This window comes from Phocoena phocoena, chromosome 3, assembly GCF_963924675.1.
Source record: "Phocoena phocoena chromosome 3, mPhoPho1.1, whole genome shotgun sequence".
Lineage (NCBI taxonomy): Eukaryota > Metazoa > Chordata > Mammalia > Artiodactyla > Phocoenidae > Phocoena > Phocoena phocoena.
Genome location: NC_089221.1, coordinates 171259779 through 171326664, shown reverse-complemented (window position 1 = coordinate 171326664; position 66886 = coordinate 171259779). Strand labels below are relative to the sequence as shown.

Sequence of the window (66886 nt, the reverse complement as noted above, 5' to 3'; positions counted from 1 at the left end):
CACGGTCCCCTGCAGGGTGGGGGCCCTGCCAGCCCTCCCGGCCAATGTGGGAGGGGAAGGGAGGCCTCGCCAGGTGCCCCTCTGGCCCGCTTGCCTGGGGAACTTGAGCTGGCCGTTCTCACCTGAACCCCTCGGGGGGACTGGAAACCGCCGGCTGGGGCCAGAGGGAGTGGTGCCAGTTTCCAGCCTCCCCCAGGCCAAAGGCCCTGGGCCACAGGCTTGTTCCCAGACATGGGAGACGAGGCAGACACGGGGGGTGTGTCCCCGGGTGCATAAGCTCCCGCGCAAGGGTGGGGAACCAGGGGACCATGAGACCCGGGAGGAGCTGGCGGTCACTCAGGGCTGAGGCAGGGGCAGTGACCGCAGGCACAGCCCTGAGTCCCCAGGAATGTTTAGAAACAGCGCATTGCTAGCTCTCAAGGGAGGGAGGGAGCAAGCACCCCGCCCCAGGGGGAATCCAAGTGCAGGCCAAATCTGAGATGGCAAAGAGCACACCCCTGCCGGGGAGTGGAGGGCTCAGATGGCCGAGCACAGTGGAAAGCCCCCACCCCTCTGGGGTTCAGGTTTCCGTCTCCAGGCCCCGCCCCCATCGAAGTGGCAGTGGCCTTGGCTCTCAGCCTGGGAGGGAAGCTCTGTGGAGCTGGCCAGCAGGAGCTGGATAATTTATGAGGCTCAGTAAGGAGTTGCTGAGCTGAATTAATGAGATGGGGAGTGAGGGGGTAGCGGAGCACGCTCACGGCTGAGGCCAGGTCACAGGCATGGGCTCAGGGCTAGCACGAACGGAGCGCCTACGTGGGCTTAGCCCTGGGCACGGGCGAAGTCATTCTCGTCATCTGCCCCATTTTATAGGAAGGGAGACTGAGACTCAGAGCGGGGACTTGACTCCCCTCAGGGATTGTGGCAAAGTCAGTGTTCGAATCCAGTCTGACCAGCGTTTTAGAAAAATTCTATCCGTTTTGTTTGTTTGTTTGGTTGGCGTGTGAGCTGCACAGCTTGCAGGATCTTGGTTCCCTGACCAGGGACTGAACCCGTGCCCTCGGCACTGAAAGCTCGCAGTCTTAACCACTGGGCCGCCAGGGGATTCCCCGGAAAAATTCTATCTCTTTTTCATCAAGGAAAATTCCAATGATGGTGACCCTCCACACCCACCTCCCACCAGCCTCCACCTGACTCGCAGGCCTTTGACTCAGTTACACACATTTGTAGGTAATGAGGCCCGAGTTTAAATCTCAGATCCACCCCGGCTAGGCTGTGTGACTTTGGATTAGTTATTTAACCTCTCTGTGCCTCAGGTTCCCTGCCTTTGCAAAATGGAGATCATAAGAGGACCTTTCTGAGCTTTAACTGCCTGGGCCATCTGTGCCTCCCATGGTCCTGCCTCCCCACCTTTGCCCACTCTGATCCTGCCACCCAGTGCCCCCTCCCTGCCAGCACAAGGATGGCTCGTGGTGTGCGCCCAGGGTGGGGTGCCGGCCCCCTGGGTGACCTTACGCCCTCCCTGCTGTGTCCTTTTGGGGAATAGTTGCGGCATGCGGACTTCTTAGTTGCAGCATGCAGACTTCTTAGTTGTGGCATGTGGACTCTTAGTTGCGGCATGTAACTCTTTAGTTGCGTCATGCATGTGGGATCTAGTTCCCCGACCAGGGATTGAACCCAGGACCCCTGCATTGGGAGCGCGGAGTCTTACCCACTGGACTACCAGGGAAGCCCCTGGAAGCTGGCTTTTGAATGGTCTCATTTTAATTCTACTCGACGTCCCCATATCTGGCTGATTCGTCCACACCCGAGGCAGTCAGACCCATATGTCTCCAATTTTCTCCCCCAGCCCCACACAGGGTAGTTTACAGCCCATTACCCTCCTCCTATTGTTCATAGCCTGTCCCTAGGGATCCTGTTGCTCCAAATGACCTGAGTTTTGCTCCCAGATGGAACTGGATTTCTGGGTTTATTTCTTATTAAACAAAAACGGGGGAAAAAAAGAATCTACACAATTCCAACATGTGAGGAAGGCTCTCCCTAAAACACCAATGGGGCCGGGTTTCTCCCACAATTTCACAAGAAATTGTAACCCACAAGGCTGACCTTGGAGCCCACTCGAGAACCAGCGATCTCTGGCCACCAGCCAGCTGCCCTCCCCGCACTGGGTGTGTCCTGTTTTACAATAGCTGAAATCTGTTCTGGATTCTGCAGTCCACCAAGGGCTCAGATGGATGACCAGCAGGGAAATGGAAGTTTAGAGAGAAGAAATCATTTGCCTGGGGTCACACAGTGGGTACCAGGGCTGGAGTTCAAACTGGGGCTTCTCAGCCCTTCTCTGAGACCTGGCAAATACTAACTGGTGTCTTTCAGGGTTCCCAGAGGAGACAGAACTGATCCTCACCCTTGAGGGTCACTGAGCCTGGGCAGGACAGGGCTGGAGCTAGTCATAGTAGTAATAGTAATACTTACTGAGTAGGGAGTGAGATAGGTCAGGAAAGGCTTCCTATAGGAGGGGATATTTGAGCTGGGGCATTGAAGGTTGTGTAGGAGTTCACCAGGGCTGCTCAGACTAAAATGCAGAATGAATCACCAGCAAATCTTCTCTTCCGCCACCACCCTCCCCAGGTGTGCCTGAGCCAGTGCCAGTCCACCCCACCTGCAGCCTTGGCCTGATGGGGTGGTGACCCTCCCCACTCCGCTCTGGCGCCATGTGGCCCAATGGCAGTTCTCTGGGGCCCTGTTTGCGGCCAACAAACATCACACTGGAGGAACGGCGCCTGATCGCCTCCCCCTGGTTTGCGGCCTCCTTCTGCCTGGTGGGCCTGGCCTCCAACCTGCTGGCGTTGAGCGTGCTGGTGAGTGCGCGGCAGGGCAGCTCCCATGCGCGATCCTCCTTCCTGACCTTCCTCTGTGGCCTGGTCATCACTGACTTCATGGGGCTGCTGGTCACTGGCATCATCGTGGTGTCCCAGCACGCCGCCCTCTTTGACTGGCAGGCCGTGGACCCCGGTTGCAGCCTCTGCCACTTCATGGGCGTCATCATGGTCTTTTTTGGCCTGTGCCCGCTGCTGCTGGGGGCCGCCATGGCCTCGGAGCGCTACCTGGGCATCACCCGGCCCTTCTCACGGCCCGCAGCCTCCTCGCAGCGCCGGGCTTGGACCATGGTGGGGCTGGTGTGGGCCACCGCGCTGGCTCTGGGCCTGCTGCCCCTGCTGGGTGTAGGTCGCTACACCGTGCAGTACCCGGGCTCCTGGTGCTTCCTCACACTCGGTGCCGAGCCAGGGGATGTGGTCTTCGGTTTGCTCTTCACCCTCCTTGGCAGCCTCTCAGTGGGGCTGTCCTTCCTGCTCAACACGATCAGCGTGGCCACCCTGTGCCACGTCTACCACGGGCAGGAGGCCGCCCAGCAGCGCCCACGGGACTGCGAGGTCGAGATGATGGCTCAGCTCACGGGCATCATGGTGGTGGCCAGCATCTGCTGGATGCCGCTGCTGGTGAGTGGCGGGGGCAGGGGCTGCCAGGGTCTCCCACCCACCCTTGGTGACTGGACCTCGGTTCCTCCCGAATGAATTCATAACCCTCAGGTTCTCGTCCGCCCAAGAAAATGTGGGCATGACCCCAGTGTTCAAGGGTCCTTCCTTGAGGAACCCATGAGCAAGACACAGATAATCCCAAACTGGGGGCAGGACTGGGGCAGAGGCAGTGTCCTGGGACTGAGATGCCCAGGGAAGGGCTCCCAGGCTCTCCCTGGGATATCAGGGAAGGCTTTCTGGAAGAGGGGCATTGGAGCTGGGGTTTTAAAGGATGAAGAGGAGTTTACCTGCCAGAGAAAAGCAGGGAGGACATTCCAGGTACAATTACTGAATCATTTCTACTTTGTGCCTAGTTCTGGGCTGGACCCTAGCCTTGCACAGATCTTCCCTGAGTCAGGGGAGCTTGCTGAAGTCCTTCCACTGATTGATGTAATTGGCCGCTTGGAGTGGTTATTTTTCCATTTCTGACTGGATGGCGACAAGTCTGGAGACTGGAATCAGATACTTGGTTTCCAGCCCACATCCAACAAGGACTTATCATGTGACTCTGGCTACAGGTCAATCTCCAGCCTCAATCTCCTCCAGCCTCAATCTCCCCCTATTATGGTGCCAGCCTCTCAGAGTGACTGTCAGGATGATGACATGAACTCATTTGTTCATTGGTTCCTTCAACAAACATTTACTGAGCTATGAGTGTGTTGCTGGCTCTGGTCTAGGCACTGCACAGGGAACAAAACTGACAAAACCGCCTGACTTCCTGGAACTCTTAGGTCGTGGGGAAGACAGAAAATAAACATAGTATATAAATAAGTGAAGTGGTAGATATTAGGAAGTGATAAGGGCTAAAACAAAAGCTAAACCTGTGGGATAGGAAGATTGCAAATTTGGTTTGTTTTGTTTTGCTAAGAATGTTTTTACGTGTGTCAACGGTGGGAGAAAAAAAAGAAAGGAACATAATTTTTTTTGTGATACGTGAAGCTGCAGGCACTGATGGGTCCCAGGGGAGTGGCAGTTACAGGTCGATGCTTCCGGCTGAGAAATGTGCTTCTGTTCTGTACCTGGGGTGTCCCTCCCAGGCCTGGTCTCATAGAGCTGAGGCCATTTCTTTTTGTATTTTATTTTATTTATTTTATACAGCAGGTTCTTATTAGTTATCTGTTTTATACATATTAGTGTATATATGTCAATCCCAATCTCCCAATTCATCCCACCACCACCGCCCCACCCCGCCACTACCCTCTTGGTGTCCATACGTTTATTCTCTACATCTGTGTCGAGCTGAGGCCATTTCTATATTCACTTGTAATTATTATCATTTATCGAGCAGCATCTAGACGGTGCCTGTGAGCACCTGAGTCAGGTCCCCCCTCTGCCCACAGCCCTCCAGGGCTCCCACCTCCCTCAGGGTAAAAGCCCAAGTCCTCCCTGCCACCCACAAGGCCCTGCACGACCTGCCCTGTCCCCTCCCTGCCCTCCCCTCCTCCCTCTCTCCCCCTCGCTCACTCTGCTCCAGACACATGGACCTCCTGGCTGTTCCTCCAACATGCCAGGCTCGGTCCTGCCCCAGGACCTTTGCACTGGGCTGTACCCTCTGCCTGGAATGCTTTCCCCCACCCCAGATCTCCACATGGATCACTCCCTCACTCCTCCATGTCTTCCCTCAAATGTCACCTTCACCAAGAGGTCCCTGACAAGGATCTGTCTCAGCTTCTTCTTTCTCCCTGCCCTCCAGCCTTGACTCTCTTGAAATACCCAGGATGAGCCCTGCCCTGTTCTGAACCATTGGAACTGAGGCTTTGTAGGATAAATAGAAGTTGAACTGTTAGGTAAAAACCAGGAAGGCATCCTAGGTAGAATCATTGAATCATTAAACGATTCCTGGTCCCCTTGGACAGCAAAGTTTTTCCTAAAAGGCCATATAGTAAGCCCTTTAAACACAGTCTCTGTGACAACGACGCAGCTCTGCTGCTGTGGCATGAAAGCTACATGGAAACAAACGGGCGTGGCTGTGCACCAATAGGACTTCATTTACGGACTCTGAAATTTGAATTTCGTGTCATTGTCACGTCGCAAAATATGCTTTCTAGGCCACTACCCTGGTGGCCCAGTGGTTAAGACTCCGTGCTTCCACTGCAGGGGGTGTGGGTTCGATTCCTAGTCGAGCATGCTGCGTGACATGGCCAAAAAATAAAAAATAAAAATAAAAAATTTTTTAAATTAAAAAACCCCCAAAATATGCTTTCTAATTTTTTTCTCTCACCATTGACACATGTAAAAACATTCTTAGCAAAACAACAAAACAAACCAAAAAGGCAAAAACAAAGCAAAACAAAAACAGGTGGCAGGCCAGATTTGGCCCATGAGGTAACTCCCGCTCTAAAACCTCCCGTAGCTCCCTATTGTCCCAGAAGAAAGGCCCACAGACACTTCCTTCAAACTCACCTGGGAAACTCCTATTCGCCATCTGGTTACCTCTCCCAAGCCCGGTCAGGCTCCTACTCTGGGCTCCAACAGTGCCTCCATCACTGCTAGGTCACCCCCACTCCCACCGCCAAGTTGCAACCACCTGGTCACGTGTCCTAATGGGGCTGTGAGCCTGTGAACCTGTGCAAGTGGGACCTGGGTCTGTCTTGGCCACTGCAGTGTCCCCAGAATTGCCCAGCACACTCTAGGTGCTCAGGAAACAATTTTAAAATAATAATTTGGGGGGAATTTCCTAGCGGTCCAGTGGTTAGGACTCTGCATTTACACTGCTGAGGGCACAGGTTCAATCCCTGGTCAGGGAACTAAGATTCCGCAAGCTGTATGGTGCAGCCAAAAAAAAAAAGAAAAAATTTATTTTAATATAATACATGCAATACAATATGAATATAATTATATTAAATATAGTCCCAATTTGATTATAATTATGAAATATAATAATTATAATTAATTAGATTAGATTAGAATTAATAATTATATCAATCATTATATAATTTTTAAATACTGTATAACATATAGCTATAATTACTTATTATTTAATATTTAACAATTATATCAATCATTATATAATATATAGTTATATATTATACAACTGTTAAATACTATATAACATATAACTATAGTTATATATTATTCATTCATACTTAATAATATATCAATCATATAATATATATTATATAATTGTTAAATACTATATAACATATAGCTATAATTACATGTTATTAATTAATAATAATTATGTCAGTCATTATGTAATGTATAGTCACATCCTTATAATTATGTTATATATTATATAATTACATATATAACTTTAAATACTATAGAATATATATAACATAACTATATATAATAGTTATAATTAACAATATATTAATTATTAGGTAACTATATTCTATGATAATCTGTAAACACCTTATTACATTATATATTGTATAATATTAAATATAACATCCAATATTTAATAAAATATATTAAAGTGATTTAATATAAGAATTTAACAAACATTATTTAACATAAAATTTTATAAACTATAAACTTTAATATAATATAAACTGACAAAATAAACAACATAAAATTTAATTATTTAATATACAATTTTATACCATAATTTGATATTATATTATAAAATTTGTATAAAATATAAATGTTTGATAGAATAATAAAACTGGCAGTCACAGTGATTCCACCTGCTCGCACCCGCAAGTCCTCTTGTCCACCACGTTTAATTGTGCCCAGGAGAGGAGCAGGAAAAGTGTGCTATTTTTTGGCCACATCAGCTGAAGCTCAGAGAGGTCAGGCAGCTCTCCCGGGGTCACACAGCACCTCGGGGACAAAATCAGCACGGGATCTCGGTGGATGGCAGGTGGCCCGGGCAGGTACTGGTGGAGGGCAGGGCTGGTGGCCGGCCTGGCCCCCGGCTGACCGCTCTGGCCACACGCACACACACCCCTCCCCCCGCAGGTCTTTATCGCCCAGACGGTGCTGCGGAGCCCGCCTGCCATGAGCCCGACTGGGCAGCTGTCCCGAGCCACCGAGAAGCAGCTGCTTATCTACCTGCGCGTGGCCACCTGGAACCAGATCCTCGACCCCTGGGTGTACATCCTGTTTCGCCGGGCGGTGATCCGGCGCCTCCACCCTCGCCTCAGTACCCGGCCCAGGTCGCTCTCCCTGCAACCCCAGCTCACCCGCAGGTCCACGATGCAGTAGGGCCAGGGCTGGACGTCGGGGGCAGCTCTGGAAGGACAGAGCACCCTGCCAGCATGTCCCCCATCTAAACTTTGTCCTCCCTGTCAGTCGCATCTGCCTGTTCGGAAGTCCAGGAGCCAGGAGTGCAGGATGGACAGTTTGAGTGGCAGGATTGTGTGCTGTCTTCCGTCATCCCTGGGGACCCTCCAACTCTTCCCTGACTCCCCTTTCCAAAGCCCCTCCCCTCTCTCCGCCCCCTCCCCACTCAGAGACCCCTCCCAATCCCAGGAAGGGTGTGGGCAATGCTGGGATGGTATCTGGAGGAAAGCAGACGTGTAAGCCTCCCCTTGCAGAAATCCTCCAGAAATGGGGGACTCTGACACCCTCTGACCCCTGAATATGACCTACTTACTGGGGTACAGTTGATTCCCTTTGACAGCCCAATTTGAGAAGGCTCTGTCTAGAAAAGGTTGAATGAGAACGGCCAAGAGACTCCCTCTCTTGCCAAAATATAATCTCTTTTGGCTCTGAAATTGTCAATTATTGAAGTTTCTTGTATCAATATTCCTATCCAACCGTGTGGCAGCCGAGCAGGACTGGGGGGCTGCGGAAGCCCCAAGAGGTTGGGCTGGCTTCCAGCTCCTCTCCCCACTTCCTTTATTGAGTCTTCCCTAAGCACTTTACAGCTTGGATCTCCTGGAAGCCTCCCTACAGCCCCTAGGAGAGGGTTCTGGGATTAAACCCATTTTGCAGGTGAGGAAAAGAGAGGGCAAGACACACAGGGACCATGGCGTACACGCCTGCTTCCTCCACGGCAGATGGGATGCACTCCCTCATAAGCTTGTGGTTTAGCCATCTATTCGCTCAGCCCTTCAGACTCCCCATGCCTTGAACAAGCAGCTCCTGGCCCATAGTAGGTGCTCAGTAAAGGCAGACAGAATGGCCGAACGACTGAGTTTGTCTAGAGCGCCGTGTGTCTGCAGGTCCATGAGCACCTGCACACTTGGCACTTAACAATGCGCCTGGCACATCGTAGCCACATAAGAAGCATCTGGTGCTGTCATGTCAGCCCCCCAGACCCTCACACCTGCCCTTTCCTCTGCTCTCCCCCAAACACCCCCCAAAAATGACACACAGGGCTGCAGGGGTGGGAGGTGCCTTTATTCCCCATGAGCCCTCGAGGTACATGAGGGGGAAACCGCCTCCTGCCCCAACTCCCCCCCCCCACCCCCGCCTCACCCCGCCTCCCCTCCACAGACCTGGGATCTGCTTACAGCTCCCAGAGCCAGGCCCGGGTGAAACCAAAGCCCCTGTGTCCACCCTCCCTCACCGCCCCCACACCCCGCCTGTGGGCGAATGAGGTCACCTGCTGCTTCTGGGGGACCCAGGCTGGGAGGGGCAGGAGAGGGGATGGGGGCCACAAGTATGTCACCCCCAAGCTATAGCCCCCCATGGTAGGGGAGGGGCTCTGATGCTGGCGGAGCTGGCCCTGGCTCCCTGAGCTCGGGGGAGGGGGCAGGCCCCTGAGCTGAAGGTTCAGGGGGCTGGGAATGCAGGAGGGCCGCCCTGGTGGCAGAACTAGGGATGACAGATTTGGTGGGTGGGGTGGACTTCTGGGGTCTCAGCTGGGGCTTGGGGGGAAGGGCTGGTTTCTGCGGGACGGAGGGGGACCACGGCCGTGGGAACAGGGCAGAAGTGGATGGGCTTCGGCCTGGGCCAGTATCGGCCTGGGCTCCTTGAAGCCGATCATGGGACTGAGGGTGAGAGACCCTCCTAGGACCTGTAGGTGGGGCTCTGAGTGGTGGGCCTGGGTGTTGAGGTCGGGCTGGGGGAGTGGGATCAGCCTGGGTTCTGGGGTCAAGGCCAGGGGTTGGTGGGCGGAGCCCATTTCTAGAGCTGAGCTGTATTCTTGAGCTGGTCTGGCTTCTGGAGCTGGATTGGGTTTCAGAAACAGATTCGGTTCTGGAACTAAGGTGGATTCCAGAGCTGGGCTGGGTTCTTGAACTGGTCTGGGTTTCAGAGCTGTGGTGAGTCTCAGATCTGAACTGAGTTCTAGAGCTGAACTGGGTTCTGGAGCTGAGCTGGGCTCCAGAGCTGGGCTGGGTCTCAGAGTTGAGCTGGGTTCCAGAACTGGTCTGCGTTCCGGAGCTGGTTTCGGTTCCAGAAATGAGGTGGACTCCAGAGAGGGGCTGCATTATTGCACTGGGCTGGGTCTCAGAGATGAGCTGGGTTCCAGAACTGGTCTGCGTTCCGGAGCTGGGTTGGGTTCCAGAACTGGGCTGTATTCTTGAACTGGTCTGGGTCCCAGAGCTGGGCTGGGCTGTAGAGATGAGCTGAGTTCCGGAGCTGGTCTGTCTCCCAAAGTCCGGCTCAATACCAGAGTTGCCTGGGGGTGTGGTCTGGAGTTGGTTTCTAGAGCTTGGCAGGGTTTCTGAGATGAGCTGGGTCCCAGAGGTGTTTTGAGTTCCCAGGCAGGGCTGGATCCTGGAGCTGGGCCTGCTCTCAGAGCTCGACAGAGCTGTGGAGCTTAAGTCTGTTGCTGCATTGGTCTGGGTCCCAGGCCCAGACTTTAGCTGGACTCTGGAACTCAAGTAGGTCTCGGCAATTGACTGTGTTTTAGAGCTGGATGGGATTTCAGAGCCAGCCTGTGCTCTAGAACTGAGCTGAGTTCTGGAGCTGGGTGGGGTGCCTGAGCTGGACTGAACTCTGGAAATTGGCCAAGCCTTGAAGTCTGTCTGGGTCCCGGAGCTGGATGACGTTCTAGAGCCGCTCTGTGTTCTGCAGTGAGGGCGGGTCTTGGCATCAAGTGGAGCTCTGGAGGCGGGCCTTGCCCCAGAGATGGATGGGGGTCCAGAGCTTGTCTGAATTCTGGAGACAGGCCTGCTTGTTGCACTAGTCTGGGGTATAGAGCTGGGCTCAGTCTCTGAGCTGGATTCATCATTGGAGCTGGGCTGGGCCCTAGTATGGGGGTGGGGTCTGGGCCTGGACTGCTCTGCAGCGTGCATCTGGGCTCCTGAGCTGGTCTGGGCGTGAGAATAGGGTTGCGTTTCGGAACTGTCTTTGAATCCTGAGCTGACATGGCTTCTGGAACTGGGCTGCTTCTTGAGTCTCACCTGGGTTCCAGAACTAACTGGCGTTTCTGAGCTAGACCAGGTGTCCAGGTACAACTGGGTCATGGAGCTGTCTTGCGTTCCAGAGTTGGGTCGAGTTTTAAGGCAGGGCTGGGTCATAAAGCTGGCCTGACTTTCAGAACTAGGATTGATTTCAGAGCCGGGGTGGCTCTTAAAACTTGTCTGGGTTCCCAAACTTGACTTTATATCAGAGCTCAGCTTAGCCTCAGAGCTGTCCTGGGTTCTAGAGGAGAGCTGGGTTCTGGAGCTGGGTTGCATCTCAGAACTGGCTTGGGTTCTAGTGATGAACTGGGCCTCAGAGCTGTCCTGGGTTCCAGAGCAGGGCTTGGTCTCAGAGCTGGGCTTGGTCTCAAAACTGGTATGGGTTCTAGAGGTGAAGATGGTCTCAAAGCTGGCCTTGGCTCTAGAGGGGAGCTTGGTCTCCAAGCTGAGCTGGGTTCTAGAGCAGGGCTGGGTCTCAGATCTGGGCTTGGTCTCTGAGCTGTCCTGGGTTCTAGAGGAGAACTGGGTTCTGGAGCTGGGTTGCATCTCAGAACTGGCTTGGGTTCTAGTGGTGAATTGGGCCTCAGAGCTGTCCTGGGTTCCAGAGCAGGGCTTGGTCTCAGAGCTGGGCTTGGTCTCAAAACTGGTATGCGTTCTAGAGGTGAACGTGGTCTCAGAGCTGGCCTTGGCTCTAGAGGAGAGCTTGGTCTCCGAGCTGAGCTGGGTTCTAGAGCAGGGCTGGGTCTCAGATCTGGGCTTGGTCTCTGAGCTGTCCTGGGTTCTAGAGGAGAGCTGGGTTCTGGAGCTGGGTTGCATCTCAGAACTGGCTTGGGTTCTAGTGATGAACTGGGCCTCAGAGCTATCCTGGGTTCCAGAGCAGGGCTTGGTCTCAGAGCTGGGCTTGGTCTCAAAACTGGTATGGGTTCTAGAGGTGAACGTGGTCTCAGAGCTGGCCTTGGCTCTAGAGGGGAGCTTGGTCTCCGAGCTGAGCTGGGTTCTAGGGGAGGGCTGGGTCTCAGATCTGGGCTTGGTCTCTGAGCCTGGCTGGGTTCTAGAGCAGGGCTGGGTCTCAGGGCTGCTCTTGGTCTCAAAACTAGTATGGGTTCTAGAGGTGAATTTGGTCTCAGATCTGGGCTTGGTCTCCGAGCTGAGCTGGGTTCTAGAGCATGGCCGAGTCTCAGGGCTGGGCTCAGTCTCAAAACTGGTGTGGGTTCTAGAGGTGATACCAGTCTCAGATCTGGGCTTGGACTCTGAGCTGGGCTGGGCTCTAGAGCAGGGCTGGGTCTCAGATCTGGGCTTCTGGACTCCAGAGCAGGGCTGGGCTTGGGGAACTGGCCGGGAGGGCTGGGACAGGGGGCTGGGCTCCGGGCTGGGGCTGCGCTCGGCCCCGGGGCAGACTAGCCACAGGCCTCCCTGGCCTCGCCGATGGCGGCCCACACCTCCACCACAAACTCGTCCGGGAAGGCGAACTCGCCCAAAACGGAGTCTAAATGGCGTGCAAACTCCTGGACACTCACTGTCTTCTTGGACGTCTCCACCATGGTGGACGCTGCAGGCCGAGCCGAGGGGAAGTGGGTGAGGGCGCTCCCTGGGGGGACGCCAGCTTCCCCTGGGACCCTTGCCTCCTCCCCATGGGCTGTCCTCCCCCCAGGGTCCACCCGGCTTACCCTGGCCCCTTACCCAGCTCTGGGTCCCGAATGCCCATGTAGCTCTCCAGCAGGTCATCCACCTTCCGAGATGCCTCCTCCTCAAATTCACTAGGCTGGGGTCGTAGGGAGCAAAGCAGAGGGTCAGAAGCCTGGGATCACTCCGGCCCAGCCCCCTCCCCAGTCCCCCACTCCTTAGGTGACAGCAGACTGGGACCACACATTAGTCAATGCTTCTGCTCCCACCATTACTGCCCTGACTGACAAGGGCCCACTTTGCAGGTAGCGAAACTGAGGCTGGGCAAAGGAAAGGGTCTTACCCAAGGTCATGCTGAGTCAGCGATAGAACTCTAGGTGCAAGAGACCCTGATGTCCACCCTTCTCCCCTCCACTCACCACTTCCTCCACAGTGGCGGCCCCCCCAGACCGAAGCCGCAGGGTCTCCCTCCCACTGCTGACTTTTGCCTCCGTGGGGCATTTGCTGCTCCGGCTCCTCTGGCCGATCATATCTGGAGGGGACAGAGTGGAGGAGGTGCATGTGTTCTGGGCAGATCCATATCTTCCTAAACACTCAGAAGCCACCAGCTGAGCCTTTCTAGAACATTCCTACCGTTCAAAGTCCTCCTTATGTCCATGGGTGAATCCTCAGGGACCATACTTGAGAATCCTTTCTTCCCTCAAATTTCCCTCCTCCTCTCAACATGACTTTCTCTAGAAGAGACTGCTTAAGATTCTCTTTGTGCCCAGAGGATCAATCTAGAAAGCTCCTTGCTCTAGAATTGGCTCTTCCTAACCTGCTCACGGCTCTCAGAGTTCACTGTCCTGCTCCAGGGCAGATCTAGGACCCCATCCTGTCGCACTCTCCAGGGACCTCCCTCCAGATGGGCCAGGGCACCTTTAGAACCTCTTGTTCTGGGACAGGGTGACTCAAAGGGCCAGTCCATGATGAGATAAGAGGGCTGTGCCAGAATGGAAATTAGCATCCTGCTTCCTTCCTTGAGAAAGTCTACTTACGGAAAACGATTGTCTGCTGAACTAAACAAGGTGATCTACATTCTAGATCAAGGTTCTCAACCCAGCTGGCACGGGGGGCGGGGGTGGGGGGAGGAGTGTGATTTTGCCACCGCCTCCCCCCCCCCCCCCACCGTGACATTGACAATACCTAGAGACGCTTTTGATTGTTACAACTCAGGGGAGACACTGGCACCTGTTAGGTCGAACCTGACAGTGCCCAAGACCGCCCCACAACAATCATCCAGCCCCAGATGTGAATAGTGCTGAGGTGAAGAATCCTTCTTCGACGGGGACCTCCTTATCTCATCCATGGACCAGTCACAGACTTCTCTTTGAAAAGCTGCATTCTAGAGCTCCCTTTGAGAGTCACTTTCAAGAACTCACCAGAGCCTCATAGCAGTACTTTAAAAGCTCCCAGACCAGCTACAAAATAGATCCAGATACCTCCTCATCCTTTCCCAATCTTCCCAAGCCTCCCCCGACCCCCATGCCCAGACCAACTCTATGACAATCTAGAAATGACCCTCCTGTTCCTCATACAGTGCCAGAAGCTCCCTGTCCTGTCACCAGAGGCACCTAGAACCTTCCATCCTGTCCCATGCCCCCGCCCTTTGCCACCCGGTGCATGCAGAGGACCAATTTCTGGAAGAGCTTCCCCGCCGCCCCCCACCAGCCTGCCCCCTGGGCCCCAGGTGGCCCTCACCGAAAGCTCTCTTGGGCTGAACCAGGCGCAGGGTGAAAGGCTGCGACTTGGGCAGCTCCCGGAGCATCTTGGCGACCTCGTAGTGGCGGCAGCCCACGATTGAGTGGTCGTTGATGGCCTCAATGCTGTCGCCCACGCACACTGCCTCGACCCGGTTGATGATGCTGCCTTCCTTGATCCTCTGCAGGGACCCAGAGTCACTCCCAGGGCCACCCCAGCGGCCCCTCCCAGGTCCTGTTCACACCAGAGAGGGGCAGAGAGGGGCACCCGGGAAGCCACCCGCCCCCACGGGCACCTTGATGAAGGCATAGCCAGCCCCGTTGTCAGTGATGGTCAGTCCCAGGGCGTCCTCGGTCTTAGTGACCTCCACCTCTTTGGTCTCGCCGCGCACGTGGGCAAAGATAAAGTCCTCCAACCCTATCTGGCCGCCTAGGAGTTTCTGCATGTCCACTTTGTGGCTGTTTAGGGTGCAGAATAAGATCTGTCCCGAGGGGAGGGGGAACCCAAAATTAATGACAGACCTCATTCATCCCCCACCGTCTGCGCAGAACAACCGGGAGTTGGGCTCAGGGGCCTGATAGGGAAACCGCGCGCAAAGAGGCACGAAACTGACCCCAGTCATCCCCTACCAGGATCGCAGTCACGTGTAATGGCAGAGTATGGGATCCTCTCAGAATGGGGTGGGAGGCGAGGAGACTGGGACCCCCAGAATGGGGAGCAGGGTGAGAAGGAGACTTAGGGCAGGAGGACGCCCCCTCTCCCACCCCCCCCAGACTTCCCCTTTTAACCCTTCGTTGCCCTGTCACCCCCGATCTTTTAAAACTGTTCTAAATCTGCTGGCGCCCCCTCGGGGCTGCGAGGCGCACTTACAACCCAGCCCCTGACCCCCCGCGGCCTCGGACTTCTCACCTGAAAGGGGGCTGCCTGGAACCAGAGCCCCGCAGCCGCGCCCAGGAAACATAGGCGCTTCCCTGAGAGCTGGGGTCCACTCCTAGCTGGGTCAGCCCAGTGTTTTCCTGGACGAACTAGGCATCCGTTAACCCTAAGACGTGCGCATGTTTTGCGCAGGGGGTCCACCGGGTACGGACACCCCAGGATCTGAGAGGTGCGTCTCTGAGATCCGGAGATCGGGTCCCCTCCATCCGAAGATGGGCGTTCTGGGGCCCCAGTCCCGGCGTCCAGGGTCCACCCCTACCCCCGGTCAGCCGGTGGGCCTCGGGTGCTGGGGGTCCGGGGGCCTCACCTCGGTGGGCGCGATCCCGAAGGCCTCGGCGATCTTGGCGTAAAGCTCGCGGACGTTGGTGAAGCCCTCGATCTTGCCCGTGGGGCTGCCGTGAGCCAGCTGCGTGCGGAAGATGAGGCGCGGGCGGGCTCGGGGCGCGGCCGGGGTGGGGGACGCAGCCGGGGGCTCGGCGGGCGAGGGCGGGGGCGCGGGCAGGCGTGGGGCCTCGGCCCCCCGGGCCTCGCGGACCGCTGTGGTCTCCATGGCAGGAGGAGCTCGGCCACCGGGGCCACGGCCACAGCCGCCGGATCCGCCGCTTCCTGCAGCCTCCCCTCCCCCGGCCCAAGGAGCGACAGCCGAGCCGCCGGGGTAAGGGGATCCGGGAACCCGAGCCTCCCGGGAAGGCGACACCGCGGAGTGCGGGGGTGTGGGGGGGGAGGGCAGGGGGGCGGGGGGGGCTGGCCCCAGGTGTGCCGGCCTTGCCAGGGCCAGCTGTGAACTCTCCGGGGAGCGGGAAAAATAAGGATCACAAATAAGGATGGGGCAGCCGTGGGTGCCCGGGTGCTTGCTCTCTGCTGGGCACACTCATTTAATCCTTGCAACAACCATAAGAGGTGGGGAGGACGCTTACCCTGGTATAAACTGAGCCACAACGTGTCCATCCTCTGCCCACAGCCCTCCAGGGCTCCCACCTCCCTCGGGGTAAAAACTCAAGTCCTCCCCTCCGTGCACAAGGCCCTGCACAACCTGCCCCGTCCCCTGCCTGCCCTCCCCACCTCCCTCTCTCCCCCTTGCTCACTCTGCTCCAGACACACGGACCTCTTGCTGTTCATTCAACACACCAAGCACTATCCTGCCCCAGGGACTTTGCACAGGCTGTGCCCCTACACTTGGAACATCTTCTCCCAGATCTCCAAGTGGTTCACTCCCTCACCTCCTTCGGCTCCTGGCTCAGCTGTCACCTCCTATCACCACCTCCCAATCTCTCTTTCTGGCTTTTTTCCTCCCTAGCACTGAGCATGACCTGACATAGCAGATAGTTTATTTATTCATCTTGTGTTTCCTCTGTCTCCTCAACTGGGATGTCAGTTTCAGGAGGGCAGGAGTTCTGGTCTCTTTCATCCCCTGCCGTATCCTGGCACACAGTGGGCACACTGGGTTACAGATAAAGAAGGAAGTTCTGGGCACCAGGAGGCGTCTCTCAGAATCCCCTGGGAGCACAGCATCTAGGCATCACCAACAGGAACGATGGTTGGCTCAATAAACAGCAGTGGAATGCCATATAGCAGCTCCAAAGAGAGGCCTTTTGCCTTGGATGAATCTCAGAAACCAAGCATTGATGAAAACAGGCAAGTTGCAGAAGGCTTTGGACGATGTAAGAAAATTTATGTAAAGTTTAAAAACTTTAAATGCAAAATGGGATACACGCTATAGCACAGATGAACCTTGGAAACATCATGCTCATTGAAAGAAGCCAGATTACAAAGGCCACATAGCGTGTGATGCCGTTTAGATGAAGTGTCCAGAACAGGCAAATCCATGGAGACAGAAAGTGGATTCGTGGTTGCCTGGGGCTGGGGGAGGGGAGGATGGGGAGTGATGGCTAATGGGAGGGGGGGGTTTGTTTTGGGGGTGATGAAAATGTCCTGGAATTAAGTTGGGCTGGTGGTTGCACAACTTCGTGATTAAACTAGAAACCACAGAGGCGTCTACTTTCGAACCTATAGAAAACGAACCAAAAAAAAAAAATCCGTCAAGATGGTACTCTTGTGGGAAGACATCCTTTTGTGCTAAAAGTAGGTAAAGACCTGCCCAGGAATGGTAAACTCCAAATTTGGGATGAGGGTACGGAGCCAGGGAGGGCGTGAGAGGAGGGAGCACACGCTTGGACGTGGGTGTGTTGACAGTATCGTTTTTTTCGAGTCTCCTGGGACAACCGTAACAAAGTACCACCAACTGGCTGGCTCATGAACAACAGAAATTTACTCTCTTCACAGTTCTGGAGGCTAGAAAGCTGCAAGACCAAGCTCCTCTGACACCCTGGGTGGCATCCTTCCTGCCCCTCCTGGCTTCTGTTGGTGTCTGGTCATCCTTGGCATTCCCTTGGAGGCGTGCTTTGCTTGTGTCTGCCTCCGTTGTCACGTGGCTGTCTCCTCTCTGCGGCTGTGTCCAAATCTTTATCTTCTTATAAGGACATTAGTCATATTGGATTAGAGGCCGTCCCACTCCATGACCTCATCTTAACTAATCATATCTGCAGTGACCCTATTGCCAAATACGGTCACATTTTGAGGTTCTGGGGGTTAGGGCTTCAAGATTTTCTTTGGAGGGGACAAAATTCAACCGGTAACATCAGTGCTTGTCAAATTACTCCCCAGAATTTTTAAGCTGCCCCAAACATTCCATTAAAGGCTGAAGTCTCTGAGAGAGTTCCCCAGTAAGTTAAGCATAGAATTGCCATCTGACCCAGCAAGTCTGCTTCTCAGGATTGACCCAGAAGTGAGGGCAGGTGTTCAAACAAAAACCTGTACATGCATGTTCTCAGCAGTACGATTCACAGCAACCAAAAGGTGGGAACAACCCGAATGGCCATCAACAGATGCTGGATAAACAAAACGTGGGCCATCCACACAATGGAATATTATTCAGCCAGAAGAAGGAATGAAGCACTGACATACACTACAATGGGGATGAACTTTGAGAACACAATGCTCAGTGAGAGAAGCCGGACACAGAAGGACACGCAGCATGTGATTCCGTTTATATGAAATGTCCAGAACAGGTAGATCCAGAGACAGAAAGTGGATTCGTGGGACTTCCCTAGTGGTCTAGTGGTTAAGGCTCCGGGCTTCCAATGCAGGGGGCATGGGTTCCACCCCTGGTCGGGGAACTAAGATCCCACATGCCACGTGGTGTGGCCCCCCCCAAAAGAAAAAGAAAAAAGAAAATGGATTTCTGGTTGCCAGGGGCCGGGGAGAGTAGGCTTAGGACCCCAACAGAGGGTCCTGGCCTGTTTCCCTCCAAAAGACACACAGGCACAAGCTTGAAATTCAAATTCCATTTTTATTTAAAAAGTCCAATTGAGCAGTGGCAAAGGGGCCCCCTCCACGGGGGCCCCTCAGCTGGATGAGGGTAGGGTGGTCAGTACCAGCCCCCCCATTCTGGGGTAGAGGGCCCCACCCGGAGTGTGTCCCTGCGGCATGCCTGGCTGTGTGGGCACTTAGGGTGGCACCTGCCAGGCAGGAGTCCCAGTGTGTCAGGTGTGGGTTTTCTCTGCCCTGTGTCCAGGGACTGGTCCTGGAGAGCCGGTGTAGGGTGTGTAACTCTCCCCACACTGGGCGGATGAGCGGCTGCGGGTCTCCTCCTGTCCCGGGTCACGCTGTCCACGCGTGCTGTTCCCACATCCGTGTAGTGTGACGTGCCCTGTGGGTCGAGCAGGCCTCGCTGGGCCCTGGGGCCATGGGGTTCTGTGCACTGTGCGTGGTGGGCGATTTTTCTGGGTTGGGGTGCTGGGGAGACTGATAGCTAGAGGGATGCTGTAGAAATTTAATTTTAGGGGGGCTGGAGCCCCCAAGGTGCAGGACTGGGCCTGGCCCCAAAGGATGGACCCACACCCCTCCTCCATGGGGTGGGGGTGGGGGAGGGGCCGTGACCAGGGCTTGGTCTTCTCTGGATCATGGGGCAGCAGACACCCTCATAGATGCTCACTGTGACAGAAGGGAGGAGATCTGTGAGGGGGGACCCCCATCATCTCTCAACCCCACCCCCTTCCTGGGTACCCTAGAGGCCATCCTTCTCTGCTCCTTCAGATGCCAGGGTGGGGGGCCTGGAGTTGATCCCACCTATCCTGGGCAGCTGGGAGCCACCCAGAAAAACCCACCCCGAAGCTTTGGGGAAGCTCGGGTTCCCTGGGCCAAGGGAGTGCTGGATGATTCACCAGAGTCGTAACAGAGTACCAGGCCGAATCAGCGCCCCCAGGGGCTAGGCCATTAGCCACCTGCATCAAACCAGCCCCACCTAATAGATCCCACATGGGCTGTGCCCTCCGAAAAAGAGCCGGCAGCCAGATCCCACTGGGCAGCGCCCACAGACCCCAGAAACCCCGCTGGAGACCTAAAGCTAGTCTATTTCGCTGGGTCCCGCCAGCGAAGGTCTAGCCTGAGGCAGCCCCTACGCAAGGCAGCCCCAGCTGGGCTGAACGGGCCTGGGGGCAGACCGGCTGGGGCACACACCTGGCGACCTGGGCCAGGATCTCCTTGATGCGGACGATGAGCTTCTCGTGCTGCGCGGGGTCGCGCTCTATGGCACCGTGCAGCCGCGCCATGTAGAAGTCCAGGGTGCTGAGCGTGGGCGTCTCGCCTGTGCCTGCGGGGGGGGGGGGGGGGGGGGGACCCGTCAGCCGAGCCCAGCGGAGGAGTCACCGCGGTGGGGTCTCCACCGAAGCAGAGGTCAGAGAGTGGGGGTCTGTAAGCGCGGGGTCCTGGGGAGAGGGTCAGGGGCGCACTTCAGTGGGGCCGGGCGGGCGCGGTCAGGGTGGCTGGACCCGGGGAAATCAAGGTCAGCTGTGGCAGGGGTCAGACGAAGCAAGTTGGAGAGGGCGGCGTCGTGATGGCGGGGGATGCGTGGGCTAGTGGGGGAGGGGAAGTTGGCCCAGCTCAGCTGAGGAAAGAACGCGGAAGACTGGCACGAGGGGAGGGGTCAGAGGCGGGGCGCGAGGGCCAGCGTGGGCTGCGCTGGCGCAGCAAGGTCGGGCAGCGGGGCAGGAGGGGCTCGGGTAGCCGGGAGCGGGGTCCGCAGGGGCGTGGCGAAGGGGAGGGAGGTGAGGGTTTGTGAAGAGACTGGTGAGGGGGTGAGCCAGAGGGGGCGGGACTCGCGTTAGCCCGGTCGGAGCCCGAAGTAGTCGAGGGCGGAGTTAGCGGGGCGGGACTCGCGGGGGTGGGAGGAGCGGGGCTAGGGTGGTTGGGGGCGGGGCCTCCGCACCCGGCACCGGCAGCGAGGCGAAGCTGGCGGTGAGCGCCTGGCGCACCGCGTGGAGCTGCTGCTGCAGCGCCAGTGTCCGCCGCTCCTCCAGCGCCAGCTCCTGCTCCAGGCGCTCGCGCGCGCTGCTCATGCTCTGCGTGTGCCTCTGCAGCACCGCGTTCTGCTCCTCGAAGGCCACGTTCATCTTCCGCAGGCGCCGCAGCTCCGCCTCCCGCGCTGTAGGCGGGGAGCCGGGTCAGATTCTGGCGCTTCCCTGCCTTCCCTCAGCCGCGCTTTGCCCCTCGCTGTGCCTCACGCCAGGCCTTCCGTCACTGCTCTGCCTCCAGCCGCACACCGCAGCTCTCTGGTCTACGGGGGCAGGGGAGGAAGGCACCCACTGCCTACCCCCTTGGCGCCCTCTGGGCCCAACACTTGCTCCAAGAACCTGTGGTCAGCGCTCACCTTTGTTTTGGTCCAAGAACTCTTCCGTGAAGATGGGGACGTCGAAAGTGGAGAAGCCGTCACAGTCTCCACCCTGGGACGACAGGACAAGGTGGCAATATTTTTGGGAGGGGGTGGGAGGGCAGCCACACCCCCTCGGGGACATCCCCTAAGCTTGGGAGGGTCTCCTCGGGCCACCTGGGTCAGAGTCCATTTTACAGCCTTCCCATTGTGTGGCTGTCCAGCCTCTGCTTGCACACATCTGGACCAGGCGCTCACTTCATCCCAGGAGCGACGGTCCTCACTCACCCAGAGGTCTAAGTACCTCCAGACCTTTCTTGCCCAGGTGTCCTCCATGGAGGAGGGGAGCTTACCTTGTGTCCATTCAAAAGGGTATTCATGAGCCCGGAGCTGGAGTCCTCTGGTGGGGGAGGGAGGAGGGCAGGGTGAGCCTCCCAGGTCTCCTCGGACCCCACGCTTTGCTCTGCACGTGCTGTTCCCCCTGCCTGGAACACCATCATTCCCCTCCCCTAGTCAGCCCTACTCATCCTGGGTCAAGATCCCCACCTGGCCCCTCCCCCCACCCCCGCATCTGTGTGTGCCCAATCTCGGCGCTGACCAGCCCTATTCACTCACAACTGCCTGGTTATGTGTGTCTCACTCCCACGGGACCGTGAGAGCCTTTTGGAGGGGGTAGGTTGGTCTGCCTGTGTCACCTATCTCAGAGCAGGCACTCAGCTGCCTGGGGGCTGGGGCCCTTCGCACCTTTCTTGATCTTCTTTTCCTGGATCTTCTCTGTGCACATCTTGTAGGCTTCCGACTGCTGGTACGCCCTCAGCTCCTTCATGTACTGCTGCTTCTCCCGCTCAGCCTCGTCTAGGTACCGCTGGGGGGGGCAGCATGAGAAGGCTTGGCCCAGCCCAGGGGCAGGGTAGCCCTCGCAGGCCAAGACCCCGTCTCCATCAGTCAGCTCACTGTACTGCACCTACTGCCCTCCAGACAAAACCCCACCCTTCAGGCTGCTGCTCAGGCTACCTCCCAACTCCCTGACCGCACCGACCTCATCCCAATTCCAGCCTTTATAAACCGCTCCCTGGTGTCTGAATGTCTGCAGGCTCCCACCTCCAGGCTGGACTGCCCTCCCGAACGCATTGTGCTTGTTGAAATCCCAGGGTAGAGGGTGCAAGCTGGTGCTAACGTTTCCTTGATGTTTTTGCAATTTTTAAATTAATTACCACAACTTAAAAACCATAAGGTTTCTAACAGAAATCCAGCCCCCACCCCTACTTCTTTAGTCTAACGTTGTTTATTAAATTTTATGTCTATTCCAGCCTACTGCTACTCTCCCCTCCCTTCAACAAGCTGGAGAGAGCTAATGGGTGGTCAATTCTCCAGGTCCTGGAGTCCAGGAGGAACGAAGGACCCTCCACACCTGTTCCTTTGGGGTAAGTGGCTGCAGGTGGGTATCTGAGTGGGTGAGGGAAGGTCAGTTGTCCCGAGCCGTCCCCACCTGCTTCTCCGCCGGCTGCAGCTTGCTCCACTCGGCGCCCAGCATCTTGGTGATCTCAGGAAAGGGCAGGTCCGGGTGGCGCGTCCGGATCTGCTCGCGCCGCTCGTTCAGGAAGCGCACGTAGCCGGTGACAGGTGCCTTGGGCCCATTCGGCAGGATTTTCTTCCGCTTCTTGCCTTTGGGCCAGCCTCGCTTCTTCACCGGCTGCAGAACCCAGCCTCGCCGTTGGGAGGGGCCTGGAGGGCTGGGGCCGGGCCCAGAGGGGAAGGGGCGGGGCCCTAAAAGACTTGGGCGGGGCCTAACCACGAGGTAGGACCCAGAAGGCCTGGAAGTATGGCCTGGTCAGGGTTCAGGGTTGGGAGAGTGTGGTTAAGAGACCCCTGGCCAGGGGTAAAGGGATCAGAGAAGTACTGGGGACAGAGGATCAGCCCAGGGATGCGGCTGGCTTGTGTTGTGGGCGTGGCCTCGTTGTGGCCGTGGCTTCCGTACTGGCTTCGATCCCTGGGAAGTGGGCGGGGCCTGGACTTAGAGTGGCAGTGGAGCTCTTGGGGCGTGGTATCTGGCACGGGGCGGGGCCTCAGCATCTGGAGGGAAATCTGGACCGTGGGCGGAGCCACAACGAATTCAAATTGAGTTCGGGGCGGAGCTTCAAGACTAAGGGTCGCCGCCACCACAGTGCAGGGACTCTCACCTCCTCCTCGTGGGACCCCTTCTCTCCGGCCCTCGGGCCCTCGCCGCGCTCTTGCTTGACAGCCACCACGAAGCCCCCATGCTGTCCTGGAGCCTTGCCGCTCGCCGGCCTGGAGCCATGGGAAGCCAGGGTCACCCCCACTCCCCAACACCGACGGCGGAGTTGGCAGAGAGGGCCCTGAGTCCTCCCTCAGAGGAGGGCTCTGAGAGGGTCAGGATCCGGGGGTTGAGGCAGAAGCACTAGGGGGGGCCACAGGGGGCGTGGGAGAGACTAGAGCCACTGGACGCCAGGGCCACCCACGCCCCCACGACGCTAACGCTGGCAGCTAGGGGCCTGAGTTCAGGAAGCAGGGGTCAGAGGAGGTCAGGATCCAGGGTTCGGGCAAGAGCAGTAGGGGAGGTTAGTAGGGGACCCCTGAAAGGAACTGGAGCCCGGAGGTTTGGGGGAGAAGCCCGTGGGGGCCCAAGGGGGAGGGCCTGCTCCAAGTCGGGGAAGTCAAGACCCGGGGGGGCGGGGGTCGAGGAGCTCCAACGGGACGAGGTGGGGGCTAGGCTGCAGCTCCGAGTGGGCTGGGGGGAGGGGATGTCGCACTCACGCGGCGGCCGCGCCGGGCTGCTTGGGACCGTGGGACATGGCCACTCCCGGCCGCACCTGGAACGTAGACGCGTGGCCGATGAGGGCCGCCCAAGCCGGTGACGGCGGGGCCGGGCTGGGGAGCCCCGGAAAGCCGGGTCCGGGGCGCCTGGGGGGGCCGGAACCGGGGGCGGGGAGGCCCTCGAGGGCGGGTGCCCCAAGGATCCTTTGTTGGGCAATCGCCCCCCCAGGAGGCCCGGGTCCGCACCCCCCCGGCCCGGGAAGGGCCCCGCACCGGTCCCTGGACCCCCGTGCCCCCGCCGCCTCGCAGGGCCCCGAGTTCCGCGGCTGTTTTCACCTCTAAAGAAACTTTCCCGGACCTCTCGGCTGCTACGACGCTCCAACCAACCTCCCCGAGCCCGCCCCTGCCGCCCACCCCTGCCGTCCGCCCCGCCCTGTCCCGCCCCTGGCATGCTAATGACGGTTCGGCGAGCGGTCGGATTGGGTATGCCCTTCCCCTGGGGCGTGACCATGCAGATGAGGGTCGGCGCGCCCGTTGGTGATTGGCTGGGGCGGCCGCTGAGCCGCGTGGGAGGTAAGTAGGGAACGCTGCGGGCGGGTGCGTCAAGTTCGGCTGCGCTCGGCGGCTCTCGGGACCAATCAGGTCGGCTGCGCTCGGCCGCTCTCGGGACCAATCAGGATGCTTTGAAGCATCGCAAGGAGTAGCTTCTTAAAGGGCCGGTAGGCGCGGCGCGGACTCCTCCTCCCCCTCTGAAGGCGAGACTCCCCGCCCCTGCAGGATCCGGGGACCTGTGACTCCGAGTTGAGCCCCGCCCTAGTTACCCTGGGTCGGCGGCAGGTTGCTAGGGGAGGGATTAAGGTCTTTCGGAGCAGCCCCTTACCCTACGGCAAGGTGGGGACCTGTTCTTAGCAAACCTGGAGGGGAAATTTCCCGTTTATTGACAAGACTTGTAGCCCCCCGACGCCCCCGCCGTGCCCCGCCCTGCTCTGAGCCGGGGGCCTTTGGATGCAGGGGCTACTCTCCTTCCTGTGAAGGGGCCTCTGCTTTCTCTCCTGTGCAATGGATATTTTGCACGGTGTTCAGGACCAGGAGGCTGGGATGCTGCGAGGATGAGACCGGGAGCTGGGCTGGAAGCATTTAGGAAAAGGTGGTGTGGACAGGAAAATTGCAAGGACCTCGTGAAGATGGAGACTCTGCCCTGGGATCTTGGGGATCCCCAGGCAGCAGCCTGGTCTTCTTACAGCCTGGACTGGGGTTGCCTCTGACCCCAGGATGCTAGTTGTGGTTACTGGGTGCTCATGATGGCCCATTAGAACCTAAACAATATGCCGACATCACCTTCCGGCTCTCACCTCCCTGCACTTTCCTCCTCACTCAGCACCGGCTACCTCGATGTTCCTCAGATACCTACATTTCATTCATTCCCACCTCTGGGCCTTTGCACTCGCGCTTTCTTCCACCTGGAGTGCCCTTCCCCCAGATTAAATGGCCCCCTTTTCAGTGAGACTTTCCCAGGCTTGTACCCCACCTCGTCTTATCTTTTCTCCATATGTTCGTTTGCTCCCTGTGAGCTGCCTGTTTGCGCAATGCTATATTCCCAGCACCCAGAACAGTGCCCACAGGTACTCTCCATACATATATGTTGAATAAACAAATAAATGAATCATGTAAATTTCTAACAGGCAGGTGCAGGAGCTTTGGCAAACAGTCTGGCAGTTCCTCAAAAGGTTAAAAAAACAAACCATGGAGTTACCATGCGATCCATCCATTGCACTCCTAGGGATATACCCAAGAGAATTGAAAACATACGTCCACAAAGACACTTGTACATGAATGTTCACAGTAGCAAGATTCACACTAGTGCAAAAGTGGAAACAGGGACTTCCCTGGTGGCGCAGTGGTTAAGACCCTGTGCTCCCAATGCCGGGGGCCAGGGTTCGATCCCTGGTCAGGGAACTAGATCCCACATGCATGCCACAACTAAGGAGCCGGCGAGCCGCAACTAAGGAGCATGGCTGCCGCAACCAAGACCCAACACAGCCAAATAAATAAAAATTTAAAAAAATTTTTTAAAAAGCGGAAACAACCCAAACGTCTATCAGTTGATGAACAGATAAATGCTGTGGTCCGTCCATCCGATAGAATATCACTGGCCATAAAAAGGAATAAATTGCTGATTTATGCTACAACAAGGATAAGCCTTGAAAACATTAGGCTCAATGAAAGATGCCATCACAAAAGCCCACACAGTGTATGATTCCATTTATGTGAATTGTCCAGAACCAGCAAAGCCAGAGAGACAGGAAGTGGATTAGTGGTTGCCTGGGGCTAGAGAATTACTGGGGAGGGGCAATGGAGAGTAATTGCTAATGGGCACGGGGTTTCTTTTGGCGGTGCTCAAAATGTTCCAAAATTATACTGCGGTGATGGTTGCATAACTCTTTAAATATACTAAAACCCACGCAACTGTACACTTTAAATGGGTGCATTATCTGGTGTGTGAATTAAATCCCAGTGAACCTGTATTTCGAAGAGCCAGCCCAGGGCTGAGGAAGATGAGTAGTTCCCCGGGATCTTGACAGACCCAGATTCCACACCCTGCTCTGTTGCTTCATCCGATGTGGCACTTCCCACTCTCGCTTGCCTCTCTGCTGTGTTAGAAACTATCAATATCTAGGTGAGAATTCCAAGCTAGAAGACAGGGGAAGACCTACCCTCCTAGCCCCGCCTCTTTGGCTTGATTGACAAGGCTGGTGTTGGCATAGAAACTGTCCTTCCACTCCCAAGGTACCACACAAGGAATTTAGGGGTCTTCCTGTGTATTGAAGAGAAATGAAAGGTTTTGAGGTTGATTTTTAAAATTTTTATTGGAGTAGAGTTGATTTACAATGTTGTATTAGTTTCAGGTGTACAGCAAAGTGAATCTGTTATACATATACATATAGGCATTCTTTTTTAGATTCTTTCCCCATATAGGCCATTACAGAGGATTGAGTAGAGTTCCCTGTGCTATACAGTAGGTCATTAGTTATCTGTTTTATAAATAGTAGTGTGTATGTCAATCCCAACATTCCAATTTATTGAGGTTGATTTTTTAAAATTTATTTTATTTATTTTTTGCTGCATTGGGTCCTTGTTGCTGCGCGGGCTTTCTGTAGTTGTGGCGAGCAGGGGCTACTCTTCGTTGCAGTGTGCGGGCTTCTCATTGCGGTGGATTCTCTTCAGTAGTTGTGGCACGTGGGCTCAGTAGCTGTGGCTCGCGGGCTCAGTAGTTGTGGCGCATGGGCTTAGTTGCTCCACGGCATGTGGGATCTTCCCGAACTAGGTCTCGAACCCGTGTGCCCTGCATTGGCAGGTGGATTCTTAACCACTGTGCCACCAGGGAAGTCCCTATTGAGGTTGATTTTGAAAGAAGTTTGGAGCTCTTTGGCATCGAGACAAATTCCTTGCTGTGTGGGTATTTTCTAGAAAAAACAAAAGTGTCTTGAGTCCAAACTGCATTGCATTCAGTCCAATGCATGCAATCCAGACACACACCACCCCCCAACAAGCAACATGTAAGAAGTAGCATTTCTGCTGTTTGACTTTACATCCTTCATACGTTTATCTAAAAGCAGATCCTTTTGCCCCCAAATTATAAATAGGTTTTTCTTAGCAAGAAAGTTCTCTCAAGTCCTAGCTCTCAGTAAAACCAGGAACTCTAGCTGTCTAATGTCATATAATTTCATGCTAGTTTCTTTGCGTTCATTTCTATGCTCCATTTGGAAATTTTTAAAGTATGAAATCAGGAAGAGTATCCCGATTTGTGGTTCTAGAAATATGAGATCTGTTAAGGATGGCTTCAATGTCTTTGTTTACAAAATTAATTTTATTATGCAAATAATGTGCAAATTCATTTCATTTGTACAAAATTAAAGTAGTGTATGAAGGCCACCGTACCTCCACCATGCTCTCCATTGTCAGCTTGTCACATTTCTTAGCAAAACTTCTCCTAGACACGCACGCACGCACGCTATGAGTCTCCTAGGGCTACAGTTCTGGGGGCCAGAAGTCCAAGATCAAGGGCTTGGTCAGGACTGGTTCCTTCTGAGGCCGTGAGTCTGTCCCATGCTCTGTGTGCTCTCCCAGCTTCCGGGGGTCCCTGGCAATCTGCGGCGCGCCTTGACTTGTAGAAGCATCACGGCATCTCTGCCTTCATGCGCACGTGACGTTCCCTGTGCGTATGTGTCTGTGTCCAAATTTCCCCTTTTTCTAAGGTCACCGGTCATATAGTACTAGGGCCCACTGTGCTCCAGCTGTGACTCGTCATTACATCATTACATATGCAGGGACTCTATCTCCAAATAAGGTCACATTCTGAGGTCCTGGGGGTTAGGACTTTCACCTAGGAATGTTGGGGGGACACAGTGCAAAACACAACACGTGCAGGACTTCCCTGGCCGTCCAGTGGTTAAGACTCCATGCTACCAATGCAGGGGGCCCGGGTTCGATCCCTGGTCAGGGAACTAGGTCCCACATGCCCCAACCAAAGATCCCGTGTGTGGCAACGAAGATCCCGTGTGCCACAACTAAGACCCTGCACAGCCAAATAAATAAATTAATTTAACAAAAACACACAACACGTGCGTGCGCGCGCACACACACACACACACACACACACACACGAGTGTGAATGTATTCCTATAGGGAATGTGAGCTCACATCTTGCTTTTTGGGATCACATGGCCATGATGCTGTGGACATCCCCTGCAAACTGAGAGTTCATAGCCTTTCTCGCAGTGGTTTTTATGTGAGGTCCAGAGCAGTGCCTCGTTCCCTCTGGTGCTGGGTAACATTCCACAGCAGGACCGCATCACCGCCTGTTTAATGAGCCCTGGCTGACGCAGGTTCTGGTTTTTCTCGATATGACTGTATTGCAGCCCCTGCTTCAAACGTTCTCAACCTGCTGTCTGATGTCCCTGGTTGGCTTTTCCAGGGTAGGTAGGAAGACATGAAATTACTGGGGTGTGGTGCCTCCCGTTTATTTTTTTATTTTTATTTTTTTTTTGGCCATGCCGTGCTCATGTGGGACCTTAGTTCCCCGACCAGGACCGGGGGTCGACCCTGTACCTCCTGAATTGGGAGCACGGAGTCTTAACCACTGGACCGCCAGGGAAGTCCCCCATTTACATTTTTGTTTGTTTTTTTTTTTTTTTTTTTTTTTTTTTTTTGCAGTACGCGGGCCTCTCACTGTTGTGGCCTCTCCCGCTGCAGAGCACAGCCTCCGGACGCACAGGCTCAGTGGCCATGGCTCATGAGCCCAGCCGCTCCGCGGCATGTGGGATCTTCCCGGGCCAGGGCACGAACCCGTGTCCCCTGCATCGGCAGGCCGACTCTCAACCACTGCGCCACCAGGGAAGCCCTGTTTGTTTTTTTTAAGATTTTTTTGATGTGGACCATTTTTAAAGTCTTTATTGAATTTGTTACAATATTGCTTCTGTTTTATGTTTTGGTTTTTTGGCCGCAAGGCATGTGGGATCTCAGCTCCCCGACCAGGGATTGAACCTGCTCCCCCTGAGTTGGAAGTCAGAGTCTTAACCACTGGACCGCCAGGGAAGTCCCCCCTTTATGTTTTTAGTGCTTATTTGCCAGCATAGGGTGGTTCAACTTCTCTCCACCCCCAGGAAGGATCAGGGTGTTGTTGGCACTCCCAGGATATATCAGCCCTGCTCAGGCTTTTTTACAGAGTGAATTTAATACAGGGGATTGCTTTCATTGGCATCCAAGGGCCGAGAAGGCAAAAGGGAAACACAGAGGTATCAGCTGCCGGAACGAAGGGGTGTGGAGACAGGGGTCTCAGACCTCTGAGGAGGGGGCACCCCCACTGCTGCTGGACCCTCAGGAGCTCAGGGAGGTGGCGCTGAGCCCCAGCTGTGTGACTTGGGCAATTTATCAAAACTCTCTGCACCTCAGTTTGCTCCCTCTGTGAAGTAGGATAATAACCATGTCTGCCTTTTTGAGATCGTTGGAAGGATGTAAGGAGTTTAATAATTCACGGCATAGTGCTCAGAAAGATCAGCGAAGGCCCTGCCTAGGGGTAGGGATGACGCAGGAAGGAGAGAGAAATGCCCAGCCCTCAGGGTAGGACAGAAGGACAGACAAGCATTGGCTAGTCTTGTCCACGGAGACCGAAGCCCGTGTTACAGAGAATTTTCTACTGCAGTGGTTCCCACCTGGGGGCAATTCGCCCCCTCCCCTGCCCCCCCTCCCCCGATGTCTAGAGACAATTTTGGTTTTCACGACTGGGGCGGGGGGTGGGTGGGGACCAGAGATGCTGCAATGCCCAGGCCAGCCCTCACCACAGAGAACAATCCAGGGCCAACTGTCAATACTGGCCAGCTTGAGAAACCCTGTTCTAGGGCCCAAGAAGTTCTTTACCTGTCTGATCTCCCTAAGACCTCCCAAGAACTCTGTTCAGAGTTGCTACTCTCACCTCCATTTCACAGAAAGGGAAACTGAGTGGCTTGCATGAAACTGCCTTGGTTTGGTCTTGGCTGTGGGCTCTGCACAGCCACCCAGGGATCTAAGGAAATTTCTTCTGAGCCTCCATCCGAACCCTCCCTCTCTGAGTGCCCCCCCACCCCCCATTTTGACCTGGGTCAGAAGAAGATCAAAGCAAGCACCTCTCCTGAGGCTGGACAGCGGCCACCGGACATCTGATCTCCAGCTGGGAGGAGGGGAGACGCGGTTCTGGCGCATCTGAGGGGGCTGGGGATGCTCTGGGGGCATCAAAGGATGTCCAGATCAGATCTCTCCTGACCACAAGCCTGTCTGTCCTTCTCTGAGGGCTGGGCATTTATCTCTCCTTCCTGTCATTCCTTCCCCTAGGCAATGGCCTTCTCTGATCTTCCCAGCAAGTCTGCCTCTTATTCCGGTCACGTATGCCCTCCACTGGTGTCCCACCCATGCAGCTGAGGCCTGCTTTGGAATAAACCGCCCTCACCCTCACCCCCACAGACTTTTTATCTGACCCTCCCCACTTCTAAAAACTCTACTGTGGCTCCAGTGACCTGGGGGTAACGTCCCAACTCCTCTGCCACTTAATCACCCTTTTTGGTCTGATTCTTCCAGCCCCAGCACTGACCACGGGGGGCTCGGAGGGTGTGGCTCCGCCCCCCCCACCTTAAGACTAGGGGCTTCAGGAGCTTTGGGGGTCCACAATTGCTCAGCCTGAGACCAGATCCACTGAATGAATGAGTTCATGAATAAATGAATGATGATGCCCCGGAGGCAGCTCCCTGGCTCCCCCAGCGTCAGAATCAGCTTTGTTCCTGCCTTCCCCTCAGAGTCAAGGCCAGGAAATACTAGCTGACTCTAACAGCGCAAGGACCCAGAGATCAGAGATGTGCTGGTGCCTCTGCCAAACATCCCCTCGTTCCCCTGCTGCATCTGCCCCAAGGGGCTGCGGGGATGACGTCTTGTGTTCCTGACCCACACAGGAGGCGGATAAGAGGGAAAACTGAGCCACCTTTCCCTCCAGGTGGGCTGTCTCCTGCCAGTGAATAAATAACTCAAAGGTATTGGAAGTCACAGGGAGCTCAGTTGGAAACTTGAATCCGCCTCTTGTTAGCTGCTTGCCCTCTGGCAAGGGACGTCTGTCTGAGCCTCAGTTTTCTCATCTGTAAAATGGGTGTGGCGACTTCCCTGGTGGCGCAGGGGTTAAGAATCCACCTGCCAATGCAGGCGACACAGGTTCATGCCCTGGTCCGGGAAGATCCCACATGCCGCGGAGCAACTAAGCCCGTGCGCCACAGCTACTGAGCCTGTGCTCTAGAGCCTGCGAGCCGCAACTACTGAGCCCACGTGCCGCAACTACTGAAGCCTGCGCGCCTAGAGCCCGTGCTCCACAACAAGAGAAGCCACCACAATGAGAAGCCCGCGCACCGCAACGAAGAGTAGCCCCCGCTCGCCGCAACTAGAGAAAGCCCGCACGCAGCAACAAAGACCCAGCGCAGCCAAAAATAAATACGTTTATATATATTTAAAAAAAGAACAGAAGCAATATTGTAACAAGTTCAATAAAGACTTTTTAAAAAATGGGTGTGAAGTGTTGAGGGGTGAAAGGAGAGGAGGAATGCAAATAAAAAGCTTAGCCTAGTATTTTTTTTTAATATTTATTTGGCTGCACTGAGTCTTAGTTGCGGTATGCAGGATCTATTTTTAGTTGCAGCATGCGAACTCTTAGTTGCAGCATGTGGGATCTAGTTCCCTGACCAGGGATCGAACCTGGGCTTCCTGCACTGGGAACTCCGCAGAGTCTCAGCCACTGGACTACCAGGGGAGTCCCTAGGCTAGTAATTTTAAAAGTCGTCTTCCATTTCCTTCGGAGAAATCATTGAAGGGGAGCATACCCAGCAGGGAGGAAAGACTTGTGGTTCTTATCTCTCCTAATCCATTTATCAAAGATCTGGGTCTACCCCGTATCTCCTTTCTTCCCCTGCCAGGCTGTATCTCTTGGAGTCACTATTCCCCATCCACACCAGTTTTTCAGGCTCCTTTTCATGAAAGAATTGCGGGTGGTCTGCGTCCGTGTGGGCGTCTGGGCCAGGCACCCCTTGGGCTGCCTGGGCTTCAAGTTTATAAGTGGGTTCCCCTCTATTTCCCAATTTCTGTCTGCATTTCTGATTCTCTGCCTGTATGTCCACCATTCAGTCGTTTGACAGATGTTTCTTGAGTTCCTACTATGTGCCAGGCATCGCTGGGGACAACGCAGTGACTAAGAGGGACCTGGTTCCTGCCTTCACAGGGATCATGGTCCAGTGGGGGAGACAGTTACAATTGGGGCAGGGAAAGGAGGAGGTGTCAGGGTTGTGATGGGGGCAGCCCAGGACACTGTGGAACCCGGAGTAATAACCGAGGGGGTAGGAGAGGGTGCTGGAAAGCCTTTCTGGCTGAGAATATTGAGAGAACGCTTAAAGGACTTCCCTGCTGGTTCAGTGGTTAAGACTCCTCGCTTCCACTGCAGGGGGCGCGGGTTCCATCCCTGGTCAGGGAATTAAGGTCCTACCTGCCGCGCGGTGAGGCCAAAAAAAAAAAAAAGATAAAGCTTATATCCTTTTAAACATATACCCATTCTAGAGCTCGGGAGACTGAGGCCCCACGAAATGGATTCGTCCCAGCCGGAAGAGCTAGGAGGGGGTGGGGCTGGGGCTGGATCCCGTGACTCTGGCTCCAGAGTGCAGTGGAGTGCAGGCCTCCACTGCTGTTGGAGGCCCGGAGGCCGGGGGAGCTGCACCCTACGCTTGGAGGAACTTGAAACTGCTTGCGTGGTGACCCAATCGTGGGAGGGCTGTTGGAAGGAGGATGGGGAGGGGTTCAGAGCACAGGCCTCAGAGTCGCATGCACTTGACTCACTGTGCGCCCCAGAGCACCTGCGTCCCCTCTCTGGGCGGGTTTGTCGCCTGTGAAATCGGAGGTTTGCCCCGCCTCCTGCTCTGTTGGGATGAGAAAATCCACGTGGGGCGCTTCGCACAGTCAGCGCTCATTAAATACCAGCTGGTGTTAGAATTCTGATTATCCCCATTATTATCGTTAATAACTAAATAATTAGAACCAATGCGTCCTCTCTGCATCCGATTGGGTCTCTCCGCGTCGGGAAATCACCGGGCCCCAAGAGAGGCGAGGTCGGACTCAGACCTCTCTTCCACCCACCCACGCCCCGAACTCACCCCGTCTGCCCCGGCCTCCAGCAGGCAGGCCTCGTAAATTTGCAGGCAGGCTGAGATTTGCAGGCGGGCTTGGAGACGGGGATGTGATTAGGGGTGCCCTTGGAGTCGCCCCCCACCTCCGTGGGAGGGGTCCGCAAACCACTGTGAAATCGTCGGGCGCTAGGACCCCGTCGGTGCCGGGCGTCGAGGCCGGGCTAACCCCGCGACCACGCCTCTCTTCGTGATGATTGGCTTTCCGTCCCTGGCCCGCGGCCCCGATTGGCGGATGCGGACGCCGCTCCCGGGATTCCCCGCCCCGCCCGAGCTAGTCTCGGGTCCACAGGCTTTGTCGCCGCAAAAGCGCTCGGCGGGGCCGGCGGGGCGGGCGGGCCGGGAGAGGACTGCGAAGCAGGGAGAGCGGGGCGCGGGCAGCCCGGGCCGGGGGTCCCGTCTGCCGGCGCCGGACGGACGGGCCGAGCCCGGAGCGCCGCCATGGGCCCGGGGCCCCCGGCGGCCGGAGCGGGGGCGCCCCCGCGGCCGCTGTCGCTCGTTGCGCGGCTGAGCTACGCCGTGGGCCACTTCCTCAACGACCTCTGCGCGTCCATGTGGTTCACCTACCTGCTGCTCTACCTGCACTCGGTGCGCGCCTACAGCTCGCGCGGCGCCGGCCTGCTGCTGCTGCTCGGTCAGGTGGCCGACGGGCTGTGCACGCCCCTCGTGGGCTTCGAGGCTGACCGCGCCACAGGCCGCTGCGCCCGCTTCGGCCCGCGCAAGGCCTGGCACCTGGTCGGTAAGCCCCGGTCCGGACTCCCCCATCCGACTGCCTGGCTCAGGGCCCGAAGCTACCCCCTCTGTCCCACTGCTCCGTCCTCTCTAATTGCCCAACCCATGAGCCTTCCCATCTGTCTGCTTAACTGCCTAGTACCCCTTCTGTTTGTCGCATGGCTGCCGTCCGACCCGCGGAGCCTCCTCCGTCTGACTGTTCGTGTGACCGTCCAGTGTCACTTTTCTTTGTCTGATCCTCCGGGGCACCCTGAACCCTCTCTGGGTTGGGTCTACTGCCCGCGCCTCCTCTGTCAGTCTGTCTGGTCTGGCCTGACTTCATCTGTATCAGGGTAACCACCCAGGACAACTCTTGAGTCAGACTGCCTAGAGTCCCCTCTGTCTGTCTGTTCCCCCAGTGCACTTTGTGCATCCATCCCCTCACTCATCTCTGGCAACCTGGCACTTGGTGGCTTTGGGGAGCTGTCCTGGGAACTGGGTTGGGGACCGGGTGAGCCAGAAGGGTCGGGGTTCTGTGCTTGTCCGGCTGATGGGATGGGGGTCTGCAGAGCAGGTAATGGGGTCACCCTCTGTTTGTTATGAGGGAGTTACCTGGACTAGAGGGCTGTTGGTGAGGGGAGGAGGTAGGTCCCACGGGGGCTGGGGCACCCTGCCCGGTGCACACCCATGATAAGGCCCGGCTCCTGGCATCCCTTCTCCGCCCGCCGGGACCCTGGGCCCTGAGATTAGCCCTGGCCACTTTGCCTGCTGTTCTTTCACTGGCAGAAGTACCCGCCGCATCCTGGCGCTTGGGGCACGCCGGGCATTTAAGGAGGCAGAACCAGGAATCCTGCCCGCTTCTGGGAATTCTGGGCGGCAGCTTTCCAGAAACCAGGAGGGCCGGCTGGTATCTCCTTGCCCTTGGGGACAGTGACTGAGGAGGCAGTGATTTGCCTTGGCCCTCATGAGGGACATTTTTTGCAAGGAACAACAGATCTCCAAGTTGCCTGCAAGTGGCTGGCATTGCTGTGGCCGTGGCCTAGGGGCTGGATTTCAGTTTCTTAGACACTGAGGATGCACAGACTGTTCTTGGGTCACATTAGGCTAGCAGCCCGGGTGCGGGGCCGTGGCAGGAGCAGGGAGAGGCATGTGACTCAGACCCCAGACAGAGGTATCCCTCTGCGGGCTGAGGTTGGGATTGCTTACAGAGCTGAGCCCAGAGTATCAAATGCAGTTTTGTTCATAATAGTTGAGTAGACCCGTTGACACACAAAAAAGGTAGTTCTTGGGTCAGAGAGATGTGAGGGCTATTTTCTCTGGGGCAGACAGGTGAGCCCCTTCTAAGGAGATGGAGTCAGCCACAGGTAGGTTTGCCTGGCAGTGGACGCTGCATGTGCAAAGGCCCTGAGGTGGGACCTCGTAACAGCCTGTCTTCCCGTTTTGTAGGTGGGGGGCTGAGGTTCAGCGACGGCCCCACCTGACCCCAGGGGGAGACACTGAGTCCCCTTGCAGAGGGGAGGTTAGGGTAGTGGAGGCACCTTTGTCAGTACACTGAAGGCTTTGTGTTTATGCCTTCAGCTTATGATGGGTGCCCCAACCAGATACCAGGGCCTCCATCTGTGCCCTCTCCCTGCATGTGCAGAGATCCAGGAAGAACTGTGGAGAGAGGAAGCCAGGGTGGCCCCTTGTGATGCCTGATAAGGTGACTTGAGTGAAGGTCACCTCGGCCTCAGTGCTCACTTCTCTTTTTTACCGAAGTCTGTGGGTGGTGGGGACAGACTCATTCTTTCCCTTAACAAGCCCTCGGGGCTCCCCGTCTAGCGCAGAGAGGACCCGGAAAGCCAGACATGGACACTCCTGTCGGGTACAGGGTGGGGCAGGTGGGTAGACTGGGCTTCATAGGAAGAAGCAGAGCTCTGGAGGAGGGGACATTAGCTTTGGGGTTTTGAAGGATGAATAGGAGTGTATGTGTGTAGGGGGGCATTCCAAGTAGTTGAAACAGCTTTTGCAAAGGTGTGACATCTCATGGCTTTGAAGTTGCTGAGACAGGAAGTGGCGCAAAGAAGTAGGAGCTCCCGATTTCACACATTAACTCTTAATTCTCATACCAATTTTGTGAGGTATTTTTATTAGCTCCCTTTCCTGGAAACGGAGGCCCAGAGAGGCAGTCACTTGCCCAAAGTCCCCCAGCCAGGCAGCCTGGCCCTGACAATGGTTAACGTGGCCTGGGCAGCAGCAGGGTACAGTCCGTCCAGCCAGGGCAGCACATTCTTCTGACCAGAGACTACAGTTCCTGTCTGGCCCCGGGGTGGCCTCCAGGCCACCAGGAATCTGCCTGGGGTGCCTCTTCCAGGCACCAGTTCCAGAGAAATACCAAACGTGGTTTTGGTTTCATTTCCCAGTCCCTGGACTGTTGGGGTGGGCCCAGGTTCTGGGGGATGAGGTCACCTCCAGGGCCTGGTGGGGAGGAAGGAAGTCTGGCTCCAAGTGCTCTGGGGTGGGAGGAGAAGGGTGGAGGGCTGGAGGGAAGGAGCATGGCTGAGTCCAGCAGGCTGGCCTCGCAGCTCACTCAGTGGGCCTCAGTTTCCTCATCAGGAAATGGGCTGGTTTAATAATAATGTTCACCTCTTTGGGCTGTTTTAAATAGAGGCCACTATTATTATTATTCACTCATTCAAAAGATCTTGATGCACCAGACTCTATATTGGGTGCCAGGGACACAGAAGTGACTTGGAGAGACCTGTTACCCACCCCCCAGACAGAGAGACAAAAGAATTCCTGTGTGTGCAAAGGGGTATGAAGGAGAGAAAGCAGGGTTCAGACAGAGGGTGTCAGAGTGGGGAGGGGACTGCTGGTGACTGGGCTGGTCAGGGGGGCTTCTTTGAGGAGGTGGCATTTTAGTTGAGTCCTGGAGGGTTGAAGAGGAGTGCGCCTTGCTAAGATGTCATGGGAAAAGCATTCCAGGCAGAGGGGACAGCCTGTACAAAGGCCCTGGGGCAGGAAGAACAGGGAGGAGGCCCGGGTGGCTGGAGCAGAGTGAGTGAGGGGGGGAGAGAGGGAGGAGGGGATGGGTCAGGGCGGGTGGTGCAGGCCCCTTTGGGACCTCGGGGAGAACTTGTGCTTGTTCTGAGGTATGAGTGTTTTCCAGGGAGAGGCACCTGGGCCTCCTGACTCCTGGCAGCCCCACAGGACGCCTGGTAGGAGCTGGGAGGAAAAGGCCCCTTCCGTGGGCGAGGTGGGAAGGGGAAGTGATGGGGTAAGTGGCGCATCTGTGGTGGGCAGTTCCCCAGGGGACCTCCACAGCGCCCTTTCAACCTGCTGCGTGGCCTTAGGCTCGGCTTGTTTCCCCAGCTGTCACCAAGGGGCCAAACTTGGCAAGCCCTGAGCCGGCATGGCAAGACCCCATTCTTGCCCCCTATCATCTGGCCCTGCCCCTGCATGGTTACAGCATGTGGCCGGCTCTGTGTCAGTTCCCCCATCACACACAAGGGGCGTAGGGCCTGGACTGGGAGGCCCAGCCCCTCTGTCCTGTTTGGTTGTGTGTCCTCAGGGGGGCCCCAGATCTCTCGGCCTTAGTTCCCCATCTGTCACAGGGGCTGTAAGCCTGGGGAGCCCCAGGCTGCTGACACCCACTCACTGTGTGACTTTGTTGTGTGTGTGTTTGTGGAGGGGGTCTCTAACCTTTTCCACGTCTCGGTTTTATCCCCCCCCCCCCCCCCCCGCTCACCTGGGGAGCCCTGGGCCAGCGTGGGAAGGCCCTGCAACATGCCCTCCCCGCTCTGCTTGTCCACAGGCACTATCTGCGTCCTGCTGTCCTTCCCCTTCATCTTCAGCCCCTGCCTGGGCTGCAACGCCACCACGCCCGAGTGGGTTGCCCTCCTCTACTACGGGCCCTTCATCGTGATCTTCCAGTTCGGCTGGGCTGCTACACAGATTGCCCACCTCAGCCTCATCCCGGAGCTCGTCACCAACGACCACGAGAAGGTGGAGCTCACGGCTCTCAGGTGCCGCCTTGGGGGCAGGGCGGGCAGGCGTGCGAAGAGCAGGCACGGCGGGGGGCCCAGGGCCACCCTCCCATGTCTGGGCTCTGCTTGGCTGTGCGGCTCTGGACTCTGCCCCAGCGTGGGCATCTGTAAATTAGTGTATTATTCAGCCATTGCTGCGTAACAAGTGAGCACCAAGTTAGCAACTTCAAAGAGCACACATTGACCACCTCCTGGTTTCTGTGGGTCAGGAGTCTGGCTTAGCTTAGCTGGGTTCTCAGCGTCAGTCTTGAGGCTGCAGTCAAGGTGTCGGCTAGGGCTGGGGCGTCATCTGAGGCTTGGGGTCCCTCTACCCTGCTCATGTCATTGTTGGCAGTGTTTGTCTTCTTATAGATTTAGAAGTCTTGGGGGTTGGGACTTCCCTGGTGGTCCAGTGGTTAAGACTCTGAGCTTCCACCGCAGGGGCATGGGTTCGATCCCTGGTCGGGGAACTAAGATCCTGCATGCTGCACGGCACGGCCAAAATAAGAAGTTGTAGGGGCTTGCTGCTTCTTTGAGGCCAGCACGAGTCTCTCATCTCAGGGGTGGTGTGAGCCCACTTCTTGAGGGTCGCCTGATTAGGTCAGGCCCACTCAGGATAATCTCCCTTACTTACATCCACAAAATCCCTTTACCTTTGCCACAGACAGTTACCTAACACGGGCTTGACATCCCATCACATTCACACGTCCTGTTCCCCAAGGGGAGGGGGTTAGAGGGGGCAGGGGGGCAGGCCATGGGAATGTCTGAGCCATCTTAGAATCCCGCCTCCCACACATGGGTGCAGCTGGCGCCCAGCGCGTCCGTTTCTTGCCTGAGGTGCTGAAGGTGATTCTGCGTGTGATGGTAGCAGGAGCACTTATGGAACGCTTGCTGTGGGCTGAGCACAGTTCTGGGCCCATCACGCAGAAGATCTTGAATTCTGACGACAAGCCCAAGAGGTTGTCATGTGCCCAGGGACAGGGTTGGAGCAGAGTGGGGCCTGTGCAGTGGGAACAGGGATCAGATGACAGTTCTCGGCAGGAGGGACGTCACGCGTGAAGGTGGCCACGTGGGCATAAGCGCTCGTCATGAGGGCCCTGCCTGTTTGAGCCCAGTTCCCCATTACGGCCGAGAGCTGCAGGCACTAACGGCGGGGGTTGCTCAATGCCTGGGGCCCCCGAGGGCCCCAGCTGAGGGGGACAGGCTGGGCCCGGTAGAGGCCAACCTCTGGGCGCTTTCTACCTGCAAGTGCTTTACCGCCTGCCTCGTGTCATTTTTGCCTTGACCTCTGCAGGTGTTCTTGTTCTCACTTTCAGAAAGGGAAATGGACTCCTGGTGAGATCCAGAGGCTCCTTGCCCCGGCCAGGGCCCTAGGCAGAACATGGCTCTGGGACTGCAGGCAGGAGTGGACTCGGATGACTCTAGACCATGGAGCCCTTGCCCAGCTGAAGCCCAGGATTTCTGAGTATCCTGGGTTCTCAGGCTTCTGGGTTGCAGGCCTGACTTGGCCCTGCTTTGCTGAGTCTCTACATTCAGGCCCCAGGCAGATGGGACCTCACAGTGGGGTCTTGGGCCAGAGAAATCAGATACGTGCAGGCTGGGGAAACTGAGGCCAGCAGAGGCTTTTCTGGGCTACCCAGTGTGTTGGTGGCTGAAATCACCTGGCCGGAGGTTCCCCAGACGCTCTGACTGTACACCTGCCTGGGGAGTAAGTGGTTGCGTGGCTCCCGAGCTGCCCTGCTGAGGCCTTGCCTGTGCCCTGGCAGGTACGCCTTCACCGTGGTGGCCAGCATCACCGTCTATGGGGCTGCCTGGCTTCTGCTCCACCTGCAGGGCTCTCCCCACATGGGGTCCACTCAGGATGTCTATGACCAGCTGGGGGTCCAAGATGTGCCGGTGTTCCGGGTGAGCTGGGGCCCGGGGTGGGCCAAGGCTGGCTGCTGCCCGGGTGGGACAACCCCAAGGCCCTGAACTCAGGGCTTGGGCCGAGAGTCGCTGCTGACCCCTCTCCTGCCCGGTCCCCAGAACCTCTCGCTGTTGGTGGTGGGCCTTGGAGCTGTCTTCTCACTGCTGTTCCACCTGGGCACCAGGGAGGGGCGCCGGCGGCAGGTGGAGGAGCCAGATGAACACAGCCCTCTGTTGGCCCCTGCTACTGCCCGGCCCTTGCTGCTCTGGAAACACTGGCTTCGGGAGCCGGCCTTTTATCAGGTATGTCATAGGGGCAGAGGGTGTTGGAGTTGATGCCCCTCACTCTGTGCGGCTGCAGGCAGGGATGGCAGACACTGGAGCACACGTAGCCCCTTCTCCAGTCACACCCAGGGCAGACATTACTAATGTCACTGCTCTCTTCTCCACCTGACCAGCTAGGCAGTCACTACTAATGGATCAGGTGCCAGATGCAGGGTTCCTCACGTTGGCCCCCAGTGCTCCCCCCTTATGGGAGTAGAGGAGGGCCCCCTCTGACCCATCCCTCTGTTTACAGGTAGGCTTGCTGTACATGAGCACGAGGCTCATTGTGAACCTGTCCCAGACATACATGGCCATGTACCTCACCTACTCCCTCAACCTGCCTAAGGTGAGCCGGCCGGGTGGCAGGGGTGCGGGGCCTTGAGCCTGATGAGCCGCTCCTGACATGCCTGCGCCCACTGTGCCCCAACAGAAGTTCATCGCCACCATCCCACTGGTGATGTACCTCAGCGGCTTCCTCTCCTCCTTCCTTCTGAAGCCCGTCAACAGGTGCATCGGGAGGAATGTGAGTAGGCCGGGCAGAGGGCAGTGTGCCTTGCGCAACCTGGGCGACTCCAGACCACGGTCCAGCGTGGGAGCCAGAGGGTGGCCGGAGTGACTGAGGAACTGAATGCTTCATTTTATTTCCTTTTAATTGAGTTGCGTTGAGACCCAAGGAGCCGCCCATCTCTAGTGGCAACTGTAACAGCATAGCTCTAGAACATCTGCTCCATTGAGCTCAGAGCACCTCTGAGGCTCAGAATCACAGAATCCTCTGAGGTCAGAGCTGGGGGCTCCTTAGGGATAACCCAACTCAAACCCCACTTTGCTGGGGTTGGGGGCCGGACTGAAGATCAGAAAGGGCAAGTGCCAGGCTCAGGGCTGCCCAGCAAGGCGGACCTGATGCTGGGCTCTCTGCAGATGACCTACTTTGTGGGCCTCCTGGTGATCCTGGCCTTCGCAGCCTGGGTGGCACTGGCAGATGAGCTGGGTGTGGCTGTGTATGTGGTGGCTGTACTTCTGGGCGTGGGCTGTGCCACCATCCTCGTCACCTCGCTGGCCATGACGGCTGACCTCATCGGCCCCCATACGGTAGGGCTGCTGAGCCAGTCCGGGTTGGGGTTGGGGACCAGGGCCGAGGCCTGGGATGCTGACCCCCCTGCTCGTGTCCCCCCAGCACAGCGGAGCCTTCGTGTATGGCGCCATGAGCTTCTTGGACAAGGTGGCCAATGGGCTGGCAGTCATGGCCATCCAGAGCCTGCACCCCTGCTCGTGAGTACCCCTATCCATTTGTTCTTGCGTTTAATGAGCTGTGCTGAGGCCGTGCTGTGCCCTAGGCACTGCCCCAGGTCTGCTAATTCCATGAGAACAGAAGACCCCGCCCCGGTGGCGTCACAGCCAGGGAGACTGAGTTATTCCCTACCTCGAGCACCCATTTATTTACTGAGCGGACAGTCTGTCCTGGGCCGGGTGCTGAGGACACACAGGTGGATCGGGGGGATGTGAGCGTACAGGGCAGAGGGAGAGCCTGGAATCCCTGTAATTCAGACCCTCAGAACCTAGGGTTCCAGCCCCAGATGGTTCTAGACCTGAGTTTGCACCCTGTAGAAGCCCAGGATTTGGGAATGAAAGCTGGCCTGGTCCTCTGTCCTCATGGAGCTGGGGACAACACGAGCCACATGAATAATCTCATGAATAGATGTGTACAAAGGGTGTGAAGGACACCACTTGGGGAGGCCTGACTGTGGCGAGAAGTCAGGAAGGGCTGCCTTGAGGTGACATGGGACCCAAGACCTGGAGGATGTCAGGGAGTTCTAGGCGTATGGGGAGGAGCAGCCTTGTGCCGGGGCAGGACTGTGCCTGGCATGGTGGAAGGACAGCAACGAGGCCCTTGTGGCTAGAGCAGAGTGAGCAAGGTGGAGAGAGGGAGGAGGGGAGGGCAGGGAGGGGACGGGTCGTGCAGGGCCTTGTGGGCCACAAGGAGGACGGGTTTTTGCCCCAAGGGAGGTGGGCCCCTGGAGGGCTGTGAGCAGAGGGATTGGGGCCTGAGTCAGGTGCTCACAGGCGCCCTCTGGCGGCTACTGCGGGGAGGACAGACAGGGAAGGGACGGTGGGAACAGGGAGGGGACTAGGATGGTTGGGGGGCAGGTGGTGACGGGGCTGGATCCTGAGGGAGGAGAAATGGGCGGTCTGGGGTAGACTTGGAAGGCAGAGCTGACCTTACTGACTGAAGTATCAGCTGTTGGAGGGGAGGAGGAGGTTGAGGGCAACCACTTGGTCCTGGCCTGAGTGTGGGGAAAGATGGGGTGCCCCAGCTGAGATGGGAGGAGCAGGAGGTCCAGGCTGGGGCTGGAAGGTACCGACAGGCATCTGCTCACCCCCTTCTGCCCTTCCTCTGCCCCCAGCTCAGAGCTCTGCTGCAAAGCCTGCGTGGCCTTCTACCACTGGGTGATGGTGGCCGTGACGGGTGGCGTGGGAGTGGCTGCCACCCTGGCTCTGTGCAGTCTCCTGGTCTGGCCCGTCCGCCTTCGGAGCTGTGAGTTGCAGGCCCCGCCACCCCACAAAAGCCCCAAACCAGCCATGGGTGTGTACGACTGGGCCAGGACAGGCCCCGCCCTAACCCCACTTCCACCCCCTTCTCTTGCAGGGCACCCTGGAGCCCAACCTTGACACCGCCCCATGGTCCTTTACCCTTTGTAAATTAACCGCGACTGTGAACGCTCGCTGCCCAACGAGGCCTGCAGCGGCCCCTTTGCTGCTCTGATCCCACTCCTGCGTGGGTCCCATCCCTGCCTGGCTGTGGGGGTCGGGTGGGGCTTGGTGGGTGCGGTCAGGGTGGGCGGGATACCAGCAGCTTCTCCCTGCTAGGGTGGGGACACTGAGCTAGGCCCTCTGGTATTCAGGAGCTGGTGGGGTCCTTGTGGGTCTGGGGTACCCCAATCCCGACTCTAACCCACCCCCAGCTGTTTGGATGATTCGGGGTGCCCTGTGTTGTGTGGGGGCCGGATGTGAGGCTCCTGGGCGCAGGGCCTGTCCCGAGCTCAGCCCCGGCCAGCCTAGGGTCTCCCGGGTGCTACTACTGGGTGCTGCCAGGCCCTGGAGGACAGAGCCATTGCAGAGCCTGCCAGGAGCCCCAGCCTCAGGGTTAGGGGGCTGGGCCCAGACCCCGGCCGTGGCAATGGTGAGGCTCAGCACGCCAGGGCCCCGAGTGTGGCTCCCTGCGCCCAGGCCACTGCTGACAGTGAATAAAGAGCCGCCTGGGGCCAGGACTGTGCCTTGGCCTGGGGCCCGGGGTAGGGGGAGCCGAGGGCAGGTGAGGTCATCTGTCTGACTCTGCCCTGGAGCTTGGTCACTAGGGTCCTGGTTCAGAGCTCCCTTCATCTGGCTGCCTGACCTCCCCAGGCCCCAGCCCCAGAGGTGGACAGACGCCTTGGGGGAGAGGCGCCGGGTCCCTGAAGAGCCACACCAGGCAGCACGAGATCTTTGTCAGTGACTGGCCATGTAGACGAGCCGGGGCTGCTGGTTGGTGGAGGGGCAGCAGGGTCCCAGGTCCCACTGCCGGTAGTTCTGGGTGGTGTAGCGCGGGCGCTGGGGCGCCGACAGGTATGGCACGTAGTCAGATGCCTGCCACAGCGGCTTGACCCCGAATTGGTGTCTGTGGATCACTGGGGGGCCAGGACCCAGGTCACCGGCTGGCCCCGCCTCCTGGCCCCCGGCATCTCACCGCCAGCCCCTGGGTCGCCTGCCCCTGGGTCGCCTGCCCCTGGCCCAAGCTCACCGTACTCCTCGTCCCGGTTGGGTCCGTCTTTCCACAGCATGCTCCTGTACTGTGCGCGGGGGCCACTGTACTGCGCAGGGATGATGGGGTCGTACCAGGCGGTCTCCCGGAGACGCTGGGTGTAGGCTGTGGGGTAGGGGTCAGGGGTCATCTCTGCACCTGTGGGCCTCACCCTCCCCTCCAGGCGAGCCTGGTGTCACGGAGGGCCGGGCTGGGCACTCACCCGAGGGCATGCTGGGCATGCTGTGCTCCCTGGGGCTGTGGCATCCGTGCCTGTGGGCATAAGCCTTAAAGTGTGGGCTGTCCAGAGCCTGAGGGAGCATGTTCCAGGCTTCTCGGGAGTCCGAGTTGGTCAGGCCCGTGTACCACAGCTGGCTGGCCGCGTCGTGTCCCATGGGTGTGTACTTCCAGCGCATCTCCTGCTTGATGGCCGGTGTCTGACGGGCCCCCTCCTGGGACAGGTAGTCATTGCTGAGGGCGGGGGTGGGAGGAGAGAGACTGAGTTTTCGGCCCCCCTGCCCTCCCCGGGCCTCTTCATCCCCATCACCAGCACTGAGGGTGCAGAATGCAGAAGCCTGGCCCGAGGTGCGGGGGGCCTTGTCTGTCCTTCAGTACTGGACACCCTCCCACCCAGGCTGGCAGAGGGTGGAAGGCTGACCCCTTGTAGCCCCTCCTCTCTGCCACATCCTCCCCAACCCCAAGGACCTCCTAAACATTTCATCTTTTCTTGCCTCTACTAAGTCCTTTGCCCAGCCTCCCAGACCTGCAGGCCCTTTCCTCCAGGAAGCCCCCCTGGCCTGGAGGTGCACCAGGAGGATGTGGTCTCAGCTATGGCTCAGTGAGTGGCGCAGGTTTCACCGTCATTGGTCTGGCCTGGGAGCCGTGGGTTGGGGACACTGGGAAAGTGTATGGGGAGCCCAGGCTCCCAGGGAGACCTTCGGGGAACCCTTGTGCCATCGCCACCCGCCCAGCTATTGGGGCCAGCGGGGAGTGAAGGCAAGCTCACATTTAAAGGAGAAACTATTGCAGCTACACAGGAGTGCCTGTTCCAGGGGCCTCTGTTGCCAGAGCCCATCCCAGGCTGAAAGTATCAGGAGGGCTCCCCTGAGGAGGTGGCAGTGATGTGAGGAGGGTCCCGCTTGTGCAAAGGCCCTGGGGCAGCAGGGATGGTGTAAGGAACAGAGGCTGGCAGAGCAAAGAGGGAAGTGGAAATATGCTAACGATGGCAAAAATCAAACCTCAATGAGATACCATCAAAACTAAAGCTATCCTTCGGGAACACCCTCGCAGCACCACTGCCCAAGAGACAGACATGGGCACGTGCTTTGACCTGGCGAGCTTGCTCCAGGGAGATGCCCTAGGGAATAAGCCCGTGGCCCCAAGATGGTCCAAGCAGGGCTGCTGATAAAACGTTCTCCCCTGTGCCTGCTTGGAGTTCCCACTCCACACGGAAAACCAGAAACCCACGTGTTTCGTAAGAGGTGGGCTCGGCCTGGTCAGTTCTGGGAAGTGGCCGCAGGCTGGTTTGCCACTTGCAGGGAGGGGAGTTTGGGGACCGTCTGGCAGGCCCCACTCTTTTTGAACTACAAAATTAACCAAAACTACAAAATGCACCTGACTTGTAAAAATGAATTAAAACAGTCAAAAATAACACACAATGAAAAGCGAGTCTCTGTGTCAATTACACCTCAAAAAAACTAATAAAAGAACATCGCGTTATGGCTGAAAAACATTTTTTTCTCATAATAAATGAATGCCTTTTTGACCTAGAATCAAGAAATCTAATGGCATTTAAATAAATAAAAGTACTGGAAAAAGCCGTGAGTCTCCCTGACCTAGCTGCCAGTCCCCTCCACCAGGGCCACCACTCTTACTGGTTTCTGCTTCATTCCAGAAGCAGCGTGTAGGCACGAGCCATTCCATCCCATCACACGCCTGTGGGAACCTGCTTCTATCGTGGTGGCACAGATTTTTTTTTTTTTACTTAATCTTCTTGGAAATGGAGCAGCAGCAAGGGCACTGACTCGCCTTTTCTGTAAAGCAGCATGGTGACCCATTATAGTTTATTAACGCTTATTAATGGGTCCTCTAATGGGTTGAACGTGTCTCCCCAGTTCACGTCCACCTGGAATCTCAGAACATGACCTTACTTGGAAATAGGGTCTTAGCAGATGTAACTTAAGACAGGGTCATGCCGGGTCAGGGATGCCCTAATACAACCCTAATGCAGAGCCCTGGTGAGGCTGGGGTATCTACACGGTCAGGGGAGAAGGTCACGAGACAAGGGACGCCACGGACTGCCAGCACCCCCAGAAGCCAGGAGGGACACGGAGCAGATGCTCCCTCACGGCCTCAGAAGGCCCCAGCCCTGCTGACACCTTGGTCTTGGGGCTCCTGGCCCCCAGAACTGGGAGAGGTAAATTCTGTGCTCGAGGCCGCCCCCTTGTGGGGTTGTTCCAGCAGCGCAGGGCTCCCGGGAACCTATCTGCTCTGCTGGCTGGCTGTGTGTGTGTCCTGCATGCCTGAACCACCACGTGTGACCTGTGTGTACTCCTGCCAGGTCCCAAGCCTGGTGCAGGTGGGTGGGGAGGGTGCAGGGAGCAGGTGCAGCACCCACATACCTTTATGGAGACTGAAAGACGCTGGCGGGAAGCAAACCCAAAGAAGCAGTGCAGGGGCAGGACGTACTCACCTGTATAGAGATGCCGGGAGGTTCACTTCCAGGGTCCCCCGGGGGACGTAGGGCCGGGCAGCCTCCTGCCTCAGGGTCTGCATGTCTGCCTCTGGGTGCCCGGGGGCTCCTGCCTCCAAGGCCTGCGGGGCCATTGTTGACAGCTACAAAGGCAGCCCGGTGTCCTGGCAACAGCTGGGTCTGCTGGCCACCATCCAGGCCACTGCCTCTCCCCCAGCTGAGGGGCCGAGCCGGGAGAGCAGAGGCTGGAGAAGGAGGCGGGCGCTCATCTGGGTAGGGCCGACCTGGGGCTCAGCCCTCCCACCTCTTCTCTGCCCCCCAAAACAGCCACATGGGGGCCTCCAAACCCAACGAAGCTTCTGAATTTCCTTTCCACAACCTCAGCCCTACCCTTCCAGGTGCTCAGGCCAGCAGCCCTGCAGCCCCCAGGTCCTCCCTTCTCACCCCACCCCCGTCCAGTCCTTCATCTGTTTCCAAAATACGTCCAGCACAAGAATCTGCACACACGTGTTCACAGTGGCACGATCCACAACAGCCAAAGAGCGGAAGCAACCCAAATGCCCACCAACCGCAGAACAGAAACCCAAAACAGGGTCCCTCCACACACTGGAACGTTAGCCATGGAAAGGGGTGACGCGCTGACACAACCTGGAGAACACGAAGCTCAGTGAGAGAAGCTGGACACAAAAGTGTCTGATTCCATTGATGGAAAACGTCCAGAACAGGCAAACCCACAGACACAGAGGGTGGATTCATGGTTGTCAGGGGCTGGGAGGGGGGTGGGGGTGACTGATAATGGGGATGGGGCTTCTTTTGGGGGTGATGGAATGTTCTGGAATTAGATGGTGGTAGCCAGCACAACATAGTAAATATACTAAAACCCACAGGATTGTATACCTTAAAACGTTACACACGTTTTACTACACGTTAAAACATTCACAAGAAATCCAGAACCTGCCTGCCTTTCACCATTTCCACCTGCTTGTGGCCGCAGTCCTGTCATTGCCTGCCCGGGCAGGGCGTCCTCCCTGGTCGCTGCGCCCCTGCCCACCTGTTTCCAGGTCTCCACACCAAGGGGAAGGGTGTCCCTTCCCCTCTCTGCCCACAGCCCTCCAGGGTCCCACCCTCCCTCCTGGGGTAACAGCCCAAGTCCTCCCCAAGGCCCTGTACAACCTGCCCTGTCTCCTCCCTGCCCTCCCCTCCTCCCTCTCCCCCTCGCTCACTCTGCTCCAGACACACGGGCCTCCTGGCTGTTCCTCCAGCTCACCAGGCACAGTCCTGCCCCAGGGCCTTTGCATGGGTCCACAGCCTGAAGCACCAGCTCTGCCCGGGTGTGTCCATGCCCCCCTCAGGCCCTTGCGGACACGTCAGCCCTGGGCTCAAGCTGCCCTCTCCCAAGGCCCATGCCACCCTTCGCACCGTGACGGCCACATGCACTTACACTCTGTCGTCCACTCCCTGACATACAGAAGCTCCTCAAGGGCAGGTCTGGGCTCTGGCCTCCCTTGTCCCCGGCTGCCCAGGATGGGGATCTTCCCCGGGCTTGTGGGGAGGGCATGGGGTGCACCACCAGTTGTGGGCAGCTGCTCACTGCAGAGAGCCTCACCTCCCTTCCTTCTCAAGACCCCTGGGGCCCCCGGGCCCGTAGGCCCACCCAGTGTCACAACCCCTCTGGTCCAGGCTGGTTTCCTCCCTGGGGCCTCCTGGCCCTCCCCACGCACAGGGTGCTGGGCCAGCAGTGTCCCTGCTGGCCCCGGAAGCACATCTGTCAGGCAGAGGTGCCGCCCCCTCTACCCTGGGCCAGGCCTCACTATGCTCAGACCACCAGCCCCAGGCCCACCCTCCACTTCCCAACAGAACCAGCCTGGCTGCAAAGGACTGGCCTGGATCATGGGGGCATGAATTCAAGGACCCCGGCGCCCCCTGCTGACCGCCTCTGAGTGGCCCCCCCCCGCAGCCTCTCCCCCAGAGCCAGCCATTCCCCACCGGTTTGTGACATTCAGGCCGCTCTGGGGTCCCGGTGTGTGCAGACTCCAGATGGATCGAGAAACAGGCAGCCCCAGCTGGGCACGACGCACATGGTTTAATGACGGCGATGCTGAATTCCAGGACGAGCGAGGTTCACCTGCGCCAGGCGTGCGGTAGACAAAGGACTGCTCTCTTATTTAAAAAAAACACAACAAAACTCAAACAAACAAAAATAAAATCTGGACCCATCGGAATACACACATCTATGTACACTGTCCCTGCTCGTCCCTGCCCGTCCCCAGCAAGCAGCCGGGATGGGCCAGGAGGTGGGACCCACCCTTCCCCAAGTTCATGCAGGCTCGGCCGCCTGCCCCTCCGAAGAAGACCTTAAGAGCTGTGACCTCTGTCTCCCCCAGGGGTAGGGGTGGGCCACTGCTCTCCCCCAGCAAGCCTTAACATTTTGGGGACTGATTTACAGAAACACAGAAACAAATCCAAAGGAAAGTCACAGATACACATATACACATGCACACGTGTGGCTGGCTGAGCAGAGCACAAGGCCCTCACAACCGGAGGAGCGGGGGCTCCGGCAGAGCCGGGGTGACCGATGGGGCTCTGCGGGGCCCCCCCTGGCCACGCTGGACCCCCGCCCTGCCCAGGCCACGTCCATCAATGTCCTCCGACCTGGGAAGGGGAGAGGAGGAGAGGTAGGGTGGCTGCTCAGGCCCCTGGCCACACACCGGCCCCACCTCCCTCCTCCATCTCACCTGAGAACAGGGCAGAAGAGGACAATGAGGTGGGCCCAGGGTCAGGGGGAGCTCAGGAAGCTTCTGGGGGAACCCTCAGGTGCCCCCTCCCGCAGCCGAAGGCGCAGATGGACAGGACCCACTAGGGTGGCCTGGAGGAGAAGGGGCTGGGGAGGAGGGCTGGGCGCCCACAGGACCTGATCTGCAGGGTCAATTCTGCCCTCAGGTTACCCTGACCGGCCACCCAGCAAGCTGCAAGAACCACAGTCGGCTGTGACCCCGTGAGCGACAAGGACAGTTGGGGTGAGCCATCATGGCGAACAGGTCCCACATCAGTCTCCCTCAGACAACAAGTCCGCCTCAAGGTGACCTCCTTTGGCGTGTGGCCTGCTCCCAATGCCGTGCCCCTGAAAGAGCCACCGGTCGGCTGCTGGGGCAGGGAGAGCAGAGGTGGCTGCAAAGAAACCTCTCGAGTGGGGACGTCGTTTCGATCCACGGGCCAACCTGAGCCGCCATCCTGCCAGGCCCTTCCCCGGCCGACCGGCCTGGTGTCCAGCCATCTGTCCCGTAGCAGGTGTGGGCAGCAGTGAGCACGAGCTTCCGGGCAGAGCCTGAAGCCCCAGCGAGGCGGTGACGGACACAGACGGAAGGAGGCGGCATCTAGGAGGCGTCCATCCCGCTCCGAGAACAGCCGTCCGAGCCGGGGCCACCCAGGGTGGAGGGATCCGGAGGCCCCACTCCTGCTGGTGCCCGAGCCCGGCCCCGCCCCAAACACCGGCTGACAGGGTTCACAATCAGGCTTTAATAGAACCTTCAGGGTCTCTCCAGGCCCGGCTCCCGCCCCACCCTGGCTGCCTGTCTTCCTCTGGGGCCCATGTTCGGGGGAGGGGAGGGTCCATGCACGCTGAGAGGTGGCGCTCTGCGACCAGGACGGCACGGCCACGGGTTTACCGGATCCTGGTGAAGAGGTTGAGGACGGACACGGATTCCTGCAGGGCACACAGGAGCGACGCTGAGCCCTCGGTCCGGTGACCTCCCGCAGGGGCCAGCTGCGAGGCTGGGCTGCTGGGCTGGGCGCCAGCCGCTTGGGCACGGGAAGGAAGTTCTGCCTGGAGGGACCCCGAGGCCTCGGGCCTGAGGAGGGGCCTGTGCAGGCACCTTGCGCGGCGAGTGCCCCAGGATGTGCAGGGACACCAGGTGATGCAGGAGGAGAGAGGGGGTGTGGGGATCCCGGGGAGGGCACAGTTGACGGGGTGACTGGGGCTGGCTGAGCGGCGGGGGCGGGGCAGGAGGCCCCAGGACAGGCTGAGGGCATACACGTGGGGGAACATCTGGCGCTGATACCGACCCACTTTACCTTTGTCGAACGGGTTTTGCTAAAGACATTCCAGAACCTCAGGGTTTCATCTCCAGCACCAGTGACTATGGCCTCTCCGTCAGGGGACATGGCCTGCGGGAGAAGAGAGACCCCCTCTGTCCTTGTGGCCTATGGGCAAAGCCATGAGAACACAAAGGATGCCACACCCCGCTCTGTGCAATTGGGCAAAGGATTTGCTGGTTTAAGCACAAAACTTTTTTCTAGAAAAAACCAAAATATTGAAGAGTGGATTTGGGGAGGGGCTCCTTTCTCCAGACACGTGCAAGTGGTTATTTGGTGGAACATCTAGAGATGATCTGAGGGGTTGGATGTGGGTTAGTCGTGGCATCTTCTATTTTTATGTGGAAACAAACACCTGGAGATTATAAAGGCAGGCAGAGCTGCCCCTGCTCACAGGGCAGGGGCGTTGGTGAAACAGATTCAGAGTGATGATGCTGCACCCTGCAGTTCAGTCCCAGAGCCCGAAGCTGTTCCAGATGGAGGAACCGGGCCCAGCTGGGGAGACTCACCAGGTAGAGAACCCGGTAGGAGTGCCCGGTCAGCTTGGCCACCTGTGTCAGGGATGGGTATTTCCAGACAAGGATCTGGTTCTGCGAGTAGCCGTGCGTGCTCACCTAGGGGACACAGAGAATGCTGTCAGAGCCTGGGGCTCCCCCCTCCAGTGGCCCCAGGGCACAGACCCCCCCAGACACACCCACCGAGGCACAAGGACACCAAGGCGCGCCCGCAGGGTGCAGAGACCACAGGTGTCAGCCCTCAACCCCGCACCCTGGTCGATGACTGACTCCAGGCAGGGAACCACACTGCACATGAGAGCCCTCGGGCCTCTCCTGCAGTCACTGGGCACAGGTACCGGGTCAGCTTCTGCCAGACCTGGACGGCTGGGGCCTGGCCTCCTGCGCCCCGCACTCACCAGCTCATTGGCGTGCTTGGACCAGGCGAGGTTGCACACCTGGGAGCCGGTGTCGATGCACTGCAGCGGCTGCCCCGTTAGAGTGTTCCAGAAGCGGATGCAGCGGTCGGCTGTGCCGCCGCCGGATGCCAGCAGCCCGTGCTGGTGCGGGGACCAGGCGATGGCCTTCACGGCCGCCAGGTGCTCTGTGTACTGCTGCACAGGGCTCAGGCTTGAGTGGTTCCAGACCAGCAGCTGCGGGGACGGGGCTGTGAGGCCCGGGCAGCTTGGCCCCCAAGGAAAGGCAAGGCCCATCTTGGCCTCCCTTGGGGTGCACCCCTGTCACCCCTGCTCCACGGCACGGGGGCTGGCGGGGAGGGAGGGAGGGCAGGGGCTGGGCCTACCTTGTTGTCGTTGCCCCCTGAGGCGAGCAGCTGGTGGTCCGTGGACCACTTGAGCCCACACACCTCCTGCCGGTGGCCCTGCAGCCGCCGCTCTGACTGCAAGGGCGGCGTGCGGATGTCCCTCTGCAGGATCATGCGGTCCCGGCTCCCGGACGAGAGCTGGTCGGCGTTCCAGGCCAGCGCCCCTGCGGCCGGGCAGAGGGTGGGATGAGGACGTGGCCCGGCCCCTCGGGACCCACCCACCCCCGGGCCCCGAGCGGCTCCTCACCGACGCGTGCCGTGTGGCCTTCCAGCATGGACAGCTTCTTCCCTGCGGCCGCATCCCAGATCTGCACCAAGCCCTTGTGTGTGCCAACGGCCACCAGGTTCCCCTAGGACGACAAAACGGGCAAGAGCGGGCATCAGGCCCGTGTGGGGACCCCTTGCTTGGGCGGCCAGGGGCTCCCCTCACCTCCCCGTGGCAGAGCCTTGGGCCCACTTCTTTCAAGGTCTCTAACACGCGCCCCTTCGGACACCCCTCCTAAGAACTTTCTGGGCAGACGGTTGTACAGAGAATGGAACTGTTAAAATCCATGCAATGTGGCCCAAGATCCGCATGCTTCAACATGTGGAGTGAGCCTGCCCCCGAGTCTCTGTCACTCCAACCATCTCTACCAGGCTGGGGACAGCTGGGGGCACAGGTGTCACTGGGGCTTGGACAAGTGACCACAAGGCCAGATTCTGGCTCCTCTGGGTCTCCAAGGCCCCCATCACTGCCGAGGGCCCCTCCAGTGAGGGCCGGTCGACGTCCCTTGGGCCAACCCTGCTCAGCTGGGTGATAGGGCTAGTGTACTGACCCTCTCAGACCAGCCAACGGAGGTCACCGAGTCCCCTTCCACGGAGAGGTCACAGAGCCGGGTCACCTAGCAGAAGGGGGAGCAGTTGGTGCCCACTGCTCCTTCAAGGTCCAGACTGTCCATTCATCCATCTCTCTGTCCACCCATTCGTTCATTCATTCACACCTCAGGCCTAAGGGCACTGGCATCAGTGCTGGGACCCAGTAGAAGGCGGCTAGGGGGCTCGGGAAGCCACAGGCCAGGAGGGGGACACACCCAAGCACAGGGATGCTGACTGCACAGAGCCTGGAGGGACGCGGGCATCACGCCCGGGGGGATCCCTGCAGCAGGTGTCGGCCACAGGCTGCCGGGTCGGGGGTCGCGCGTGTGTGTGTGTGTGTGTGTGTGTGTGTGTGTGAGAGAGAGAGAGAGAGAGAGAGAGAGAGAGAGAGAGAGAGCGCGAGACTGAGAGACAGAGAGAGACTGAGAGAGAGAGTGAGAGTGCGGGTGTGCCGGCCTCCCTGTGCTGGCTTCGCTCGCCTCTGAACCCACTTGCATCTGGTTTTGTCCCTCAAACACCCCACCTGCAGGGTCTTTGTGTCCTGCAGACCCTGAGCCCACATGTGTCCAGCAGCCACTCCGAGGCATTTACTGCTGGGTGGGGGACACTGCACTCAGCTGGGCCCGGACACCGTGCCTCTTCTGCTGGCACGGGCGGTGGCTGGAGCTCAGGCCGGGGAGCAAGGACTCCTGACTCTCGGAAGCCAGTCCAGGGGAGGGATGGGTGTGGGCCTCCGCTCACCCCTGCTGACCGACCCCAGGAGAGTCTGCACACTGAGGAGACAGGCCTGGGAGGAGGGGGTGGCCGGGAGCTGCCCCAGGCTCTGGAGGTCCCCGGCAACACTCCCACCCTTCACACAGGCCCCGGCCCGGCTACCGTAGGAAGCCGCTCTGCCGCCCCGAAGCCCGTGCGCATGCGCACAGGCTCAGCGGCGCCCACCTGGCTGGTGCAGGCGCTCCACAGGTACACGCAGGTCCCCAGCCCCACGCTGAGTACATTGAGGGATGACCAGTCCACCAGGTTCAGGTAGAAGTCGTCCTGCAGCTCGGGAGCATCCAGGACCTTGAAGGGGATCTTGGAGATCTTGCGGGTGGGTTTCCGTGGTGACCGCAGTAACTTCTGACTGCAGGGAGACCGAGGCAGAGATTTGGCAACAATTGCATAGAACTGCAGAGATGCCATCTCCTCCCGGTGGCCCTGGGAGGCTGTGTCATTTCCCGCTTGTCCCGACTCTGTCACTCTGTGATCCCAAACCCGTGGGTGACCCCACGGCCACCAACCCCTCCACCACTGGATGTTCAGCCGCCCTGAGCTCCGACAGCCCCGCCTTCCCCTCTGCCCGGTGCCTCCTGCAGGACCCCTCTCGGGCTCCCAGCACCTGGTCTGGGCCCACAGCAAGTCCCCAATGAGGGGGGTCCTCTGGGCCACCCTGTACCCCGTACACAGCTCTAGAACTGATGGCAGCTCCCGGGCCCTGCCAGCTGCCCCCAAGCCCCAACCCCGGCCAGTGCAGGTCTGGACTCACCTTTTGTTGCTGACGGGGGACAGGGAGTAGGGAGACACGTCATTGCCATCGTCGGGGCTGGAGCGCTTGGTGCTGAGGGAATACTGGGGGCAGGGGACACCCACTGAGTGGATGCTGCGTCCCGGAAGTCCTGTGCCCGAGTCCAGGGTGCACCGAAACTGGGAGGGGCTCTGACTAGAGATGCGCGTCCCGGGCAAACCAAGCCTCGCACCCAAGGCGTCCTCCTGCAGGGCTGCTGGCATCAGCCTGTCTCTCCAGCCCCCATGCAGCCACCAGCCCCTCAGCCCCGTCTCCTGAGGGACCCAAGCCAGGCCTTCTGGCGCTGCTCCAGGGCCCAAACGGGGAGGTGGGCTGCGGGGCAGCTCAGGCTGAGGCCCCGCCCCTCCACCCTGCATGCGGCACTGGTCCTAGGTCCCTCCAACCCACAGGCGCGCAGCAGGGCGACAGGCCTGGTGCGGGGCACGGGGTTAAGTGGGCCCCCACGCCTCTTGTATTCCAGCCCCCCGGCAGGGCTGAGATGGGAGGAGATGCCCGTAGAGGCTGAGACCGGAGGCCGGGGGCAGCCAGTGGGGCTCACCGTGAAGAGGCCCTTCCTCTCAGGCGTGGAGGGCTGCAGCCTGCGGTCCTCCGTCTGCGGGTCCTGCACCTTCTCGATGCCGGCACCAAGCAGTTCGTTCTTCAGCAGAGCCGAGTAGGCCAGGCCGTCTGTGGGCACCAAGCTCCGTGAGGCTGGGCTGGGGGGTGGGGTGGAGGGGGCGGGGGGCGGGGGTACCTGAGTCCCGACCTTTGCCGTTGTCCGAGGTGGCGTCCTTGGCTTTCCGGTTTTGGCTGGGAGATTTCTCATTTTCCTGCGGGACAGGGAGGGGAAGGAGGTAGGGCTGAGTGGGGAGGAGCCGGCCCGTGCCCCAAGGCTGCGCGGTCAGGGTCCCTCTCCTGACCCCCCTCACGTTGATCCTGTGGAAATTCACGCTCCAGTTGGCGCCGGCTCTCGAGGGGATGAAGCGGTCCCCGTGCTTGCTGGGGGAGGACACAGGGGAGTTGGCGGGTGTCAGGGTTCGCCGCATCTCTGCAACCTGGAAAGACAGCAGGGTGGGCTGGGTGCCTCAGAGCCCCCAGAGCACCCCAAGGTCAGCCTCTCTCTTCCCCGACTGAGGCCCCGCCCACTGTGCCTCCTCGCCCTTGGCCTCTGGCCGCTGAACAAGGGTTTGATCTTGGTAGTGACCCATGTGCTGGAACCTGCTAGCGGCACCACGTCTGGGGCTCAGTTCGACCGCCCGGCTCCGTGGGTGGGAAGAGGCCGGGGAGCCAAAGCCCGACCATGGACACCGCCACGTGCTGAGATCCGTTTCTCAGTGGTCACCAAAGGACGGGAACATTGACAGCACAGAACAAGAGCATCTGTCCCCCAACACTGAGAGCCTGTCGTCCTGCCAGCCCCATTCCCCACACACAAGGCTATTCCCCCATCAGACCACGACTCAGCCCCAGAACCAGGCAGTGGGAATGTCCCAGGAATGTCCCTTTTTCTACAAGGAATCTGCTGCAGGTTGAACTGTGTCCCCCAAAAGGATATGCTGAAGTTCCGAACCCTGATACTTGGGATGTGACCTTAATTGGAAATGGGGGTTTTGCACGTGTCATCAAGTTGAGACGAGGTCATACTGGAGCAGGGTGGCCCTAAATCTAAGGCCTGGTGTTCTCAGAAGAGACAGACACACCGGTACACAGAGTGAGGAGGGACGTGAAGATGAGGCAGAGACTGGAGGGTGGGTCTGTAAGCCTAGGACTGCCGGCAACACCAGAAGCCGGAAGAGGCAGGAAAGGCCCCACCCTGGACGGCCCAGCACGGAGCTGAGAACGTTGAGAACTGGCGGGCACAGCCTGCAACGTGTTGGGAGCCCAGGACAGAGAAACATAACACGGCGGAGGGGGTGGGGACGCAGGAAAGAGCAAAACAGGGCCCTCCCGTGCCACCATCGCCCCTCTGCCCTGGCTGCCCACGAGGATGAGGGGTCTGTGGCCCCGGCAACGGAGGGCAGCGCAGGGAGGCACTGGGGGATCTCACACCTGGCGTGGCCATGCCGCTGAGGGGGAGGACGTGTTTGTCGCCTGTCGGCACCTCTGTTCTCCGAGGGCCAAAGCCCAGCAGCTGCCCACCCCCCCGGGCCCCAACTCTCCCCGGCTCCAGCGGGCCAGGACAGCGCCGGCGGGGCAGCCCTGGGTACTCACGCTCGGCATCGTGTTCTCGTTCTGGATGACGATCTGCCGGAGGAGGCGCCGCTCGTAGTCCTGGTCCATGGCGGCCGTCAGCCTGGGCGGGAAGGGCGGGAGAGGTCGGCGCCAGCGGGCAGCGGTCCCCACTGCCGCCTGGCGAGCACAGGGCGCTCCTCAGGGACAGCCAAGTCCCCTGCCAGGTGGGGGCCCTTCCCTCCCAGGAGCCCAGCGGGACGTGACAGGGACAAACGGGTTCCTCTCTGGTTGTTCTGCAGGAACCTTCCACCGGGCCCGCACGCCTTTGTCCTGGTTCTGGCCGGTCGCCCGCTTACCCCAGGCCCCCCCATCCCCCACAGGCACCCATCTTGTCGCCTTCCTGCTTCAGACGCTCGAGGCCGTGAGCCGCCCCTGGGGCCTCGTCCTCGCCCCTGTGAGGGAGGCGGGGCGGCCCGTCAGTCGGGGTCTGCGGAGCTGACCGGGCGCAGGGCCTGCCGGGGCGGGGGACGGTGGCCTCCAGCGGACACACGCCTCCGCCCAGCTCCCCCGACCGCCTGGGGAGGCCTCTGAGGAAGAGGAGCAAGAGTGCGGCAGCGAGGGGCCGAGGAGCATTCCAGGGAGGGAAGAGCAGACGCCTCAGAGGGCCGGGTGCCCTTCCCGGGGGATGGCAGGCCAGAGTCCAGGGATGCCTGAGGCTCGGGGCGGGGGGGCGGCGCCGAGGGGGCCCCCCCGAGCACAGCCTCCCGCCCCGCGCCTGCTCTGCCCCCACCCCCCGGCCTCGCGCCATCACGGTCACCCTACGCTTCCGGCTGCAGCCCGAGGGCTGGACGCGGGCAGTGCTGGCTAGTTCCGGCCCCCGAGCCTCCAGGCTGGAGCTGCTCTGACAACCGACCAAGCATCAAGAATTGGAAAAGTGAAGGCTGGCCAGAAATTAAGTCTACGAATACAAATTCCTAGGTGTAGTCCCCTCCACACTTGCCTTTAAAAAAATTAGGGTAAAATACACGTAACATAAAATTCACCATCTTCACCATTGTTAGGTGCACAGCTCAGCGGCGTTCAGTCCTTTCACGTTGTTGGGCAACCATCCCCACCATCCACCTCTAGAACTTTCTCATCTTCCCAAACTGAAACCCTGTCCCCATGAAACATTCCCTGCCCATCCCCTTGCCCCTGTGAGCTCCTCAAGAAATCAAATACACACAGCCACGTGACCCAGCAGCTCCACTTTGAGATATACACCCCAGAGAAAGGAAACAGACCCACACAGAAGCTAATGTTCAAAGGCTCTTACCAGTACTATTTACAAAAGCTAAGAAGAGAAACAACCCAAGTGTCACCCACAGTGAACGGATAAACAAGGCATGCTCCATCCCCACCCTGGAATATTACTCAGCCTTAAAAGGGAAGGAGATTCTGACACCTGCTACACCATGGATGGACCTTAAGGACATGATGCTGAGTGAAATAAGCCAGACACAAAAGGCCACATACTGTGTGATTCCACTCATGAGAGGTCCCAGAGCTGTCAAGTCCATACAGACAGAAAGTAAACCAGAGAGAACGTTTGCCCTTAAAAAAAAAAGACACCTGAGGAAAGTCCAGCGCTCGTGTCTCTCTGGGTGACCAGGAGGCTACAAGACACTCAGGCCGATCTGCCGAACTGCTACTTTCGTGCCCCCAAATGGCCTCTCCGAGCTCCTGGGCCTAACCCTGGGCTGAAGCACCGGCACGAGCCTGTCAGGTCCTTGTCCCTCACCGGGATTACATGATGCACAGGGCTGCCTTGGTGTGGCTTCAGCCCAAAGCCAGATGCTCGGCCGAAGCAGAGCCAGTCGGGTTAGACCCCAGGGGACAGTAACACAGCCACTGGTCACCTCAGCGTGCCTATCTTACTCCGTGTTCCCTCCATGCGGCCCCGTGAACTGGATGCTTGCACCCCCCTCGCAAAGATGAGGCTGTTGAAGCTGGGCAAGGGGTCAGGTGGGGGAAGAGACAGGGCTCCTGCCTGGACGCCCACCCGCCCCCGTGCCCACGGCCCTCCCTCCACTCAGCCTGGGGCCCTTCTGAGCCAGTGCTGGCCCAGAGCCACCCATGCCCTGTCGTCGACAGGCAGCAGGCTTCCTGCTTCGGTGAGAAGCGGGGTTGCAACACTTCCGCCCCCTCCTCATTTCAGGTAAACCTTTGGGAGCAGGCACCCCCTTGTTGGCCAACGGCTTCCTGCCTCTTGTCCATTCTGGCCCCAGAACATAGTCTCTGAAATGACGGATGGCTGTCTCCGTCTCTGGCCTTGACCTCCCCCTCCCTACGCGCCCACCCAGGGCCCCCCGCAAGCCCTCACCACACCTGACCGCTCCTGGGCAGCAGGGCCACAGCGGGACACAAAGGCGCCCATCTGAGCATCTGGCCTGGGGGGGGAGACACCCATTCAGGGGACCGTTTCCCAAGGGCGGACCCGGCCGTCTCGCACCACAGTGCCAGGCCAAGTGCAAGCCAGAACCAAGCCCCAGCAGGGCCGGCGTCCACAGCGACTGAGTGGCCCGTGAACGGGCTTCGAGTGGGGCTGGACACCAGGAAGAGCCGTCACGGCCCTGTTCTAGCAGCTCCAGAGTTGGGCCAGTTGGCTGTCCCTGCTCTGCAGACACGGAAATAAGGCTCAGAGAGCCTGGCTAACTTCCTGGCCCAACGTGTGTGGTCAACCGCAGCAGCCCTGACCAGGGCCTCGTGTGCCGCCCGCCGGGCAGTGAGCCCTCAGGAGAGCAGGTGCAGGCGCACTCGGCTGTGCGCTCAGCAGCACCACCTCCAGGGCCCTCACTGCTAGGCTACAGCTCGGGGCCGGCGGGGCCCAGGGGAACGAGGGGGCTCATCAGCCGTCTAAGCCTCTCGGTCCACGTGAGCTCACTTCCGACGGAAACCACGGCCCCTCCGTTCACAGACCAAAGTCACCGTGCTAAAGACCCCGGCGGCTCCCTACGTGGTCAGACGGCAGGACCCAGACAACAGCTCGGATGCCGCCTGCGTGCCAGAACCTAAGCAGAGCCCAAAGCACCGCGGTCATCTCAGAGCACATGGGGCGGGAGACTAGTTTCCTGGGATGCGCAAAGAAGCTGCTCCTAAGACACCACGTGTCCTTGCACAGGGGGTGCGCTGAATCCGAGTCCAGCAAGTACGCCCAGTGTGGCGCGCCCCCCTCCATCTGCCCGCGACGTCCCAACGGGACAGTCTACAGAAGCCCGTGCAGCTGGCGGACGTCTCACTGCTGACAGGTGTGTCTGTTGAGGGTCAGAGAGGTTCCTAGTCCTCAGCCTCTGGGTATGTTCCTTTATATGGCAGAACGGGCTTTGCAGATGGGGTTAAGGCCCCTGGGATGGGGATGTCCCGGGGGGTCCAGTGGAGGCGGAGGGTCAGAAGCAGAGAGAGACGGGAGATGCTGCACTGCTGGATACGACAGAGATACGAGGATAGAGGACAGGGCCACGAGCCAGGAAGGCGGCGCCTCTAGAAGCTAGAAAAGGCAGCAACAGATGCTTCCCTGGAGCCTCCGGAAGGACTAGCCCTGCCTACGCCTGGATTTTAGCCCCGTGAGGCCCGAGCCAGTCTCCTGACTTCCAGGACTGTGTGAATAAATTTCTGTTGTTTTAAGCCACTGAGTTTGTAGTAATTTGTTACAACAACTGCAGGACACGCACACACTAGGGGCAGGCGGAGGAAGGTAGAGCACCGAGACCACCTTTGCTGATCTTTAGGGAGTGGTGGCTGCCAAGAGGGTGTCCTCAATGTGGGCCCTTAGAGGCATGCTCTCTGCCCCAGCCCGTGCGGCTCACGCGTCTGTCGGAGAGTCTTCATTCACCCCACCAATCCCATGTTTTCTGAGCACCCTCAGGCCTGGGGCGGGTGCTAGGCTGGAGCAAGCAGCGAGGACACAGTCCCACTGTGCTGAGCTCCCTGCCTAGCGGGGCGGGTGCTAGGCTGGAGCAAGCAGCGAGGACACAGTCCCACCGTGCTGAGCTCCCTGCCTAGCGGGGCGGCGAGCCAGAGACAAGTCACCAGGGGAAGAGGAGCCATGCTGGTGGCAGCACACCACAGCGGCCAGCTGTCTACGGAGGGCCAAGGCGGATGCGAGGTCCAGATTGGGCGGTGGGTGAGTGTGTGGGGCTGTCGGGTGCCAGCATCCAGCCCAGGATGAGGTCTCCGAGACCCGACCCCCCACAGAGGGACTCGCGGAGGCGTGGGCACGGGTGCAGGGGCTCCGGGACTAACGCCTTCTCAAGCTCTGCCCTTGTAGATGCAGATGACGCACCCCACCATGGACGCTGCTCTCTTTTCTAAAGTGACAAGCCAGCCTATATGACAAACCCACAGCCAACATCGTCCTCAATGGTGAAAAACTGAAAGCATTTCCACTAAGATCAGGAACAAGACAAGGTTGCCCACTCTCACCACTCTTATTCAACATAGTTTTGGAAGTTTTAGCCACAGCAATCAGAGAAGAAAAGGAAATAAAAGGAATCCAAATCGGAAAAGAAGTAAAGCTGTCACTGTTTGTAGATGACATGATACTATACATAGAGAATCCTAAAGATGCTACCAGAAAACTGCTAGAGCTAATCAATGAATTTGGTAAAGTAGCAGGATACAAAATTAATGCACAGAAATCTCTGGCATTCCTATACACTAATGATGAAAAATCTGAAAGTGAAATCAAGAAAACACTCCCATTTACCATTGCAACAAAAAGAATAAAATATCTAGGAATAAACTTACCTAAGGAGACAAAAGACCTGTATACAGAAAATTATAAGACACTGATGAAAAAAATTAAAGATGATACAAATAGATGGAGAGATGTACCATGTTCTTGGGTTGGAAGAATCAACACTGTGAAAATGACTATACCACCCAAAGCAATCTACAGATTCAATGCAATCCCTATCAAACTACCACTGACATTTTTCACAGAACTAGAACAAAAAATTTCACAATTTGTATGGAAACGCAAAAGACCCCGAATAGCCAATGCAATCTTGAGAACAAAAAACAGAGCTGGAGGAATCAGGCTCCCTGACTTCAGACTATACTACAAAGCTACAGTTATCAAGACAGTATGGTACTGGCACAAAAACAGAAAGATAGATCAATGGAACAGGATAGAAAGCCCAGAGATAAACCCACGCACATATGGTCACCTTCTCTTTGATAAAGGAGGCAGGAATGTACAATGGAGAAAGGACAGCCTCTTCAATAAGTGGTGCTGGGAAAACTGGACAGGTACATGTAAAAGTATGAGATTAGATCACTCCCTAACACCATACACAAAAATAAGCTCAAAATAGATTAAAGACTTAAATGTAAGGCCAGAAACTATCAAACTCTTAGAGGAAAACATAGGCAGAACACTCTATGACATAAATCACAGCAAGATCCTTTTTGACCCACCTCCTAGAGAAATGGAAATAAAAACAAAAATAAACAAGTGGGACCTAATGAAACTTCAAAGCTTTTGCACAGCAAAGGAAACCATAAACAAGACAGAAAGACCACCCTCAGAATGGGAGAAAATATTTGCAAATGAAGCAACTGACCAAGGATTAATTTACAAGCAGCTCATGCAGCTCAATAACAAAAAAACAAACAACCCAATCCAAAATGGGCAGAAGACCTAAATAGACATTTCTCTAAAGAAGAGATACAGACTGCCAACAAACACATGAAAGGACATTCGACATCACTAATCATTAGAGAAATGCAAATCAAAACTACAATGAGGTATCATCTCACACCGGTCAGAATGGCCATCATCAAAAAATCTAGAAACAGGGCTTCCCTGGTGGCGCAGTGGTTGAGAGTCCGCCTGCCGATGCAGGGGACACGGGTTCGTGCCCCGGTCCGGGAAGATCCCATGTGCCGTGGAGGGCTGGGCCCATGAGCCATGGCTGCTGAGCCTGCGAGTCCGGAGCCTGTGCTCCGCAACGGGAGAGGCTGCAACAGTGAGAGGCCCGCGTACCGCAAAAAAAAAAATCTAGAAACAATAAATGCTGGAGAGGGTGTGGAGAAAAGGGAACACTCTTGCACTGCTGGTGGGAATGTGAATTGGTACAGCCACTATGGAGAACAGTATGGAGGTTCCTTAAAAAACTACAAATAGAACTACCATATGACCCAGCAATCCCACTACTGGGCGTATACCCTGAGAAAACCATTCAAAAAGAGTCATGTACCAAAATATTCATTGCAGCTCTATTTACAGTAGCCCGGAGGTGGAAACTACCTAAGTGTCCACCATTGGATGAATGGATAAAGAAGATGTGGCACATATATACAATGGAATATTACTCAACCATAAAAAGAAATGAAATTGAACTATTTGTAATGAGGTGGATAGACCTAGAGTCTGTCATACAGAGTGAAGTAAGTCAGAAAGAGAGAGACAAATACCATATGCTAACACATATATATGGAATTTAAGAAAAAAAAATCATGAAGAGCCTAGGGGTAAGACAGGAATAAAGACAGACCTACTAGAGAATGGACTTGAGGATATGGGGAGGGGGAAGGGTAAGCTGTGACAAAGTGAGACAGAGGCATGCACATATATACACTACCAAACTTAAGGGAGACAGCTATTGGGAAGCAGCCACATAGCACAGGGAGATCAGCTTGGTGCTTTGTGACCGCCTGGAGGGGTAAAATAGGGAGGGTGGGAGGGAGGCAGACACAAGAGGGAAGAGGTATGGGAACATACATGTATATATATATAACTGATTCATATGATTCATTTTGTAGCAAAGCAGAAACTAACACACCATTGTAAAACAATTATACTCCAATAAAGATGTTAAATAAATAAATAAAGTGACAAGCCAGTGCCCTCAGGGGCACCCGCCCCACACACCCAGGCTGTCTCGGTGAGGAGGTAGACAGACGTCAAGGGCCTCAACCAAGATCTCTGGAGGAACTCGCAGCATTGGCCGGCCGCAGTCATACCCAAACCACATGGTGCTGGCGACAAAACTGGTCTGAGCCCCCGCTCCAGCCCATTCTCAGAGCCGAGGGCCTGCGGCTCCGCCAGGCTGCAAGCGGCCTATTCTAGAGAGTGAAGGTGGCATCCGAAAGAGTCCCCGGTCCCAGGACCTCAGGGACGCCCGCCCACCTCCTCTAAGACTGCAGCTTGCCGCACTGCAGAAGACCAGAAGAGTCCGAAGCCCTGAGAGAAAAGGCTGATAAATCCACGTGTGGAGAAATGAAAAGTGTCCGCAAGAAAATACACCACACAGTTTTCTAAAAAAAGAACGACACAACCGGGAAAAGTACCTGCCACCCTCAGGACAGACCAAAGCAGCAGCGGAAAAAGAGGCTCGGCTGCATGCGCGGCCAGAGGGCTGCAAACCCAGCCCAGAGCCCGCTCCCTCCTCTCCCCGAGCAACTCCAAGATCAGATGACGCACCCTCGCACCCACTCTTGGCAGGAGCCGGAATTTGGCAACTGCTTTCAGAATCTAAAAACACACATCCTCTCTGACTTCTAAGAATTTACCCTTAGAAACTCTGGCGCGCGTGGGCAAAACCCTGTGTACGGCGATTTCTCCGCAGTCTGCTTAGGAAAGCAGGGGACGAGAGAAGTCTACAGACCAGACGTCTACCTGAAGGGTGTGGCCCATCTCCCCACAGGAGGCACTGCAGTAAAAGGGGGGGGGGGTCTTTGGGACCCAGTGCACGTGACAACATGCTGTGTAAAACAAGCTATTTCTGGAAGGTTTAGGAAGGTCGGCTGGGGAAGAGGAACTAGAGGACGGGGTCAGGAGAGGAAGGAAGCCCTGGTCCTCCTGCCTTGTCACTCTGTGCTTCTTGGATTCTGCATCATGGGAACTCGCAGGCCATTCAAAGAAACGAGCAGCCGGGGAGAGCGGGGACCATGCATGCCCCAGCTCGAGACCAGAAGAGTCTGGGCAGCAGGGGCACGGCTGGCTGTGCAGGGGAACGCTCTGCCACCTTTGCTGTGTGTCTGCAAAGTTTCCTAGTAAAAGGCAGAGAGAGAGAGTAGTGACTTTTCTGTTGAAACGAAGTCCTGAGCACAGAGGCTGAGAAAGGCTCCCCCAGGCTGCAGGGGGTTTAGAGCTGCCTTGGGGGTCAGAGCGGGGAAGGAAGCGATGAGAGCCTGCTCAGGGGGGCCAGAACCCTGGCCCTGGAGACGCTCTGCCCGGAAGCCGGCACCTGCAGGCTGGTGTCCGCAGTCTGTGAGGTGGGCTGGGGTTCTCAGTTGCTAGCTGCCACTGCCCCCTCTGCACTGTCACTGGGAGGCTCGCCCACCCGCCAGGCCAGCCCTTAAGGTGGGTCTCCTCTTTACCCCTCGTGGCCCCCAGAATGAAAAGCCAGGCGGCCCACACCTTCTCTCACTGCTTCAGACTAGCCTTCAGTCTCCGAGCCTCAGCCTAGGCCTCTGGGAAATGGGCATGATCCTGGTCACCTGAAGGGACACAATGAGGTCCCTACAAGGCTAGGAGTAGGGTCTGCACGTGTCACAGACCACCTGATCCCTCAGGGTTGCCCTCCTGTGTGCTCCCCACGTTCACCCCCGGCCCCGGTCCTCTCCGAGAGTGAGGTCGACTCATGCTGGATGAAGAGGTCTCAGTGACAGAGCAGGGCCCTTGCTTCCAAGCCGGCTGCTCAACAGCTGGCTATCCCTCCTGAGGAGGCCTTCCCTGCGGCTCCTCGCTACCCTGACCTTGCTCGGCCCTACAGCGCGCCAGGGTTCCAGGCACCAGGCGCTCAGCAGGAGGTTCCCTGTCAGTACAACCCAGGGGTCCTCACCAGGGTGGTTCTGCCCTCAGGGGACACCGGGCCAGGTCTGAGGATGTCTGTGGTTGTCAGGACCGTGGGTGCCCGGGATGCTGCTCTACACCCCAGTGCCTGGGATGCGCCCCACCCCCGTCCCCAGAGAATGACCTGACCCCCGTGTCTGCAGTGCTGGGGGAGGGCCCTGTAGGGCCAGGCCAGGGAGGCTCCCTGGTGAGATGATGGGGCATGGGCTGGCCCTGGGGTTAGCAAGGACCAAGGGGCCTGAAGATAAGCCAGTGCCCCAGCCCCACAAGCCCTCCTTCCAGCTGGAGCCGGAGGCGGCTGGGGTCCCACGTGAGGAACAATACCAAGAGCAAGCTTTCACCTCAGGTCACTGCCAGCCCCCAGGTGCGGGCAGGAACCGGCCCTCCCTCCCCAGCCCACAGAGGAGGAAAGGAGGTCAGGAAGGGGCATGTGGGGCAGGACCCATGACAGTGCAGCCCCTCTGTCACTGTCAAGGCCTCCCCGGGGGGTATGCGGTGCGGAGGGCAGCATCCTGGGCACACCCTCCACTAGTTCACGCCAGGCCTGGAGGGGCCCAGCCAGCACTGCTTCCAGCAGTGCTCCAACTGCAAGTCCCTCAAGGCCTTTGCTTATCTTTAAAACTGGTCCTGCTGTTATCCTGCTGCAGGCTCGGAGGCCAAGGAGATACCGTGTGACGTGGTTCATCACTCAGTGCTCGAGGCTGAGCATGGTCTGGTGTGGCATGTGGCCGCCTGCCTGCCCGCGGCACCGCTGACATCTGGGCCGTCCTGGGCGCTGCGGGGTGTGGAGCAGCCTCCCTGGCCCCCATCTGCTCAATGTCAGGGGAGGCTCCCTCCAAGTTGTGTGGATCACAGATGTCCGCATACGTAGCCCAGTGTCCCCTTGGGGGGGGCAGGGTGCAGGATCACCCTGAGTGAGGGTAACTCTGGCCTCTGGGGGGCTGGTCACACCAGCTCCCCACACGGGGCGCAGGGAAGGGAAGGGAAGAAAGCATGCCAGCAGGGGCCTGGGCACGCCGCTCTGCCAGGTCCAGTGTGGGCACTGCGTCCCAGGCGAACGGGGCACCAGGGGAGAGCGTCAGAGCACAGATGCGGACAGTGAGAGCAGTGACACGAAGCACACCTGTGCCTCTCCAGCAGCCAGCACAGCGCCAGGCAGTCCAGGTGCTTGACTCAACTTGGTCCCCAGGTGCCATCCTATCTCCATTCCACAGAAGAGGGGCTCGGGCGCTCCATCCCGCCCGCCCCCAGCTGCCCACAGCTGCTTGGGCTCCGCAGTGAGAGGCTCCCCAGGCCCAGCACCAGCAGTCCAGCCATCTAAAGCCCCAAGGCCCACTCAGGACTGGT

The 66886-nt window shown here is 57.8% G+C and overlaps 6 protein-coding genes across 8 annotated transcripts; 2 read left to right on the top strand and 4 right to left on the bottom strand.

The window, feature by feature from the left end:
* The first annotated feature begins 2588 nt into the window (after window positions 1-2588).
* TBXA2R (thromboxane A2 receptor) lies at window positions 2589-8198 on the top strand. The gene is made up of 2 exons (XM_065874832.1): window positions 2589-3473; window positions 7455-8198. Exons 1-2 carry the CDS (start codon window positions 2688-2690, stop codon window positions 7698-7700), a joined length of 1032 nt encoding a protein of 343 aa, XP_065730904.1. The 5' UTR covers window positions 2589-2687; the 3' UTR covers window positions 7701-8198.
* A 3991-nt stretch (window positions 8199-12189) lies between these two features.
* On the bottom strand, window positions 12190-15641 carry GIPC3 (GIPC PDZ domain containing family member 3). Its single transcript, XM_065874775.1, has 6 exons — window positions 15399-15641; window positions 14451-14636; window positions 14156-14336; window positions 12835-12947; window positions 12473-12554; window positions 12190-12341 (listed from the first exon to the last, which is right to left on the bottom strand). Exons 1-6 carry the CDS (start codon window positions 15639-15641, stop codon window positions 12190-12192), a joined length of 957 nt encoding a protein of 318 aa, XP_065730847.1.
* Window positions 15642-19530: 3889 nt separating this feature from the next.
* On the bottom strand, window positions 19531-23954 carry HMG20B (high mobility group 20B). Its single transcript, XM_065873863.1, has 9 exons — window positions 23910-23954; window positions 23574-23629; window positions 22979-23087; window positions 22288-22491; window positions 21543-21663; window positions 21152-21198; window positions 20799-20871; window positions 20358-20573; window positions 19531-19742 (listed from the first exon to the last, which is right to left on the bottom strand). Exons 2-9 carry the CDS (start codon window positions 23609-23611, stop codon window positions 19531-19533), a joined length of 1020 nt encoding a protein of 339 aa, XP_065729935.1. The 5' UTR covers window positions 23612-23629; window positions 23910-23954.
* A 9797-nt stretch (window positions 23955-33751) lies between these two features.
* MFSD12 (major facilitator superfamily domain containing 12) lies at window positions 33752-42921 on the top strand. Its single transcript, XM_065873862.1, has 10 exons — window positions 33752-34049; window positions 37815-38025; window positions 39792-39930; window positions 40051-40233; window positions 40508-40600; window positions 40685-40777; window positions 41173-41343; window positions 41429-41523; window positions 42657-42787; window positions 42899-42921. Exons 1-10 carry the CDS (start codon window positions 33752-33754, stop codon window positions 42919-42921), a joined length of 1437 nt encoding a protein of 478 aa, XP_065729934.1.
* An 816-nt stretch (window positions 42922-43737) lies between these two features.
* On the bottom strand, window positions 43738-46804 carry TEKTIP1 (tektin bundle interacting protein 1). Its single transcript, XM_065875519.1, has 4 exons — window positions 46722-46804; window positions 44253-44500; window positions 44030-44155; window positions 43738-43916 (listed from the first exon to the last, which is right to left on the bottom strand). The coding sequence occupies exons 1-4, from the start codon at window positions 46802-46804 to the stop codon at window positions 43738-43740; spliced, it is 636 nt and encodes a 211-aa protein (XP_065731591.1).
* A 3513-nt stretch (window positions 46805-50317) lies between these two features.
* Window positions 50318-56813, bottom strand: FZR1 (fizzy and cell division cycle 20 related 1). Of its 3 annotated transcripts, none has more exons than XM_065873591.1 (13): window positions 56740-56813; window positions 55458-55583; window positions 55295-55358; window positions 55088-55215; window positions 54511-54593; window positions 53925-54108; window positions 52946-53011; window positions 52378-52480; window positions 52110-52294; window positions 51727-51960; window positions 51323-51427; window positions 50793-50885; window positions 50318-50424 (listed from the first exon to the last, which is right to left on the bottom strand). In XM_065873591.1, the coding sequence occupies exons 1-13, from the start codon at window positions 56806-56808 to the stop codon at window positions 50383-50385; spliced, it is 1482 nt and encodes a 493-aa protein (XP_065729663.1). In that variant the 5' UTR covers window positions 56809-56813; the 3' UTR covers window positions 50318-50382. The 3 variants fall into 3 exon arrangements, with proteins under 3 accessions (XP_065729663.1, XP_065729662.1, XP_065729664.1); XM_065873590.1 differs by having other exon boundaries at window positions 50383-50424; window positions 50784-50885; window positions 56740-56808; XM_065873592.1 differs by lacking the exons at window positions 53925-54108; window positions 54511-54593 and having other exon boundaries at window positions 50383-50424; window positions 56740-56808.
* Between the last annotated feature and the right edge of the window lie 10073 nt (window positions 56814-66886).

Bases quoted from the DNA above. Each gene is read 5' to 3' on its own strand.
- TBXA2R (XM_065874832.1), top strand. From the start codon at position 2,688: ATGTGGCCCAATGGCAGTTCTCTGGGGCCCTGTTTGCGGCCAACAAAC. The intron at 3,474-7,454 runs GTGAGTGGCGGG...CTCCCCCCGCAG, and splicing joins TCTGCTGGATGCCGCTGCTG to GTCTTTATCGCCCAGACGGT.
- GIPC3 (XM_065874775.1), bottom strand. From the start codon at position 15,641: ATGGAGACCACAGCGGTCCGCGAGGCCCGGGGGGCCGAGGCCCCACGC. The intron at 14,637-15,398 runs GTGAGGCCCCCG...CCCTCGGGACAG, and splicing joins TCGGGATCGCGCCCACCGAG to ATCTTATTCTGCACCCTAAA. The intron at 14,337-14,450 runs GTGCCCGTGGGG...GGGTCCCTGCAG, and splicing joins CTGGCTATGCCTTCATCAAG to AGGATCAAGGAAGGCAGCAT.
- HMG20B (XM_065873863.1), bottom strand. From the start codon at position 23,611: ATGTCCCACGGTCCCAAGCAGCCCGGCGCGGCCGCCGC. The intron at 23,088-23,573 runs GTGAGTGCGACA...CCATGGCTCCAG, and splicing joins CAGCCCGGCGCGGCCGCCGC to GCCGGCGAGCGGCAAGGCTC. The intron at 21,664-22,287 runs GTGGGGACGGCT...TGCCCCCCCCAG, and splicing joins TGCAGCCGGCGGAGAAGCAG to CGGTACCTAGACGAGGCTGA.
- MFSD12 (XM_065873862.1), top strand. From the start codon at position 33,752: ATGGGCCCGGGGCCCCCGGCGGCCGGAGCGGGGGCGCCCCCGCGGCCG. The intron at 38,026-39,791 runs GTGCCGCCTTGG...GTGCCCTGGCAG, and splicing joins GTGGAGCTCACGGCTCTCAG to GTACGCCTTCACCGTGGTGG. The intron at 39,931-40,050 runs GTGAGCTGGGGC...CCCGGTCCCCAG, and splicing joins AAGATGTGCCGGTGTTCCGG to AACCTCTCGCTGTTGGTGGT.
- TEKTIP1 (XM_065875519.1), bottom strand. From the start codon at position 46,804: ATGCAGACCCTGAGGCAGGAGGCTGCCCGGCCCTACGTCCCCCGGGGG. The intron at 44,501-46,721 runs GTGAGTACGTCC...CCCCGCCCTCAG, and splicing joins CTCCCGGCATCTCTATACAG to CAATGACTACCTGTCCCAGG. The intron at 43,917-44,029 runs GTGAGCTTGGGC...CTGGCCCCCCAG, and splicing joins CAACCGGGACGAGGAGTACG to TGATCCACAGACACCAATTC.
- FZR1 (XM_065873590.1), bottom strand. From the start codon at position 56,808: ATGGACCAGGACTACGAGCGGCGCCTCCTCCGGCAGATCGTCATCCAG. The intron at 52,295-52,377 runs GTGAGGAGCCGC...GCCCGGCCGCAG, and splicing joins AGGCCACACGGCACGCGTCG to GGGCGCTGGCCTGGAACGCC. The intron at 50,886-51,322 runs GTGAGTCTCCCC...CTTCTCCCGCAG, and splicing joins CCTACCGGGTTCTCTACCTG to GCCATGTCCCCTGACGGAGA.